Source organism: Vigna radiata, chromosome 11, assembly GCF_000741045.1.
Source record: "Vigna radiata var. radiata cultivar VC1973A chromosome 11, Vradiata_ver6, whole genome shotgun sequence".
NCBI classification, from domain to species: Eukaryota; Viridiplantae; Streptophyta; class Magnoliopsida; order Fabales; family Fabaceae; genus Vigna; species Vigna radiata.
The window spans coordinates 19,540,781-19,609,524 of NC_028361.1; the positions used below are offsets into that span (position 1 = coordinate 19,540,781).

The 68,744-nt window shown below is 32.2% G+C and overlaps 2 protein-coding genes and 1 long non-coding RNA gene across 3 annotated transcripts; 1 reads left to right on the forward strand and 2 right to left on the reverse strand.

The window, feature by feature from the left end:
• Positions 1–9,516: 9,516 nt before the first annotated feature.
• Positions 9,517–11,321, reverse strand: LOC106777456 (heavy metal-associated isoprenylated plant protein 22). Its single transcript, XM_014665038.2, has 3 exons — positions 11,152–11,321; positions 10,981–11,056; positions 9,517–9,882 (listed from the first exon to the last, which is right to left on the reverse strand). Exons 1-3 carry the CDS (start codon positions 11,224–11,226, stop codon positions 9,590–9,592), a joined length of 444 nt encoding a protein of 147 aa, XP_014520524.1. The 5' UTR covers positions 11,227–11,321; the 3' UTR covers positions 9,517–9,589.
• An 11,099-nt stretch (positions 11,322–22,420) lies between these two features.
• On the reverse strand, positions 22,421–60,509 carry LOC106777656 (DNA gyrase subunit A, chloroplastic/mitochondrial). The gene is made up of 27 exons (XM_014665328.2): positions 60,002–60,509; positions 58,280–58,349; positions 58,064–58,129; positions 54,812–54,913; positions 52,818–52,862; positions 52,617–52,715; positions 52,431–52,517; positions 50,768–50,838; positions 48,138–48,246; positions 47,962–48,024; positions 46,674–46,739; positions 46,454–46,542; positions 44,495–44,543; positions 43,110–43,196; positions 41,039–41,132; positions 40,744–40,814; positions 40,529–40,618; positions 39,895–40,020; positions 39,666–39,823; positions 38,787–38,868; positions 32,982–33,146; positions 32,773–32,874; positions 29,249–29,385; positions 27,812–27,932; positions 27,668–27,722; positions 27,436–27,535; positions 22,421–23,052 (listed from the first exon to the last, which is right to left on the reverse strand). The coding sequence occupies exons 1-27, from the start codon at positions 60,385–60,387 to the stop codon at positions 22,944–22,946; spliced, it is 2,799 nt and encodes a 932-aa protein (XP_014520814.1). The 5' UTR covers positions 60,388–60,509; the 3' UTR covers positions 22,421–22,943.
• Positions 60,510–64,075: 3,566 nt separating this feature from the next.
• Positions 64,076–66,442, forward strand: LOC111240600. The gene is made up of 3 exons (XR_002666048.1): positions 64,076–64,172; positions 66,092–66,205; positions 66,358–66,442. It is a non-coding gene; the product is annotated as an uncharacterized LOC111240600 (long non-coding RNA).
• Positions 66,443–68,744: the final 2,302 nt, after the last annotated feature.

Genomic DNA, 68,744 nt, shown 5'->3' on the forward strand with positions numbered 1-68,744 from the left:
TACACAAGTAGCATCTTTACAAAACTAATCGTTCTTCATTGACTTGGAAAATTCGAAGTTATAGTGTATATGCTACTCATAATTGATCAATCATTTAACTACCAAATGATTAAAATGTTAGAATATTTATTCGTACTAAGTAAAATATTAACCTGAGCTTTTCAAATGACAAAGAGGGTTTATTTTAAATGTACAAACTTGTATAAATTATTCGCATTATTATCAACCAACAAAAATGATTTACTTTTTTATTAATTAGTTAAGAGTGATATTTTGTCAACATCTATTGTCACGTTACAAAGTCAAGTCATGCTTTTAAATTTTAATAATTTCGATCAAATGACAAGTCACCATCCTTAACTTACAGGCTTTGTTTTGTACGGGTGAAAGATACAATACTAAACCAAAATGAAAATAGATATTTTCACACAATAATATTTTAATACAGCATACATATTATTATTTTATTGTTTATTTGTTATTTTATAGTTGTATTTTAAACCCAATGAGAAAATGCATGTAACACATGTTTAAAATAATAAAAGATTATAGGTAACACATGTTTGTATAGAAAATTTTATAATTTTTAAAACATTTAAATATATTAAATTTGAATTGATTTTATTTGAAACTATTTTACTTCTCAAATTACATAAAAAGAAATTTAAATTTAGTAAATTTTAATATTAAAGTTCAATTACCATTAAATTTGAAAAATTATTTATATAGTAAATGATTGTTAAAATTAAGAAAATATTAATATTGATAATCCTTTGAAATAGACCGGCTAGTCACGACTAAAAGTCGAGATGGGTTGATCCAGGTCAAAGGTTGACGCAGATTGGTCTAGGTTAAGGTCGAGACGAACCGACTCAGATCAAAGGTTAGGATGGGTCAACTCGAACTGAAAATGGAGACAAACTGGTTTGGTATGAAGATCGAGACGAGTGTGTCCTGGCTGTAGGATGAAAAGGATTGGTTGGGCCCAAAGTTGTGATGACTTGCCCTAAGCTAAATGTTAAGATGGACTACCTCGAGCCGAAGGTCAAGACGACTTGCCTTAGACTAATGGTCAAGATGGAACTCTAAGGGTTGAAAGTCAAGATAGGTTGGCTTGAGTCAAAGATCAAAATTGAATGGTCTGGACTGAAGGTTTGATGGGTCAACTCAAACCAAAAGTTGAGATTGGACGGTTCGACCCTAAGGTCAAGGCAGTTTAATTTGGGTCGAAGGTTGAGATGTGTCTGCTCAGACAAAAGGTAGAATTGGGTCGGTCTAAGCTGAAAGTCCAATAAGATATTTAAAAGATAATAATGTTTTTTTCATGTTTTAGAAAAAACTCCTTGGGTTAGTTTTGCTTACATGGCTTTTGTGGGCATTTTGACCATGTGGGCTTTTTCAATTGGGATTTCTGTTCTATGAGCCTTTTTGGTCCCAACCCACGTGGGTCAACGCCAACCCTGATTAAGTGGACCAAATTGACAAGTCTACTTTTGTAGTTGATCCAGAGTGATATTTTGTTTTTATTAAAGTTGTTCAAAATATTTTTATGTATTTGCTAATATTTTATCAATTTACATCAAAATAAATTATTTTCACGTTATGAAATACTAGATCAAAATATACCCAAGTACATTAACATTGAGTTAGGCTCATGCAAGGTTGGATTGAGTCAATTCATGTTAGAGTTAAGCCAAGTAGATTTGAGTCTAGGATGAGTTGAGTTGGTATGAGCTTATCTTGAGCCGAGTGGACTAAGATCTTGGTCAAGCAAAGTTGGCTTGATACCAACTTGAGACGAGTTGACTCGAACCCAAGTAGTCTACCTAAGCCCAAGTCGAGTTAAGTCTACCTGAACCCATGTTGAGCAAGATCAGCTTGCTCTAGGTCGATTTAAGTAAACTCGAGCAAGTTGAGTTTTAAGCCTAATCAACTTGAGCCCATGTGAGCTGAGTCAACACGGTCTCAATGGAGTCATCAACCCAAGCTCACTCGAGTTGAGTTAACCTAGGCTGAGGCTAGGTTGAGTAGGCTTGGGTTCGAGTGAAGCTGAGTCAGGGTGGGGCCATGTTTATTTGAGTTGGGCTAGACCTATTTCAAGTCAAGTTCGGTTGAATACAACTTGGGCCAAGTCTTGGTCGGGTTGGGTATAGATGGAATTAAGAGAAATTGGGTCAGGCTTGGCCATGTTGAGTACAACTTATACTAGATTAAGATATAAAGTCAAATTGATGTTAAACTAAGTTGAGTCAATTTCATGTCAAGTTAAGCTAGGTCTATTTGAGCTTAGGTCAAGCCGAATCAAGTTGGACCAAGTTAATCCAAACTATAAAAATCAAAATATAAATTTAAGAATGAGAAGACAATAAATGCAATACGAGAGAATGAACCTTTCATCACTTTTGAAATGGGAAGGAAAAGAAGGCTCGTAAAGGTGACATGATGACACAATTCATGTTAGCAATGAGGAATGGAAGTGAAAGGAGGAGAGTGGAGGAGTGACAACGAAAGTAGCACCGTGGTTCACATTTGACGATGAGGAAGGAGGAGAGTAGCTCTTGTAGTGAAGGAGTGATGCAGTAGGGCAAATAAAAAACTTTGGAGAAAATGTATTTTTTTTTTCAAATTTTAATCCTAAAAGATGAATAGACCTATAGTTATTTAAAGAATCAAAACCTATAGTTATACAAATATTTTTAAAAATATCATTAATGATATTTTAATATTATTTACAAAATTATAGGCTTCAATTCTTTAAATAAACGTAAATAAACGAAATATATATACTAATATATGATACAATTATTTAAAAAACGGAAACATATACATAGACTTGAATTATTTTAAAATTAAAGCCTATAATTACGTAAAAAATTTCAAAAATATCACCATATTTTAAAACATTTTATTATATTGAACGATTTCAAAACCATTTTATTATACTAGTGAAAATTTCATATTCTTAATTTTTATGGAACTTAAAATTCTTTAATTTTAGAAAAATTAATGACACTAATAAAATTATAAATTTTCAATTTCTTTTAAAATTATCATCCAAATAACATATTTTGTCATTAATCATTTTAAAGTCTATAAAAAATTAAATTATTCTTTTAAATGTTTTATCCAAATAAAATTATATATATATATATATATTCTTATTGAACATATTTGTATCATTCTTTGTAATTTTTTTAGGTAATTTTGTTTTTTATAAATCAAAGGAAAAATAATATAAAGTCATCTCACTTTGTTTTTATTTATTTATTTTCTCGACCAGAAAAAAAGTTTGTGATATATGAGATTTAAACAAGTGAATTTGAAAAGTATATATAATTGTTACATGATGATATATATTTATGAAATCATGTATGGCTTTAGAAAACTTGCACAAATGCATTTTAATTTTTATCATACTTGATATAATAAAGAATTAACTTTTTTTTGTGTGTTTAATGTTTATTTATTTTGTTCTATGCAGAAGAGATTCCTCTCTAATAGTAACGAATAACAAGTTGAATAGATTATAATCACATATTGTAAAACATGTGCTTATTTATATTTATATACTATTTATTTATTTATTTATTGTAAAAGTGTTTTTTTTTTTTGTTTTAGTCAAGCTTTTTGTTGTTAATTCATATGGTCAAACTTTTGCGGTTAAGCTCATGTGGTCAAGCTTATGTGGCCTAGTTCGTATGAGCGAGCATGCAAACTCGTGTGTGATTGAGCTACGTCGGTTCTCTTGGTTATTCTAAGAAACTTTTGATCACGTCTTTTTTCTACAAGACTCGATTTACTCCATATATGTTGAACGCTCTCATCAAACCGTAAGGTGCGACTGGATCTTGGGTTGGACTCATATCTTATCCTACTTTATAAATAAAGCACTTGTGGTCATTCCAAAGACACATAACATAGTTGATGAACTCTCTCCCTCACACAAAATATGCTTCTCGAGCACTTCCTTTCACACATATACAATCTTGAACACTCCCTCTCATGAATGCTCTCCCTTAAATAATATCACCTTACAAACTCTCTTTTTCACACAGAATATAGTATATAAATCGTTCTCGTTCGTCTCCGATTTCTCTCTTCTTCATTTATCTCAAATATCTTGAGTTTATTTATACTTAAAAAAAAATTCTTGCTAATTTTGTTATCTCAATTTTTTTAAAAAAATTATGTTGTATCTTGAGAATTTACGGCAAATAAGTCCTTAAAAAAATAGATCTATAACCTCAATAAATTTATGATTTTTGGGAGCATTTTACAACATATAATTCATATCAATATATACTATTTTTTAAATCATAACAACCGGATTAATATGTATCAGTTTTCTTTCTCTTTTACTTTCACGTCACCTAGTTCATTCACTTTTTCACTTAATTTCCATACATGTTAAGACTTTCAAAAGTTATAATGCATTCTAGAATATTAGAGAAAGGTGAATTCATGAAATAACCACATATACTCTTATAAATTTTAAAATATCTCATAATAATCTATATTAAAAAAGCTTTTTTTAATATATATATATATATATATATATATATATATATATATATAGTTTGCTAATTTATGTAAGAAAGTTTTTCAGTTGGTACATTTTAGCAAAGTGTACCAAGTTTTAGGTTACAAAAATGTCTCTGTTAAAAAAGAAAACCAACTTTAAATCCAATGGTATTTTAATAATTTTTAAATTTAATTTAAAATAAAAAAATAAAAGATAGTTATGAAAAATCTTGATTGGTCTACGTGTTGAGAGAAGTTATTAGCTTTTATTATATATTTTTTAAAGGTGTTTTTTTTTTTTAAATAAAAAATAAAATAAAAGGTAGTTATTTTAACAAACCCATACGGGTTCTATAAACCCAGAAGAGTTCTATAAACTCAGACGGGTTCCATAAACCCATAAGAGTTCTATAAACTCAGACGGTTTCCATAAACCCAGACGAGTTCTATAAACTCAGACGAGTTCTATAAACCCAGATGAGTTCTAAGTTCTATAAAGTCATGGAAATAAAAATTGCAAAAGATACCTTTAAGTCATGGAAAATATGTTGCCTATGGATGTGATCCACCCATTTTTAAAAAACAACGTAGCTATAAAAATTATATCTATTTAAAATTATTATAATTAAAAATATTTCTTAAGTAGTGGGAAATAACTACCTTTCTTTTTATTTTTTATTTTAAAAAAAAATTAATGAATAACTACTTTTTTTTTATTTAAATGAAATTTCAAAATTACTAAAGTATCCTTATATTTAAAGTATCTTTTTTAAATAGGATATTTTTGTAACCTAAAATTTGGTACACTTTGCCAAAATGTACCAACTGAAAAATCACTTTACATAAATTAGCAAACCCTTTTATATATATATATATATATATATATATATATATATGGATTTGTTAACACGCGTACGCTACCCCCATTTATCATGGATTCTAAGTTTTAAGGTTAAGGATATTTAAATAATTTTCATTCTTAAAACAAAAAAAAAAAGAAACCCCCAAACCTTACTCACCTCTCTCATTCCTCTCAACCCTTTCTCTTTCATCTTTCTTACTCCAACATTTTCTCTGTCATCTCTCTCACTCCAATGTTTTCTCTGTCATCCCTACTATTGCCTCAATTGAAAAAAAAAAAAATCAGAAACCCTTTGTCATCAGAGATATTTTCTCTCTCATCTCAACATTTTCTCTATCATCACTCCAACATTTTTTCTCTCATCTCAACATTTTCTCTGTCATCACTCCAACATTTTTTCTCTCATCTCAACCCAATTGAAGATGATGGTGGTAATTTGAATCAGAGATATTTTTTAAAAATTGAAAAAGTTTACTCTTTTATAATCATTTTATATTTATTAATGTGTGTAAAATGAATATAAACTTTGTCACTTTATGTTACTCTTTCCAAATCTCAAAGGTAAAAAATGATTTTACTGTTTTTTATCTTGCACAATGGTTAAAGTTTATTCTAAACGCTTGTAGAAGTTGATTCAGTGGTAAAAAAGGGACATAAGGAAATTAAAGAAATAGGTATAGAAGAGCTCCCTAGGAGTACAATTCTTTCAATTCTAGGTTGTAATCTTACATCATGTATAACATTTTGTGTAAAGAGAAAAGGACAATAGAGGGAAATATCTTGTTCTTTAAAAATATAATGAAATGTGGTGTAGATGTGTAAATAATATATCAAAATTTAATTGATTTATTAAGGTTTTAATTACATGATTTAATTTAAAAATGAAATTTAATAATAATAAGAAGGGAAAATATATAACACATCCTCCAAATGAACAAACAAAATAAGAGCAACAAATTACGATGTCAAGGGTTGTTGTATGTAGCTGAGGGAGAGTATGGAGACGAGAGAGAAACAAATTGGATAAGTGAGGAAGGTGGATTAGGGTTAGGCAAGATTTCTGATTTTTTTTTTTTCAATTGGGGCAATAGGAATGACAGAGAAAATAATGTTGGAGTGAGAGAGATGAAAGAGAAAGGATTGAGAGGAATGAGGGAGGTGAGTAAGGGTTTGAGGTTTTTTTTTTAGTTTTGAGAATGAAAATTATTTAAATATCCTTGACCTTAAAATTTAGAATCCATGATAAATGAGAGGGTATTTTTGTCTAGTATAATCCGGTACACATTGTTAAAACGTATAAACTAAAAGACAGGTGTACGCGTGTTAACAAACCCCATATATATATATATATATATATATATCATACTCCTAATGTTTTGTATTTTATTTTTCATTTATGGTACACTAATATTATACACATGATATATAAATACGATTATAGGATGAGTTAATGTCGGTATTTATAGTGAAGTACACATTATTTAAAAAGAAAATATTCATAAATTAAATTGTAAAATTATCCTTGTATAACTCTAAAAGTATTTGTTTTTTCTATCTAATTTGAATTTATGAAAACTTTTTGTCTGTTGTTTTTCGCGTTGCCTACATATGTGTGTTTACTCTCTCTCTCTCTCTCTTTTATTATAAAAATAATGATAATAACTATTATATCTATTAAAATAAATACATAATTTAAACAATTTCATATCAAAAGTAAAAATTTATTTATTTTGCTAATGTTATAATTATATATATGTATATGTATGTACGTATTAAAAATAAAAATTGGTAATAATTTTTTTTTTCTATTTTACCTTTCATGAAGTTCTTTGAGTTTAAAAAAGTAATTATCCAGAAAGTAGTAGTTGGAGAGAATGAATTGGTCACAGGAGAAGAATATGACTTTGTAAGATCGAAGCACTTGCTATGAATTGTGAAATTATCATGGAAGATAGAAGATATATACACATCAATTGCCAAACGATAATCATAAATTTATTAGAACAGAATCCCTGATCATGAACATTTTCACGTGCAGACTGTTGAAATGAAACATTGATAAGAAATATATGAATAAATTACTTGGAACAGGAGTCACTGCGGAACTTCTTCCTGACATACTTGTACCAAATTCCGACCAATAGAATAAGTCCGACCACGCCAACAGAAACTCCGATGACGATGCCAAAAGTCGATGTGGACGATGAAGATGAGTCCAAATCATCATGGGATGATGACAAAAACGACGTCGGTGGTGGAAATGTTGGCAAAGATGGTGTCCATGGATTCGAAGGAGTGTTAGGAGGTGGAAGATATGACATTTATGCAGTGATGTTTCTTTCAATCGAAAACTCTCTCTCTCTCTCTCTTTTGTTTAGTATTACGAGTCAAGGAGAGGAAATAGTTTTATAGGCAGAATACCATTGCTTACTACTTTTTTATTCTTAATTGGTTGATTTTAATAGTACAACTAGAGGGTCGGTGTAACAGAAACGAAGTAAACTTTCCATGGAGTAATGTTTGGAGGTATTGTCATTTGTTTTTGTCTGAAGTCTTCCTATATTTATCAAAAAGTTTAGGTATTGTCTTTTGTTTGTTTGTGTAAAATCTTCTTAAATTTATTAAGAATTTTATTTTTCAAGTTAATTCAATTTTACAATACTAATTATATAATAAAATTATACTTTACATTGAGAGTTTTTTAATATATTTTTTCACATCTAAATTTTATATAATATAATTTTATTTTATTTCTCACATAGAATCTTCAACATATTTCTTATATCAAAACTTTATATCAACTAGATTTTCAACACATTTTTTTCTATTGAAGACTGCAATTTTTTTTTTGAGAGTCTAAGTCTAAATATTTGTAAGAAGTTAATAGTTCAATTTTTTACTTTTAAAATCAATTGATTTTCAAACAATAAGAAACATCAAATATATATAAAGATGCAGTGATAATCTTAAAAATTTTGTAAACTTATAGTTTTCGGTTGCAAAGAAATTGAAGTCATGTAATGTTTGATTTCGATTTTCCTACATAACGTAGATCGAAGTCATGTAATTGTAAGTTGATCAAAATTTCAAAATTGTCATTAAACTCAAATTAAGGCTTCGATCGAAGTCATGTAATTGTAAGTTGATCAAAATTTNAAAATTGTCATTAAACTCAAATTAAGGCTTCGATTGTTACATAATCGAGACCTAAAGATTGAATAAAATTTCAAAATGTGTGTGGAATATCAACCATCTAATTATAAATATGAGTTTTAGTTCGTTTTACGATAACCAATTGTTTCGGTTCAAAGGGTTAAGATTAAGTCTATTTCTTCAAACCTCAAGCTCAGGTCAAAGTTCTTCCTTCACTTTACGCCACTGGTTGTTCGGTCCAACCAAAGTGGCACACTGATGACTTTTAACTCATCATTGATTTCTTCATTTATTAATGGCATGCATTAATGACAACTAAACATGCTTAAGGAAAATAAAAGAGTTAAGGCTATTTATCATGTCATTAAAAATTGAGAAATAAAGTTAAGGAAAACATATTAAAGTTATATTTTAGAAACTAAATCACATTTGTTTTTAATTTCAACTTTTACAATAGTTATTATTAGTGTATAAAAACCTTTTTATATTGGTTAAAAATTATTTTTTTATATTGATTTTAGAATTGGTATAAAAGTATAGAGTATAGAAAGTATTGGTCTCAAAACTGGTATAGAAAGTAAAATGTTTATCATTGGATCTGCTTCAGAGTTGATCCAAGTTGATTCCAATTCAGGCTTATGGTTTCACGTTTCATATATGGTGGGCTGCATCTTTGGAATGAACTCCGACGAAGTCTTGCTACATTGTGTGCGTCTGGTTATGGACAATGATGGCATGCAGATTTCTCAATGGAGATGCGTAGTGGTTCTGGAGCTCGCTTCGATCTACGTTTTGGAGCTCAAGTGACCGTGTTATTAAAGGTGTTACTTTGTGATGTTGCATGGTGGTGCACGGTGGTTATGCACTGACTAGTGCTGATAGTGAGAATCTTATAATTATGTCATAAGGATTTCAAAAGTTGAAGAATTAGAATGTAACTTTGTAGTGAGTGAAAGACATTGTCTTGATCGAGAAAAGTTGATGGTTGTTTATGAAAGATAATTAAGGAACATATAGAAAAAGAAAAGAGAAAGTAAGTGATGAAGAATTTGTTTACATGATAGAACAATGATCTGGGTTTTCATCATCAAAGAGCCTCATAAGCTTCATCTCAGGGGACTTAGGGTCAGCATTTGCATCAGGGACATTTCTGACGAAACCAGAGGGTGCCTTGATGTCATATGCCCCTTTCACATAAGGATATGTCACTAAATTGTAAGGAACAAATGGCCAATTGTCTGCAGTCTTTCCTGTGCTCCTCACTTCTTCTAGAACCTCTTTTGCATCCACATAACCTGTCACACTTACCCTCTGTAGCTTTTGGTTCACATCAAAGGATTCCACTCCTGAAACAATTCATTTTCTCATTACATAATAGTATAACATTCAATTAACACTTTATTTTTTATGAATAATAAATAGTAAAACTCTCATAATGATCCATAGGAAGTTGCATAGAAGAAGATCAATACAGTGTTTGACTTTTGAATACGTACAAAAATGAGAAAAAAAAAATCATCTCAAGCAACTACTTACCTACCACCTCTAATAATTTATATAATTTATATATATATATATATATATATATATATATATATATATATATATATATATATATATATATATATAAAAGTTAGAATGCTTCTAACAAAGTAGGTTATAACTTGCATTAGTAGTCAATGCTATAACAAGGTAAGTTATATTAATATATTTATATAGAATAGTTAAGCATCATCTAATCATATAGGAACAACTAAAGTTCCACTAGACAAAATTTATAGTTAAATTGAGTTGAAAGAAGAGAAATTTGTTTTTACCAAACTATTGATTGCTAGGTTTTATTACCATATTCCCAAAATAAGATGATTATCATCATATTTTAACTTTTGGGTATATCCAAGATCTTTGTTTGTACTTTCGTACTTGTGGTACCTTTTATTATATATTTCTTTAGCTTGCGAAAAAAAAAAGGTTTGATTATTACCATATTCTTTAAGAGAAAAAAAACAATGAATCTATATTGTTCTTCTACCTTCGTGTAATTAATATGCACTTTAGCCTAAACCCTAAACACATGATATAAGATATTTTGTAAGAAAGTTTTTTATATATAAAAAACTGTCTCAAAAGATACTTCATTGAGTTAAAGTTATAACTTGTAAGAACAAACAAAAAATACACCAGTCAGCAAAAGAATCATATGGAAAAAGAATTCTTTGACATATTTAAATTTTTTACATTCATTTAATATTATTTTTATTTATTTTTTATTTTCCTTTTTTTAAAATACAAAACTTTATATTTTTAGAACTATTTTATTTTTATATTATATGTTAAATGAATGTAAAAATGAATAATGATATTATTACGATACTGAAAATGTTAACAGACAAGAAAATAATAAAGAGACAGAGAAAAAAGGAAGAGAGGCTAATTATGCTAACCTTCTAACTTCTCCACTGCATGTTTAACCTTTTTAACACAACCTTCACAGTCCATTTTCACCCTGATATTAACTGTCTACATAAGAAAAACCAAATTCTTCATAAGAGAGAAGAAAAAAGAAAAAAAAAACACAGCAAGATATATGTATGTAAAATGAAACAAGTGAAAACCTTCTTGGGAATAAGTTTCTCCTTTGGTTTGCCACAAGCAGAGAAAAATTCTCTAAGATTATGTAGAAACCCCATTTGTGTAAGACAGCAAACTAAACCAAGAAAAATGTTTGTTTCTTGGAAAGAGAGAACTTAGATATGAAACTTTTGATTGTTTATGTTCTTCAAGATGTGCTTCGTTATGATTTACTCAACCATGAGACAATATTTATATATATAGCAGTTTCTTTGATCTTCAACATTTGTTATAATTATTTATTGTTACTTGCTCATCAATCTATTGATATGAACTAGGCTCTCACATCAGCAGCTTCTGAATTACTGGGAAACATCTTATTATATATATTATTGTAAATTGACTTTGACTTAATAGTTTTGGTATTTCTTCTTGGTCTTCATAGATATTTTTTTTGCCATAGATATTAGTTTTTTTTTTTTTTTATAAAAAAATCAACTAACAACTTCGTATTCATGTTTTTAAATTTAGTTAACTAAAATTTCTAACCAAAATAGATTATTGGATTATTTGTTTTTTATATTTGTTCAACACCAGCTCAAATTATTCGAACTAGAACTCAAAATCTTGAATACTTTCCGTGAGATAATTAAAATTCGACTTTTATCATATCTCTCTCTATATAATTATTTTTATCGAACTCATATATGTCTTGGATTCATATGTTGGCCTTCAGAAATTTTTTAGTATTTATGGTAACTTCAGAAATTAACTAAAATTATGGTAACTTTTTTTTTTTTTAAAAAAAAAAATCACTGTTCTTGTCATCGTCACATCCACCATCACCTATGCAGAGAAAGAAGAGGAGAAAAAATTTGCATAAGAAAATGAGAAGATGCCAGAAAAGAACTCATTCGTAAAACACGTTTCATATAGGGATCTAAAAAATCTCATTTCAAAAGACAATATATGTGTTTATAGAAAGTTTCTTTTAGAAATATTATTCCAAAAATAAAATTTGATTCAAGAAATACTATTCTGAAAACCTAATTTCGGAAATTCTATTACAGAATTTTGTTAAGAAAATATTTTTCGAAATACATATACCGTAAGTCACTATTTCAGAGGATAAAATGGACATTTTCAAAATATTTAGAGTGTGTAAAGAAATAGTAGGGTTGCAGGAAGTAAAAGATAACTTTCTTATATTACATACTCATTAAGGCCCAATGCAAAACCTCTTTAGTCAAATAAAGAGAATTATGAGTTTTGTGGATGTTGAAGAAGAAAATGTTAAAAATTAGATTAAGAACAGTCTTATCCTCTTGAAGATAGTAGCTTGACAGTGTTACTATGTAAGAAGATAAAAGCTTCTTGAGCCTACTTACCATAATTTTTTAAGAAGCATAATCTATTATAAGGCTTTTCATGAAAACTTAGCTCTCTTTTGAAAACCTTCCATTGAAGCTAAGCTTATCGATTGTTGGCACTGCTCTTAACAAGGGATACCATAATGGTAGGACTTCGAATAAAAGATATATATATATTTTTTATTAGCTACAATATTTCTCAGCAATTTTGACTTAGTAAAATGCTACCTTTTTCTTGATTTCGTATTGCAATAAGTTATGGTTTGGTCATCAAGAAAGCACTTTAAATTCATACCTCAAAACTATCCTCCCGTATAAGAAAATGAAATTTTATCCTTATACCTTTGATGAGATAAACTATCTTTACACTCAACAATTTTCCGACTGGTGAAACAAATGATTTTTAACACGTCACAAAGACATACCCAATACTCTTGGAGATTAGTTTTTTCTCCACCATTTGTGGTGCAAGATACACAAAAATCGAGAAAAAGAAAATTTTCTACATATGTCGATATTCCAAAATAATTAATTTTAACAAGTATACTAGGTAATTTGTAATACAAGTATACTAGGAAAAAAAAAAACAAAGAAAGCAAAGACAAAGCCATGTTTTTTTTGCTGACATCTCATGAATAATCATTAAGATCATGACCTTAAAGTCTTTCAACAAAATTTAGAATTATTTGAAAGGAGAATATAAAGAAAATGAGAAGATTAAATTCATGAAAGTTTTAAACTTGAGACAAGTAAGGAATGGTCAAACGAATTGTTAGGTATTGTTAACAAGATAAAATTGTTGGGAAAGGAGTTTCTAAATTCTAGACTCGTTGAGAAAATTTTGGTGACAATGCTAAAGAGATATGAAACATTTATTCCTTCATTAGTTAACACAAAATATCTATCTATAATTACTTTAAATGAAATTATACATGTCTTGCAAGCACAAGAACAACAAAGATTAATGGAAGAAGATCATGGGGTTGAATGTGCTTTACTTCATAATCAAGAACAACAAAAGGAACAGATATAACATTTTTCCATCTTGTCCCTATCGTAAGAAAAATAATCACCAACGCAACAAGTGTTGGTAGAAGCTATATGTAAAACGCCACAAATGCGGTCAATTAGGACATGTGGAAAAGGCATGCAAATATTAGAATCACATAATGGAATATTCACGTGTTGACAAAAACCAAGAGGGAGGTGAACTATTTTGTTAATAAAATTGTGCCTTTTAAAATTTTCCCCTTTTTATAAACTAATTTTATAACAAAAATCAATTATTTTAAAACAAGAACAATAAAGATAAATAGTGAAAAGAAAGAGAAAGCTACACGAGTAATTTTATACTATTGTTAATCTCTTTAAAGAGGGATTAACTAATCACTAAAAAATAACAAGAACTTATGATCACAAAGAGTAGAGTAAAGGTTAGAAAGTACATCTCTTAAAGATACAAGAGATGAACAACACCTCCTTGACGCATAAAGGATGAACAACTTTCTAGCAACAATAGCAACACTCAATCATTTAAGACACATTTAGTGAAAATTACCCTTCTACTCACACTAGGTCTTTTAAAGCCCATTTTTCACAAATACAGAGAGTTTTCTCTAGCAGTTCAACACTAAATCTCTAAATTGAAAAGGTTATCTTAGAAACTAGGTTTAGCCAAAAAATATACATTTAGTGAAACAAGGTTATCTATTACCAAGGGTGATGATGGATTGTTCCATGGGCTTTTAAGAAAATATGAAATTAACTGGGATAATCAATTATCATTAGTCAGAATCGATTATCATAGATATTTTTATAAATAATAAAACTTTTCCTGATTGCTTTGTTGCTTAAGTTCTGCCTATTCACTTTTGGTCTACTAATTTAAATATAACAAGACTGAATAACTAAATTCTTATGTCTTCAATGTATCTCTTGAATCCAAACATTGTTTAAATCTTCAATACTTCCCCACTAGCCATTATTGTCAAAACTCTTTATTGAAGTAAGATGTCAATCTTCTTCTTTTTCCAACAATCTCCTCATTTTTTATGATGATAAAAGATTATTGAAGGCTTGTGATATGTCTTATTCTTAATCAACAATTTAAGAGAAAAGCTAGTTAATCCAAAAGAAAGATAAATAACTTTTCTCCCCTATTTAAAATACAAGATAAAATAAGATATCAACACAAACACATCTTTCCTTTTTTTATCATAATAAAAAAGAATAGTTAAAAATAATAATCTCCCTACAAAGATGAACTCCTTTTTTTATATATAAAAAATAACAATTTCATGATTGAAGAGATCTCCCTGAATTAGATAAAATGGAACTCATCCTGAATTTGACAATTGATATAGTACCAAATTTTGGTGGAGATATCAAATATTGACTATAAAAAAGACTTCTTAAATTTTTTAAATAACTTGTTAGTCAGAAAAATAACATTTTGTCCCCAAGAACTTTTTTATTTAGGTCCTTTGAAGTTAAAGACATGTTACTTTATAATAGGAATCAAAGCATATCTTCCATTTAGAACACTATAATGTTAAATGTTACATTTGTTTGATGTATGTCCCTTCTTCATACAATAGAAGTATGTAACGACATTTGATTTCCTAGAATAGGTTGTTCCCTTTTCAACCCAAACCTTATAGGGTTTTTTTAATTTGATTCTTAATTTAAGGAACACTTTTATTTTTAAAAAACCTTTTTCTTATAGGTTTTCAATATTTTTTGTTACCTCTTCAAGCAAACGCTCAAGAATGTCAATATTATGTGACTCTTACAAGACTCACATTCAACATTTGTAACATCTTTTTTTTTTTTCAGATCTAAAATTTTATCTTTCAAAATTTCTTAAATATTTAATTTGCATGATGGTTTGTTAATAAAATTGTGCCTTTTAAAAAATTTTCCTTTTTATAAACTGATTTTATAACAAAAATAGATTCTTTTAAAACAAAAAACAATAAAGATAAAAAGTGTAGAAGAGAAAACTCAAACATCTTTTACTACTACATCACTCCATGGTGTTATTTGGAACCGTTCGGTGACTTTTTAATGAGAAAATTAAATTAATTTTACTTAATTTTTAACTTGTTTTTTATATATATTTTTTTTTTAAAATTCAAATTAATTATTTAAGACATGAAATTTAACTAAAATTATGGTAACTTTAAAAAAATTAACTTATATTGGATATTTATCAATAGGCTAGCTTTATGGAAAGTTGTGAAAGAATGATTATTGGTTGCCTCAGAATCTCATCATGGCTGAAATCAAAATGAAAGGAACAAAAGTCAAAGAAGACAAAGACAAATCCATGTTTTTTTGCTAATGTCTCATGAATAATCATTGCCAAGATCATGACCTTAAAGTCTTCCAACAAAATTTGGAATTATTTGAAAGAAGAATATGAAGATTAAATGCATGAAAGTTTTAAACTTGAGATAATTAAGGAATACTCAAACAAATTGTTGGATATTGTTAACAAGATAAAATTGTTTGGAAAGGAGTTTCTAAATTCTGCACTCTTTGAGAACAATAGAGAACATTTTGGTGACAATGCTAAAGAGATATGAAATATCTATTGCTTTGTTAGAAAACACAAATTATCTATCTACAATTACTTTAAAAGAAATGATACATGTCTTGCAAGCACAAGAACAACGAAGATTAATGGAAGAAGATCATGGGGTTGAATGTGCTTTACTTCATAATCAAGAACAAAAAAAATGAACAAATGTAACATTTTTCCATCTTGTCCATATGGTAAGAAAAATAATCACCAACCCGATAAGTGTTGGTAGAAGTTATATATAAAAGGCTACAAATGTGGTCAACTAGAACATGTGGAGAAGGTATGGAAATCCTGTTAGAATCACATAACAAAATGTTTGCATGTGGACAAAAACCAAAAGGGAGGTGAACTATTTTGTTAATAAAATTGTGCCTTTTAAAATTTTTCCCATTTTATAAACTAATTTTATAACAAAAATGGATTCTTTTAAAACAAGAACAATAAAGATAATGAGTGTAAGGAAAGAGAAAGCTACATGAGTAATTTTATACATGTTAATCTCTTTAAAGAGAGATTAATTAATCACTAAAAAATAATGAGAACTTACAATCACAAAGAGTAGAGTAAAGGTTAGAAAGTACATCTCTTAAAGATATAAGAAATGTTAAAGACACAAGAAATGAACAACATCTCATTTGACACACAGGATGAAAACTTTCTAGCAACAACAGCAACAACACTGCATCATTTAAGTCACACTCAATGAAAGTTATTGCTCTACTCACACTAGGTCTTTCAAAGCCTATTTTTCACTCACAAATTCAGAGTGTTTTCTCTAGTAGTACAACACTAAATCTCTAAATTGAAAAAGTTATCTTAGAAACTAGGTTTGGCCAAAATATATATAGATTCTTATTTTAAAAATTAGGTCAAAAAACTGAAAAGTCTTTTCGCAATTGTCTCTAATAATTTATTATCATAAATGATAATTAATTATACCAAAACCTATTTAAAAAATTATTTTCCTGCAATGATAATCAATTACCAAGAGATGTGTTCCATAGGCTTTTAAGAAACTATGAAATTAACGGGGATAATCGATTATCATAAATGTTTTTATGAATAATAAAACTTTTCCTAATTTGTGAGTTGCTTGAGTTTTGGCCATTGACTTTTGGTCTACTAATTTAAATAAAACAAGACTTGAATATCTAAGTTCTTAAGTCTTCAATGTATATCTTGAATCCAAGCATTGTTTAAATCTTCAATATTTCTCCAGGAGTCATCATCATCATCAAAACACTTTATTGAAGTAAAGATGTCCATCTTCTTCTTTTTCCAATAATCTATTATTTTTTATGATGATAAAAAATTATTGAAGGCTTGTGATATGTCTTATTTTTAATCAACAATTTAAGAGAAAAGCATAGTTAATCCAAAAGAAAGATAAATAACTTTTCTCTCCTTTTTAAAATAGAAGATAAAACAAGATATCAACACAAACACATCTCTCCCTTTTTTTTATCATAATAAAAAATAATAGTTAAAAATAAAAATCCCACTACAAAGATGAACTTCTTTTTTATAAAAAATAACAATTTCATGATTGAAGAGATCTCCCTGAATTATATAAAATGGAACTCCCCCTTAATTTGACAATTCATACAATACCAAATTTTGGTGAAGATATCAACTCTTGACTATCCAAAAAGACTTCTTTAATTTTTGAAATAATTCGTTAGTAACTTTTGGTCCACATGAACTTTTTTACTTGGGTCCTTGAAGTTAAAGACATGTTACTTTATAATTGGAATCTAAACATATATTCCATTTAGAACACCATAATGTTAAATGTTACATTTGTTTGATGTATGTCCCTTCTTCAGTAGCATGTAACGACATTTAATTTCCTAAAATAAGTTGTTCCTTTTTCAATATTTTTTGTTACCTCTTCAAACAAATGCTAAAAAATATCAATATCAAACACGTGACTCTTACAAGACTCACATTCAACATTTGTAACATCTTTATTTTCCAGATCTAAAATTTATCTTTCAAAACTCCTTAAATGTCTAATTTGCATGATGGTTTGTTAATAAAATTGTACCTTTTAAAAAATTTACCTTTTTATAAACTGATTTTTTAACAAAAATAGGTTCTTTTAAAACAAAAACAATAAAGATAAAAAGTGTAGGAAAAGAGAAAGTTGCACAAGTAATTTTATACAATTTCATATAAAAAGGGATTAACTAATCACTAAAAAGAATCGGAACTTATCACAAAGAACATATCAAATGTTAGAAAACATGTCTCTTGAAAACACAAGAGATGAACAACACCCCCTTTACACACAAACGATGAACAACTTTTCTAGAAATAACAACACTCAATCACTTAAGACACATTTAGTGAAAGTTATCACTCTACCCACACTAGGTTTTTCAAAGCCTTTTTTCACAAATAGTGTTTTCTCTTACAGCACAACACTAAATCTCTCAATGATAAGTTATCTTAGAAACTAAGTTTATCCGTGTGTGTGTGTCTATATATATATATATAGACTCTTATTTTGAAAATTAGGTAAAAAAAACTAAAAGGTCTTTTCACAATTATCATTATTAATTAATTATCATTGATATTCCATTATTCCAAGAAACTATTTCAAAAATTATTCTCCATGTGATACTAAATTACTAGCTGTGATGATCAATTATTCCATAAGCTTTTAGGAAAATATGAAATTAAATAGGGTGATTGATTATTATTGGTGATAATCATTATCACATAAGTTTTTTTGAATAATAATTTTTTTCCTTAATGCACTTTTGCTTAAGTTTTGTCTATTGACTCTTGGTCTACTAATTTAAATAAAAAACACATATTTCAATACTTTAACAACTAAATTCTTAAATCTTTAATGTATCTCTTGAATCTAAACATTCTTTAAATCTTCAACACTTCTCCATGAGTCATCATGATCAAAACTCTTCATTGAAACAAGATGTCAATCTTCTTTTCTTGTCAACAAATCCCAAAATCCTCAAGATGACAGGATTGTATAAGATAAATCAAAATGTAAACTATTCCTTACAACATCATGTGTTACAACCAACAAACCTATAAAAGATTGGATTATAGATAATGGTTGTACAAATCACATGCCTTATGATCGAGAACTTTTTAAGGAACTCAATAAATCACATATTTCCAAAGTAAGAATTACAAAGTGAGAACAACTTCTTGCGAAACTACCTAAACATTTTCAATTTAAACTTACTCAATTATCAACTTAATTTTTGATGTCTTGTTTACTCTTAAGATTGTTCAGGATCTGTAAAGTGTGCTCTAATCTTAAAGTAGGGTTATAAGGTCTCCTTGAAAATAAATTTGTACGATCAAATATGCTAACAATCTAGAAGTACTCAAAGTTCATATTGCTTTGGATTTAATGAAGGAGGAATTGGTTACAAAGGAAGAAAATATAATAGAAGCATCAAAACCAAAAGAAGACTAATATGTCTTGAAGAAGTTTGATGTCCATGTAAAAAAAGTAAATAAAGACCCACATTCTAATATTCATCAAAATTTCAATGTCACTGTCATAAAATCCACAACTAACAAAGAAGGTCATGCTAATAAAAGAAAAAATACAATAAAAAATGTCAAATTGAATGAAGATATGGTCCCATTGAAAAAGAAAAAAAAATATAAGCAAAAAAATTTAAGCAAGGAAGAGTGTAGAAGATATTTACTTTATAGCTTATTTTATTTTAAAATTAATTTTTAAGAAATATTAAAGTTTTAAAATATCTTTCAATTTTAAATTTTGCTCTCTCTATATGTAATGTATTAATAAATAAATTAACATGTTCCTTCATACAACATATATTTTATATATCTTATATCACTTATATCTATTTTTTTCTCAAAAAAAATTAAATATGTTTTTAACCTCTTTAGTAAAAATTAGAAATAGTTTCCCTTCAAAACTTTGACCCAATTTAGTTTTATTAACTAAATTTTGTTAAGTTTATTTGATATTTCAAACATGTTTCATAATAGCATTCGAGTTGTTTATACTGTTAACAAAATTTGATTAAATGGACTAAATCCACGCAGTTCTAAAGATAAGAGACTAAATTAGTCCAAAGTTTTAAAGATGGACTAATTTCAATTTTCACTAAAAGTTAAGAAATTAAGAGCATATTTAACTCTTTAAAAAGCCATAAAAATTTCCATCACCCGATGTTTATCTTGGTGACAAATTTAGACCGTAGCAATAGGAACAAGAACAAAAGCACACTAACTCCATACCTATCACAACAATAATACAAGTAAATGTCACTATGTATACTTGAAGAAAAACATACCATACGAAGAAGACTCACCTTAAGGAATGATTTTTGAAAATAATTCAAGTGTAAGTTCAAGTTCTACGATGAATAAAAAATGATAAAGTTACATATAAGAAAAAATCCATAAATACATGGTCTCTTCAAAAAGACTGGTGTCAGTTTTTTTTATAGATTAAGACTCAACGCACACACACACATATATATATATATATATATATATATATATATATATATATAATATCTCCTTATGACATCGTGAAAAATCTCATCAAATATTTCATTGTTACTAAATAACTAAGTTCGATAGCTTTTACAAAAAAACAAAAAAATGCTACAATACCTTACGTGTTTATCAAAGAGTAAAAGTGCAGCTCTTTTCAAAAAATATTACCCAAAATCCTACCCACTTTTCCTTTGTTTAGCTAAATCTTTAAATCATACAAAAGGATCTAATAGTTACCCCACGTGTTCGATCATTTCAAAACTCAACCAAAAAAACCCCAATGTTACTAACCAAATTGTCTTAGTATCCTCATTAAGCCTACCCAAAAACTAGCTCTAATTTTGGAATCTATTGAAAGGAAAATGAATATAAAGAGGAAAAAGATTCAAGGAAGATATACAAGAGAAACCTAAGAAAAGTTGGAAGACAAAAAAGTAAGAGAATTTAAAAATTTTAAAAAGCATAAAATATTTTAATAGCATCAAATAATATTTTATGATTAATAGAAAATTATAAGAGTGAATGGTTAGAAACATAAAATATCACTTTCAAACGTGTAAGATCATTATAACTAAATTCAGGTGTCACTTTGAAATGTATTTGATAATTGTATCTATTTCATAGTATTTCTAAACGACATTGAATTTAGTTGAGTGACACACTAAGAGTTTTAACTTTCATGTCATTTTCCAACTTCACAATCAAGAAACCACTAATCAAGGAACCACTCATATGTTATCATAAAATCAAAGAAAAACTCAACTGATAAAAGAATGATAGAGTTTCCTCAACCATAAAAGATGTCTTTGTCTATTATCTAACATTTACTTGTTCTTTAGATTCGCTAATTTGATGGAATTTTGTCGAATGCTTCTGTAAGACTACGTCTAGTATGATGGAAATTTGTCTGACACTTTTATAAGATTGTGTCTAATCCTGTTAGCTTGTGTCTAGAACTTTAATACAACTTCCATCTATCTTTGCTTCTTGCATCCGTAACATTTCTAAGACTTATCTAATCTATGCATCTTGTGTCCAAAGTTTTAATATGATTTCTGTTTATCTTCCTTGCATTGGACACTTCTTTATATCTTCACCTAATTGTTGGCTAGCATCTAATATAGTATTAGACGGACTCTTCTGTAATTTTGATACATAACCAAAACATTATTTTTTACTTTCCTACAAACCATCGTTGTGTTTGGCAAAATTCTCATATTTAAACAATGTCTAATCATGAGTAATATGTTACTCTTAATATTAACAAATCAATGATTGTTGTTGTGTTTTGCACTTATGTGTTTGTATTTTTGCTCAAAATCGTGACACCCTTGAACTGACACTTACGGTATTTATATTCTTATTTTTATAATTAGGCATTATACTTTTACCACTTAAGTATGAAATTAACAACAATCATGTAATATTAACAATCACATTTTCTTCACTCCTTTCTATGTTTTCACATTTTCCTTCAATTTATTTATTTATTTATATGATTATATAAATTTCTATTATTTTGCTATCCTTGTATTTGCAATACTTTCATCAAAACATTTGACTTAAGCTGAGCATGAAAGTATTTTAAAATATTATCATTGAAGAGATTCAACTATTTGTTCATGTTCATCTGTTTTTTATGTTAATATATGCTGCACACCAATCCCCCACTGGTATTGTTTTGTTATTGATAACATGTACATTAGATAATCAATATTAATTAGGTACCAATCTAGTTGGAATTGTAATCAACATCATGAAGATTGTTATCTTCATTATTACAATAATAGATGATGGAAAGAGTCTGCCCATACAGTAGATATCTTGGGGACAAATGCATTGATATTTCCTTCTCAATCCATGCATAAAGCTCAATTTTGTCTATCATTGTTTTTTACACGCTATTGCCATATTAGATCTGTTTCAATAATAAAATCTAAGATGTCTTCTACATAGTCTAAGAACAAGTTCACATAACATTGCAAAATTGATGTGGAATTATAATTCTCAATCACAGTGAAGACTTAAACCTATGAACTAATGGCTAACCTTTTCTAATGATGTAGCTGTTACAAAAATGTAGAGTTGATTAAAATGTGGCATTTCGCCCCGTCATGATTTTCATTTGCCTTCCCACTATAATTTACAAGACGCATCAAGAATAAACACCAGACCTCCCAGCCATCTTTCAAAAACACCCCCGAAAGAGAAATACAAAATATAAACGGAGCAGGGGGAAAAACTAGGACGATTTCAATAGAGATCATACGCAACCACAGATTCAAGGATCTAGCAACAGCATTTAATCAAAGGCAAATGAACAAGGTAAGCTCTTTTAAATATGGAGGTTCTTCTACTACTACTAGCCTTGAGCAGTAGCACGAACTTCCTCAGGTTCACAATCCGTTGCTGAAATCAATGAAGCAGACTGAATCTTTCCAGCATGATCAAGTCGCATCAAAATAACTCCCCTGACATAATAAATTCACATATTACCATGACCTCAGTACATATTAAATTCCAACCCTGACGTAAAAGAAAAATAAGGGCACTCTAGTGCTATAAAGATCCTGCTATGGGGCATATGTCAACAGAAGGATTCAATTTATCGACATTGCCATTAATTTCACAACTTAGCATCTAGAATAGGTCCAATGAATATAACACATGTTTTATAGAAATTACAAAAGACAGTCTAATAAGCTCCTTGCTACAACAGATACATTAATTTAAAACATTTGTCAAACGATCAACACAGGATATGTTACACCTATAGAGAGGGAACAGGTTTGGAAGGTGTACTAAAGGAAGAATTTATATAAGTGATTGGTGTGTGTCAATGCCTAGGAGGTATGATGGTGTGTGGGTTGTAATTATCTCTAGGCACATACTTAATGCAAAATCTTGAACACATTTCTTGCATTGAAAAATTGACATCTTAAACATAGGACCAAATATTTGTAGACAGTTCAATATCAGGTTGCCTTATAAGCCTAACAAACCTCATTAGAAGAGAGGTTGATATCATTTTAGAAAGTGAACTTTAATTCTAGCTCAATCTCACAAAACTGACTTATAAGATAAAATTTATACCTACATATATACTATAGTTTGATCATATCTTTAATCAATGTGTGATCTCTAACATTATTAAACATGTCCTCTAGCATGAAGCATTGTTATGCTACCCAGGTACACTAGTTCAAACAACATGGTCAACATGGTCATATTGAACTCTACGTGACAATCATGAGTTTTTGTCTCAAATAGAAATGGAAGTTCTTGGTTAAAAGGATTAAATTCTGACCAATAATTAAGTCCCTTCCATGAAAACCTTAACCACACACCTTCTTCGTGTCCCAGTGCCTAAATATTAGGAAGCCAATGGAACCATCTATCATGGTTGCCACACGAAGAAGAAGAGGACGTGACACTAGAAGAGAAGAACGTGGAAGTCGAAGGGATCCATGGTGCACATATGGTAAAAGGATGGGCCACACCCAAGAAAATTGCTACTCGTTGCATGGTTTTCCTTCAAAAACAACCAATATCTCCAAGGTTCACCACAACTATCTTGAGATTAAAACAGAAAAATATATGTCTGGAGGGATTAAGAGATCCCACATCACTTCTTACCACGCCTTGTCACATTGCCCATTGCGCTCAGAAAAGGTACTCGTTCCACTCAAAACCCTCATCCCATGTATAATTTTCATAGCTATCACACATTGTCGCTCTCTTGTTATTCTCTTTTATCCTTAGTGTCTTCTGTGATTATATCCAAAAAATGTGAAAGAAACACTTGATCTTCTTGGATTGCGACAAGCCATGATTGTAGAAATGTAGGAGCTCGTGCCCCTTCTCCTGGTCAAGAAGATTGTTGGTCGTTGATGCAATTAAAGTCCTGATGGTGAAATTGATTATTGTGACACTTTCTCTCCCCGTGATTAAGATGTGACTACAATTCGTCATTACAATGGCATCAATTCATCATTGCCCACTTCATCAATTAGATATAAAAAATGCCTTCCTCCATGGAGATCTTGAGGAAGAAGTTTATATGGAGCAACCTCCTGAGTTTGCAAATTGCATCGATCTCTATATGCCTCAAGCAATCACCACATGCTTGGTTTGGAAAATTCAGCTCCATTATTAAAAAATTTGAGCTAAAACACATTGATGCAGACCATTCAGACTAGAAATTTGCAGCATTATCAGTGATAACTTAAACAACATCATCTAACATTTTGAAAACTTTATCAATTATTTTTTATATGTCTGAAGTGTCAAGTGAATAAAGAAAAATCGTCCCTTTAGGACTACTCACTAAGAAGTTGCAAATAGAACATCTTTTTCTATCTGTCCAACCATCAGACATAATTGTACATCCAGTTCTCTTCTACTACTCCTCATAATCCTCAAGGATTGCATCTGTTTTATTCACATCTTGTTTCAAGAGCTTCTCTCTAATGTCATGATAAGATGGTGGTTTGTATCCAACTCCATACTTACCAATCATTTCACACATCTTTCCAAATGCTGGATTACTAATTACATTAAAAGGAATGGCACTGGTGTAAAAGAATTCAGCCACTTGAGCGTCAACTTCCTCTTTCTATCCTTTTTTAATCATTTGATTTATAGTCGCTTGGACTCTCCCCTTGCTAGTAGTAGCAACTTTTTGTTTTCATTTAAAACTGAATACCTTGTGTCCTTCAAAACTGTCACTTTCTTCCTCGTCTTCACCAATATTTAACTTTCTTTTCTTTAATGAAGCATTCTTAGCTTTAGCAACTATTTTTATTATCAAACTTTTTATTTCATCCAAAACAGAAGCACAAGGTTTAGAATCCTATGTGGTTCCAACAATCTAAATATACCTCCACTCACAATCTTTGAGCAATAGTTACATTTAACTTTTCTTCCATTACCCCTAATATCAAACCCATCTTTCCATCCAATATCAGATCGATTTCCTAGAGCATTTTTACTTCTACTCAAGAGTTTATGTAAACTCGTGAGAGTCAAGTAAACTCGACTCAAGCTCGAGCCAATAAGCTTGACTCATAAACTCGTAAGAGTTTATTCCATATGAAAAAATAATTGTATAAATAATATCTAATTTAAATAAGTCCACAAAATTATATAACTTTAAATAAATAAATTTATAGAAATATTATTCATAAAAAAATTAACATAAATTAATTAGTGAAACAGAGGCACAATGAATGCGAAATGGAGCACGTGATCAGAGGCAAAATAGTAAGACCACTGAAGGAGGCACGATCCAATGCAACCATTGGTGATGACGAGATCATGGCCAACGACGACCGCGAACAAGGGCAAAACACGAGCGAGGATGAAACGTGAGCAACAACGCAAAGACGAAGCACATTGTTGAGTGAATGTTGGAGACAAACAAGAAATAGAGCTTTGTCACTCAACCTAAATCAAAAAACTCTAATATGGTGAGCCCTAAATCTTCACGAACTTGCCATATCGGAAGCAAACTCATGATTTTAGTCGAGTCTACCGATTCTACCACCGAGCACACCGATTCTACACCAAATTCAAGTTTGCTTTCGAGTTAACTCGAAGAGTTAGCACGTAAATTCACCTGACTTAACGAGTTAACTCGTGAGTTTGATAACCATGCTCTTAATGGTTGAAGATATAGTTGAATTAGTTTCCATTGAATTTGGTACATTTCATGATGCTCTAAATATATTCACTGAAAAAAAACATGGCAAAAGGGGACTAATTTATATTTTTTTAAAGAAATGAGGTTTACATTTATATTATATAATAAAAGAACATTGAGCAGGAGCATTGGTCACGTTGCACTTCTTTAATGAAATCAGTGGTTTTTAATGCCCCATCTTTTTCAGCCATGTGAAAGCACAGTGGTTTATTTATATAATAATGGTTCATTTATATGATAAAAGGAAAGTTACAAGGGCAATGGTCACGACTCTGTTAAAATGAAAAAAGTTTTACTCACCACCACACTTTCGAATGACAAGACACTAGGAGCTACGGCGGCAAGCATGTCAGCAAACAGAACGAGACCACGACCAGGGCAAACAGCAAGCGAACGGTGAGCACAACTGCGAGCCAACGAAGCACGATCACGAAACTCGACGACAAGCTAACAGAATGCGACGACGATGGCGAAGGAGAAGGCCACTGGCAGAGACACACGGAAGCGAACCGAGTGGTGGAGAAAAGCACAATGAAATTGAAGAAAAACAGTGTTGAAGCCTAATCAGGTCATTAAACCATAAAATCAAAACGACTTCCCCTTTTTTTGTTTCTCCCTGTTTCAAACTCGCAAAATCGTTCCAAAATCGCAATTCTACACGATCCCACCGAAGCAGTTACGATGCCATGAAAAGTGAGTTTGCTTCCAAGTTAACTCGAAAACCAGGACTACAAATGCAAACTCGTCCGAGTTAACTCGTGAGTTTGATAACTATGGCGAAAACTAAGTCAAAATGACAAAGCCAAGCAAAGTGGGATCAACCTGCTGTGACTCCAACTTAAGATTAAAAATAGAGAAATATATTTTGGAGGGCTTGAGAGATCCTTCTCAATCTTTTATTTATAACGAAAAATTGAAGAGTACATGGATGACTAAGGAAGTACACTAGACACCTAGGTGCAGAACTAGGTATGACTAATAAATTGCCTAGAACACTACACCTTACTTAGGCTTAATGATGATACATAGATGTAATTATTCTAACAATATCCATAGAAGATTAAACTTAGGTTCTTATACTATGCACTAAAACAAAATCATGGAATGAATAAATAAGTAGCAACTATGCATATAGGACGCAATTCAGTTTTACCTTGCAAATCGAGACTGTATTGAAATATCGCGAACCTTAATTCTGTTGACTGTACCACTCTGGCTTACAAGAACCACTTGTTCATCACTTTCACCATCCTCTGATAGAGATAATGATGATGATATATTACAACTCATAATAACTAAATTTAATATCCGTAGGAAAATTAATACTAGTAATTATAAGAACAGTAACTGAAGTTGTTGAACTAATCATAGCATTCAGAAAATACCTGCTTGTGAGAATCCTACCACAAAAACAGCAGCAAGGCGATCCTCTGCAGAAAACTGAATACACAGGATGGAATGCCAACATTTAAATGAAAAAAGAACATCTATTATTGCCAAAAGAAGGAATTTTCTAATATAAAAAATACCTTGTATCCAACCAAACCAACACGATTCAAAGATGATACCCTGAAACTGCTCAAAGGGACACGCTTCCCATGACCATTCTCAGACACGAACAACAACCACGGGCCTTTCTGGCCCTTTCCACTGGGAATTTAGTAAATGAATATAATAAGGACATATTTGATAAACTGCTCACATAATGGCTTCAAAAGACAAATACTCATCACAATGTCAAAATACTTCTCGTCCATTAATCTGGAGTCATGTTCTAGAGCTAAAGAAAGAATAAACGTACGTACAATACTTTTAAAGAAATAGATCTCAACAATCTTTTTTAAAATATACAAGAGCCGTAATCAAGCCGACAAATTTATCAACAATTTAAAAATGCTTAAATCTTCTAGGAACTGAAATTGGAGGGCTGTAGTCATTAACATTAAAAATATAATATGGTCATAGAGGAGACATGGGTATCATAGGGTGCCTAAGAGCATCTCCAACCAACAATTCCATCTATGTTTCTCTACTACGATTTAAAATAGTATTTCACAATCCCTCTAATGCCATAACTTGCTTTGTTTAAATAATAATATTTTAGTCATGCTGGCCCATTCAGCCCAAGACTTGTCTCTTCCTCCCAACGTGACCCCAACATGTGACACTAAAGGAGGTTCACCCTTGGTAGCATTATAAGACAACGTTTCGACCACCCGGGTTAAGCATCGAATCATGTCCTCCAACCGTTGGAAGCGCTCATGAGTTTGACTTTCTTGGTGGGCCTTATCTTTCATGAAACCTTTTCTCCGGTGGTTAAGCCCATCAATACATGTAAAAACCACAAAGATTTGTAGTCCCCAACAAGTCCTTAGTTTGTAAGCTGAATAAGGCTATGTTAACATCTTAGAGAACTCGAACAAGAGAATGGAGAGAGTATGAATGATAGAAATCGTTTCTTACTTTCTAAACAGTTTGAATTATGATCAAGATGGGTTTCTATACTAAAAGAAACTTAAGTCAACTACGCCAACTATAGTATGCTAACAAGCTGCTTTTACCGTGTGTCAGAGAAAAAAAAGTCCTACATCAAGTAGCATGGGATGCATGGTGGTGTACAAGAGTTTGGTTCTCACGTAATAGCTAGCTTCTGAGGGTGGTTCAGCAAGTGTTTGGTTGCTTCTCATTATTACTGATACAAAATTCAGAAAAGACAGGATGCATTCATAAAACACTTGAAAAAGCTTAATCAATAATTTTATTTGTTCAATGCTAAATGTTTTCATGAAGGAAACATGTAGTTATAAGCTGGTATGAATATGATTCATATACAATTACACAATCCTATGAGATTGTTTTCTTTCAGATCATATCTAACACCACACATGAAAGAAAAATAAATTGAGACTGAATACTGACAGCTATCAAAGCAACACATTCAGTATTCAGGATTTCATCACTACTACCTGTTATCAGGATATTTTGATAAAGTTTCCAAGTTGTTCCACATGGCTGCTGGTATAATGTCCACACTGGCCATACTATCCCCGTTTTTGAGTCTCATTGCAAGTGAACCCCGTGTATTTCTACTTAGTGTGCGGATCTGCAAGGTAGTCAAAATTGAGAACATGGTTAGGATCATGAAGTGCTCTCAAGATCATAAATTATGAGATCGTGACCTTAGCTTTGTACTCCATATATATATATATATATACACACACACCCATGCAAACAAACAATTGAAAAAAGTCAATCCAGTTTCACACTTTAAAATACTTTATAAAACTTATAGTCATCATAAACCTTAAGAAAGAAAGCAGTTCAATCAAGTCATAACTTGTAAGTGACAAGCAGAACAACTTAAAATACCTAATTGCTTATGACTAAGAAGCCCAAAGAAAATACCAAATGTTCAAAAAGACAAATTATAAAATACTTGATCAAACTTGAAGTCATCATACAACGTTAGAAAGAAATCATGTCAATCATAACTCGTAAGTAGCATAAAGTCGCTATCACATTTTCAGAAAGAAAAATTATCAAGTCAAAGACAAAGAACACCTAGAAGGCCAAACAAAATGATTTCGTAAAATACATGCAACGGTTCCATCTACATTTTTTTTTTTAAATTTTTTCAGGTTTTGTTATTTTGGGCTTGGGTTTTAGCCCCAAATCCGTTTAGTGGAAAAACAATGATTTTGTGCTCAAAGAGTTTGCACAATACCTACAATTTTACTAACAAGCTGTGCGATCCCACTGATTACACAATTTTGCTATTTCATGTGTGATATAACACATAGCTATGAAACCATGGAACATGCTAGTCCAGGAGAAAACTTGTTACTTTGCTTATTGTTGGAAGTCTCATATTGACTAGAGATAAAACCAATTTATATTATATAAGTGGGTGTAAACCTCACCATACCATTTTTGTGGAGTGAGTTAGGCTTAAAGTTCATTTCTTAACATGCTATCAGAGTCAAGTTAGAACCTATTCTGGCGAGATTTGAGTGGACATATTCTTTCACCCGTTATCGAGCCATGTTGGTTAGAAATTCTTCCGCTGGAGGGGGAGTGTACCTATGTGGAAAGGATTCACCCTTGAGGGTGAGATTGTTCGGAATCCAAGTTTGAGTCTAAGTTCCACATTGGATAGAAATGAGAAAGTAGAGCATTATATAAAGATGAAAGACCCATTAGCCCGTTGACTTATGGTTTTGGGTAGAGAGTGGTGTCAATCCTTTATGTGGTCAGGCTCATATCCCTTGATAGACCCAATAGTGATATCAGAGTCGATGGTTTGTCTTGGTGACCGGCTCAGACAAGTATAATGATCTCTATACCGAAAGTCTTCCTGACAAAGGAAGTTTTCACTATATTCAACTCAAACTTCACTATACAAGTTGATTTTGTGAGGTTGAATTCAGCTTAAAGTCCACTTCTTAACACCTATGTTGCAAGTTTGAGATTATACCCACACAAACACATATTGGATGACATATATAATAAACTAGTTCCAAAATAAAACTACTAAATACAAATTATGGAAAAAAGCTTCAAAAATAGGTTTCAGCCAAATACTTTGTCAGAAATATTTGTTATTTTCTAAAATACCCAATATCAAAAAGTGTCCTTCACATATCTCAATATCCTTGTACTTGCAAGTAGATGAGAAAGCTACCAAGGATCCATAAATCTCCAGTCAGCCCCACTCCATAAGCCATGTCAAGTTTGCTGGCCACAGAAAAATCTCAACAACCAAACAATTTGTTCCTACTAGGCAGCACAGACTGCCTGCCTTATCACTTCCTTTCTTCTCTAGCTTCATAATCATAAACAATTGGTGTTTGTGTGATAGCAATCCAACATGAAAAATATTTTCAACATTTCAATTGCATCCACACAAATTCAAGCACTTGCATAGATAAATTACATCCCAAAAAGATACAATAGGTGTAAGACACGAGAAAAATATAATAATTAGGAAATAAAGTGGTTTTGATAGTTCAGTATTATAGTTTGGTAATTGGTGTTTGATGTTTAGGTATTTTTTAGAATTATATTTATTATGTTAGTTATATGGTGATTTGTGTGTGTGATATTATCAACATAATATGTTGGCTTGTTTATAGAGGAGTGGTCTAGGATTGAATGGGTGTGGGTTCAATTCTTAGGAAGAAGAGTTTAAAAGAAACTTAGATTTGGGCAGCTTCTTTCCCGAAGCGATTTCCGACGTTGTGTTCGCTAGAGTTGGACACACTTTTCTACCCTATCAATGACCCCAATCGGCTAAGAAAGCAGCCATAATGGGCGGATAGCAACGATGGTGGCTATTGTCGCAACGAAAACAGAGCTCCCAAGATGGGAAGTTCTTATACCATCTTAAAGAAGAGAATGAATTTTATAAATTTCGTTCATGTCAATTACATTCTCCTTAACTCTATTTGTAACAATTAAATTTCTGAAAAAGGAAAATTAGGAAACAATATAGCGGAAAATATACTAGAAGATCTTAAATATATTTTCTCTAATTAGGAAGATTCTATAAATATTTTCTCTAATTACAACAGCTGTCTTTGGCCTAGCAAAACTAGGTTTTCTTGAAATTTGAACTGGCTCATAACAGGACCCACCATAGGCTCAACCTCAGGCTCCACCAAAACAGGTTCCAAAATAGACTCCAAACCAAGCTCCACATCAAACTCCACATCAGGCTCCACAACAGCCTCCACAAGATTTAAAACCGAATATAAAGAGTTCTTATTCCCATCTTGGACACCAACCACCTTAGGATGATAAAGTTGCATTTTTGCATCAATTGTTTTCTTCACACCATACATTACATTGTCATTTTAAACCTTCTATAGTTAGATAAATCATAACCAATTATTTTATAATTTGAACAAAAAGAACAATAATTTCTCATACTCCACATTAACAATAAATGCAAATCCTGACTATCACTTTCATGAAGCTTTTGGTTTTGCTTGTTTTTTCTCTTCGTCCATAAAACTACAACAAATTAAAAGCGGGTCTTAGGAATATTTATTTCTTAGACAGTCTTTGTCCTGCCCAAGCTGGAGGACAGCAAGATACCTCTTGATATCACTAGTTATAACATACATTGAATACACGCAGAAGCAGAGAGAAAAGCAAGACAACAAAATATTATGGTACTGAATTTGAAAATTTACTTCTCACACATTGTATCCCACTACATTACTATTTATACTACAGTCAAAATCAATTAGCTAAAAACCAGCAAGTAAATTATAAAAAACATTAATTGCATGAGGTTGAGGATTAACCCGTCAAAAATTTCTAAACAAAAGTAGAAAGATATCACTTCAAAGCAGTAAAATTCAATGCTTTTATTTTTTTAATTAATTTATTTCCATATTTAGTTGAAATGCAAGTAACTTGTATTTCTATGTTTACAGAATTTGAACATTAACTACAGAAATAGAAATAATAACTGTCAGCAACTTGCCTTACTGCATTGGCACAGTATGACCATTCCACTGTGTGAAGCCATGGCCACAAAGTCATCATTTGTGCAAAGACGGACCCATTTCAGCTCATCACCGGGAACCTTTAAATTTAAACAGTATTCATCAATAACACTCAGGAAAAGATGTTAACAGAGAAACTTAACAATGTAGTAGTGTAAACAGAAGGAATTCAAACAAGGGAACAAACCAACTGAATAGCAATGATTCCGGTAGACCTGATGGATGAAAACAAATTCAAGGATACTCTCTTGATATAGCCTTGCATTGTTAGCATCAGCAAAAACTGATCCTCCACAAACTCACTCACAGGAATAATGGATGTTATTCTTTCACCATCAGATAAAGATAAAATCTGGATCACACGAAACAAACAGAAGAAAATTTGTTATTTTGCAATTTCTTTTTTAATCTAAAATCCTTAGGTACTGGTGAATTTTATATATAAAAACATAAAAAAAATTTAATAGATACCAAACCCAAATTATAAAATGATTAGAGTATTTTTCATGTGACTAGAAAGTAGTGAAATTAGTCTCTTGCAATATAATTTTCGAAGATCCCACGTATCCAAATTAGAATATTACTAAGATTTCTTTGTGGACTTGAGTTAAGCTTAAACTCTATTTTCTTAAAAGGTTTCCCAATGTCATTCATATTCTATCCTAGTAAAATTTATTAGGTCTATGTTATCAGGTTCTTCTTCCCTGGATCCACCAGGTGCATTGGAAATCTCAAATCAAATATAGAAATGTAGTCAAAGTATAATATATATATATATATATATATATATATATATATATATATATATATATATATATATATAAGGTGCAAACCTCTCATTACTAAGTCAATTTTATAATGCTGAGTTACATTTAAGTGTTACTTTCTTAATAATAACCTATAATGGGCCAAATCCTTCATTAGATCATGCAGTTGTTCAAGCTTCTAGAACGAGCTTCCAACACAAACTTCCATCTTTTATCCAAATGCCGATTTCTTTTTCCATTCCACTGTCTCTACTACAGTAGTAATGAACAGAGGCAGTTCTGCATCTGTTGATAGTTGGTTAACTTTACTTTTATTACATCTTAGTTAGCTGTTAAATTACTGACACAGGTATTAGTAACTCTTGTAACAACCTAGACACTAGAAATTCCAATTTGTACTCCCTGATCATTGAGAAAATAAGAATTCACTTTTCCCTTTCTACCGTTCTATTGCATTTTCTCTGAATTCTAAGTCGTCACCCTTACCTAAAAATAAGTTATCTCTAGATGAAAAATAAGTTGTAATGAGTAATTCATTTGAATACTTTCTTTCAATGTCCGAATACATTTTTCAAAAGAAGATATGTGTATGAAATAGTGAAAGAGATGAGGAGAAATCTCCCTTGTGTCATTGCATACACATAGGGTAATGTATTTATAATAATAAGAATGTGAGCTAAGCCCAAATACAAATGAATATGTAAAAATAAAATAATAAGCATAGGGACTATATTTCCCTAATTAACATAAACACACAATATCTAACACTCCCTCTCAAGCGGGAGCATATAAATCATATGTTCCAAGCTTGTTACAAAGATAGTCAATTCTAGGTCCTCGCAAGGACCTAGTGAATATGTCTGGCAACTGGTTGTTTGAGTTAACGAACTCAGTCTTGATATCTCCGGATATGATTTTTTCTCTAATAAAATGACAATCAACTTCAATGTGCATGGTTCTCTCATGGAAGACAGGGTTAGAACTAATATGAAGAGTAGCTTGATTATCACATATAAGTGTCATGTGAGTGACATCTCCAAATTTCAATTCACTAAGTAATTGTTTAAGCCACACAAGCTCACAAGTAGCTGATGCCATAGCTCTAAATTATACTTCTGCACTGGACCTAGCCACAACACTTTGCTTCTTACTTTTCCAAGATATCAGTTGCCACCAATAGAGACACAATATCCAGAAGTAGACCTCCTATCAGAAGGGGAACCAGCCCAATCAGCATCTGAATAACAAACGATCTTAGTATTGTTGTTAGGACCATATAGCAAACCTTTTCCAGGTGATCCTTTAATATACTTCAGTATGCGAACAACTGCATCCCAATGGTCTTTACACGAGGAGTTTAGAAATTGACTCACCGCACTAACTGCGAAGGAAATGTCAGGACGCGTAACAGTAAGATAGTTTAATTTACCAACTAATCTTCTGTACCGTTCAGGATCTGAGAAAGGCTCTCCCTGATTTGGTAGGAGTTTGATGTTAAGATCCATAGGTGTCTCAACAGATTTACAATTCATTAATATTGTTTCCTCCAAGATATCTAATGCATACTTCCTCTGAGATATGACAATACCATCATTGGATTGTGCTACTTCAATACCCAAAAAGTACCGGAGTTTGCCAAGATCTTTCGTTTGAAAATGGTGACAAAGGTGTTGTTTCATATGAGAGATGCCAAGATAGTCACTTCTTGTGAGAACAATGTCATCGACATATACTATTAAGTAGATACATCCAACACTTGAGTGGCGATAGAACACTGAATGATCCGCTTCACTGCTAGACATACCAAATTGTTGAACAACACTGCTGAATTTACCAAACCAGGTCCGAGGAGACTGTTTTAGGCCATATAAGGATTTTCGAAGACAACATACCAATCCAGAAGACTCCCCCTGAGCAACAAAGTCGGGCGGTTGCTCCATATAAATTTCTTCATGCAAATCACCATTAAGGAAAGCATTTTTGACATCAAGTTGGTAAAGAGGCCATTGTCGAAGACGGCCATGGCAATGAATAGGCGAACAGAGGTCATTTTCGCCACTGGAGAAAAAGTATCACCATAATTCAAACCAAAAATCTGTGTTTAGCCTTTGGCAACCAGTCGAGCCCTCAAACGATCAATTGTACCATCAGGGCCAACTTTGATAGCATACACCCACCTGCAACCAACAACAGACTTTCCATATGGTAATTGGACAAGCTCCCAAGTTCCACTTTTCTGTAAATCACTTAATTCATCCAGCATGGCTTGATGCCAACCAGGATGAGTTAAGGCATCACCCACAGATTTGGGAATTGACACAGAAGAAATGGATGAGAGACATGTGTAAAAAGATGGAGATAACCTGTGGTAACTAAGAACAATATAATGGGGGGAAGGGTTACGAGTGGAGCGTATACCTTTACAGAGTGCAATGGGCAGGTCAGACTCATTTGCTGGAGCCAGAGGAGACACAGGAGGCGACACTGGAAGTGAGTCATGAGGAAGATGATTGCGACGACTATAAACCTGAAGGGGTGGAGTTGAAGGACGATCCTGTGGGGAATAAGAGTCTAAAGAAGGAGAAGGATCACAGAAAAAAGGAATATCAACAGTAGCAGGTGGAGGTACAGATCGAGAAGATAAATGTGAAAAGTAAAACGAAGATTCATCAAAAGTGACGTCAGCCGAGATGAAATGACGATTGAGGGAAGGGGAAAAACACTTATAGCCCTTTTGTGACCGTGGAAATCCTAAGAAGACACATTTGTGAGATCTAGGAGATAACTTATCAAGACCAGGACTAAAATCATGAACAAAACATGCAGACCCAAAAACTCTAAGAGGTAATGGATGTAAAGGGTCTTCAGGAAATAAGATAGAATGAGGGATTTTGTTATCTAGGACAGAAGACGGCATGCGGTTTATGAGATAACATGCAGTAAGAACTGCATCACCCCAAAAACGCGAGGGTACTTGACCATGAACTAGAAGTGTACGAGTTGTTTCAATAAGGTGTCTATTCTTGCGCTCAGCCGCCCCATTTTGTTGAGGGGTATAGGCACATGAGGTTTGGTGAAGAATGCCATGAGAAGCCATAAAATGTTTAAATGGTTGAGAAAGGTATTCACGGCCATTATCACTGCGTAAAGTGCGAATAGAAAACAACTCAGAACGATTCTTCATTAGAAACAACCAAGTACACCTGGAATAGTAATCAATAAAGGTAACAAAATACTGAAACCCTAAAGTTGACTTAACACGACTAGGTCCCCAAATATCAGAATGAACCAATGAAAAGGGGGATGACGCTCGTGATGAAACACTACGAGGAAAGGAACTACAAGTATGTTTACCTAACTGACAAGACTCACACGGCAAACTTTATAATTTTGACAAACTAGAAACAAGTTGTTGCAGTTTGGCAAGACGGGGATGACCTAATTGAGCATGAAGAAGGGAAGGTGACTCCATGATTACGCCAGCATGTGGAGAAGGGCAGAGATAATATAGGCCATGAGACTCACATCCTGTGCTAATCATGTGTTTCAAACTCCGGTCCTGCAACCAAACAGAATCTTTGGTAAATGAAATAACACAATTAAGGGAATGACTTAGACGACTTACGGACAATAAGTTAAAAGGAGACCCAGGGACATAAAGTACATGATTAATCGATATGGACGGAAAAATATGAACAGTACCAATACCATGAGATGAGACTCTAGACCCATCAGCCATTGTTACCGAGGGTAAATTATCCGGATAGGACAAGGAAGAAAACGAGGACTTGTTACCGATGATATGATCGGTGACGCCTAAGTCAAGGACCCAAGATCCAAGAGAGTGAGTCAGACCAACAAAAGGACTACCTGTGAGTGTAACAGAAGCAAATGTAGTGGAACTCAGACGCTGACAGTCCTCATACCATCGGAGAAATTCCTGAAAGAGTGCAAGGTTGTCTATGCTATTTGATGAAATAGGAAGGTCTAGGCAAGAATGACCCTGATCATTACGTTGGGCAGCCATGGAGAGGGAGAGACCCTAAAATTCCAATGTGCTCCGATTGACGCAACGACCATAGATCTGGAAAGAGGGCGAGGAAGCGATCACGGCGGTGCTGGTCGGCGGCGGTGGGCTCCGGCAACGCGCCAGCACGCGCGGCGAGAAGCGGCGAATCTGCGAACTCCGGTGATGGCGCATGGGTTCTCCGATCACCGCGATCTTTGGACCACGGTGGTCGCCCGGCCAAGACGATTCAGATGGAGTGGTCGTCGGTCGATTCTGGAACTCCGGTGACGGCGACGGCGGCTACGGCGACGGTTGCGACAGTGATGAGTACCGGAGACCATGGAAGAGGCTGGAGAAGATCGAAACCTAAGCTCTGATACCATATTAGAAAGTGGGCTTTAATCCTAACTCAACTCCAGAAAACCGGCTTGTAAGGTAAGGTTTGCACCTCACTTATATATTATAATTTGGCCTTATCTCTAGTCGATGTGGGACTTCCAACACACCCCATTCACGCCGAGGTATAGACATTTCATGCGTGATAGTAGAAATTGGGTGGTCCAATAACGGCCCGACAACGAGTAGAATAGAAACAGAAATGCCCACTTAGAACTCGCTAGGATAGGCTTTAATCTGGCTCTGATACCATATGAAATAGTGAAAGAGATGAGGAGAAATCTCCCTTGTGTCTTTGCATACACATAGGGTAATGTATTTATAATAATAAGAATGTGGGCTAAGCCCAAATACAAATGAATATGTAAAAATAAAATAATAAGCATAGGGACTATATTTCCCTAATTAACATAAACACACAATATCTAACAATGTAAATACTGTTAGACATAAGATTTTATTGCGTTAGAGATACGACTTTAATACTTTAATTAAATCATGACATGATTTGATAGGGAAATATCTTGTCAAATATTTTCTATTATTAGATATTGATTTTTGTTCCTTATTATTGTATTTCTTCTCCATTATAAATAAGAATATTCATGATGTAGCCAACAAAATTCTTCTTTATTATTGTATTTCACCTCTCTGACACGTTACCAGAGTGGTACTACCCATCTCTAACTGATTTCGTCACCAATCCATTCAACAATTATATTAAGTGATTAAGTGAAGACAGCTCATTCACATTATCTCTATTACCATTTATCCAGCAAGTATAAGTATGAGTAGAGAAAGAGAAAGGACAAAGAGATACATGAACAAGAGGAGTGCCAGCAGCAGTTCGGCTACATTCAGGAATTTTGTATGCACGAGCTGAGTATACTGTTCCCTTATCACTGAAAATTTTCACAAGCCATGACATTCAAATTAACTAGATCAGCTGCAATATCCTCTAGAAAAAGGTGAACACCAAATTAAAACTAACTACACGCTCCATACACATCATGATGAAAAATAATGTCTATGCATTGTTTTTAATTAGCGCTAACAAATATCAAAACATGCTTTGACACTCTTCCCAAGTCCAATACTAATGTTGAGGAAATTACAAGCTGAAAGCCCCAATAATATAGAATGGATGAAAATTGGATTTCACCCATTAATGAAGATTTCAAGTGTACTGTGACAGCAAACCTCATTGCAGATGGTTTAACAATGAAATGAAACATGTATTCCAGCAATATGTCAAGGATTAGAGTTTCCGTACATGGCTGACTGAGTTTCTAGGCGTACAGATCTATTGAAACTAAACAATTAGAGGAGATTTATTCAACAGTCCTAGCATTAAACACGCCACACTAAATTTCAAAGCATGGCAAAATAGGTCAATCAAGCCTGTTCAGACCCTGCTAAAAAGTGGACCAACTGGCTGGTCTGTGAGCCTATCAAATTTGAATTTTTTTTTTTATATGTTAGTGTTTTAAAAGATATTTTCAAAGCAAACTTAATTATGTGAATACTTTATCAGTCTTACTTGGCTAATTAATGCCTCCAATTGAAAGAATTAAGTGAATTGCAACTTTGACATATTAAATTACTATATACCAATCATTAATTTAATCATAATTTGTAAGTATTTGTTACATAAACTACAATTTTATTGCATATTTTGATTCAAGATTATAAAAATAACCTGAAATATAGGACATGATCATGTGCACGACAAACAATAAAATCAGACATTGAGTCATTCACTCTTAGTTTTCCTACAGATTTTCCAACTGTTCCACGATTTTGTAGGTTAAAAGTGCTTGGCTTCATCCGTTTGAGATAACCTTTTTCACTAAGTGCCTGAAAGTAAAAGAAAATAAAATTAAAAGAGTCCAAACAATACCTATTAATTTAAGAAAAGTGACACATACCAATAACATATCTTCATTTGGAATAACATCAATGTCCTCAAGTTGACCATTATCAGTGTCCTCCAACATTGAACGTCTTGGATTGGCAAACTTATTCTTCAGTTCAATTGCTTCTTGTTCTATAAGCTAAAAAGAGGAGATCGAGGTCACACAGGTCAGCCCCAAAAAAGAAAAATATTAGTATCAAAAAATCTCTAATGATGAACAAAAAACCTATCTATGCATGTAAACTTTAAGGTTTCATAATACATGTCATTGTACTGTTTTTAGCAATAAAATATTACACCCAACTACTGCTTCATTGTCATTCTTGACATACCCCATCCTCACTACTTCCATACAATTTGTCCAGCAAAACCATAAAGAGACTTCAAATGCACCAACCCACCAACTACTGCTTCATTGTCATTCTTGACATACCCCCACGAAGGTTTTTTCAGATATTACAACTGCATGAAATTATGGTCATGCTCAGCTAACTACCACAGATCAGGTAGCCCTTTCATCAGCTATAATATAAATTCACACATTGCCATACCGGCTTATAGATGATACAAGCGTAGTATTAGATACAAATCAACTATTAACGGTGTACACTAACAGCAAGTGAAACAGATTTAAACTGAAACTATACCTCCAATATATTTTTCCTGCTGGACAACAGTTCCTCTAACTTTGAAATTTGTTCCATCAAAGATTTACTTTCAGCCACAAAGTTTCCACTCTGCAACATACAAAGCTTATAATACTACATGTGCTGTCATCAAATATGTATTTAATTATTTATAGAATATTGTTAAGGAAACATAACAGTTATTCAAGTGTAGTTATAGGACTCAGTATAAGAACCTCACGAAGGGTCAATCTTCTTAGACTTATGTCCAAAAGAGCTTCAGCTTGTTTCTCAGAGAGACCAAATGCTGCAAAGGGATATTCCTTACCCACGTTAGATGGCTGAAGATACCGAATTTCAAGCAATGATTACATGGATTTCATTTAAATAACAACGTTCAGAAGATAGGGATTCAAAATGAAAAGTTTCCAACTGGGTATCAAACTATGGGAAATCATAAGCATCTTCTTCATATAATGCCAGGGAATATAATCACAAAGAATAAAAAATTAAATTTAAAAAAGAGTTTACCATTGCGCAAACCAACAGTTGCAGCTGAGTTACTCGAGGCTTCACGAATTATGGATATCACCTTATCCAGATTACCAAACCCAATAAGAATACCCTGAATTTGTGCAAACATAAGATTAGAGCCAAAAAAGAAAGTAAATTACACTAATTAGTCTCATCATTTCATTCAATCCTAGAGCATACAATTTTCCAAAATCCAATTTTTTTTCTATAGCATCTCTTGTAACAAAGGGTTTTATTTTGGCTAAAATATACAGCAAAAACCACTGAATTTCATACTCTATTTATAAAGAATCTAAATACACTTAATATATACACTCTAGACACGACATAAACAAACAATTTCATTCAGTGAGAGAAATTACAAAAGTCACCTTTACAAAGGTGCTCCTAATATAGGAGTATAACTACAATTCGGAAGCTGACTAAAATAGATATAGCTATCAATAACTGAACAAGTTATAGAATTCCTAAGCTAGTTACAGAGTCCCAAATAGAAAATAATAATGGACTAGAAATGTGATTGTCTATGCCTCACACACACTATTTTTCTGTTTCTTTCATTCAAATTTTAACAAAAAATTGAAGTTTCTATAAACAAGGTATATGGTACTATTAGTGTAAGTTAATAGAAATAGAAGCAGGTAAGGGCCTTGCACCTGTAACAAATTAAAAACAACAGAACAGGATATATTATCTCCTTCTGTGTAACTAACTTTACCACTCTTTTTTTGTTATCTCCTAATTAAACTTAAACTTTAAGTTTCAGTCCACAAGTGTACATTTAAATATCCTTCTGTAAAAAACTATGGTTGGGTTCACATTTCATAACAGTTGCTTTGCACATGTGCAAAGAATGGAATAACAAACCCAGTAAAAAAAAATTAACAATCAAGGATATAAACTGCTCCGACGAGATAGTGAATCTATGTCTTTAGACAAGTACAAAAAGTTGATAATATTTGGGTTTAGATATGGGATTTGGATCCCCTTAGAACAATAAACCCTAATGACATTTCCACTACCCCACAATTCTTAATCAATAGAGCGAAGACTGGAGAATAATTGCTTCTACCTCTATAAATAAACTTCTACATTATCACTAAAGGATATACACACAACGAATGTTTCTGGCCTAAGTCTTATTTCAGATCTAGCTAGAACAGTTTGATTTGGAAACAAGATTCGAGCAAAACAGTCAAATATGTTCCGTCTTAATGATTAAATGCACGAGCTAGGTAATGCTAGCTTGTGACCTAAATAGGGGCATTAAATATTGTATATCGGATATGGGGCGACCACTACCCCTCAGCTCTTTTCTTGTCATAGCAAGCTTGAGCCTGTGGACTGTGTATCAGATATAGGTCAATAAGTTACAGGATATGTACCGGTCATAGACAGTTTAATAAGCATCAGTTGATGGGCTATGGATCCCTGGTTCAACTAGGACGATAGCAGTTGGTTGTCTTGCCACTACCCACATTCGTCAGTTTACAATACTCCCTATGTCAGCACCGCAAATCAAGGAAACAGTTATTATGATGATTAATGGGCTGCATAACTGCCCTAAGTGGTGCAAAATTAACGGAGGTCGACACCTACAAATATAAGGGTATTCTGATATAAGAGAGGGAGCTTTTCTTAGAGAGAGAAGACATCAAAATTAAAGAGACAGATTAGTCTTCAGCGTTTCTATCAGCTCCAATAGCTTTCGCAGGAACATAACCATATAGCACAGATGACAAGTACATTAACAATGTTGAGTATGCAATGTAACACTTTCATGAAAATCAAGCTTAGACACTTCCCCTTTGTCGTGATAAAGTAGACCTGTTATTAACTACAGTAACCACTATCAGCATAACTAATATAAGAAACAAAACATGCTTCATCAGGGGGGTTAAATACAATTTTGTTGTTGAACTAGTTTTCACAGCTATTGCATTGACAGTAACTAAACCACAAATACTTTATAATACAACCTCTACCATTGTGACATGTATGAATGTAAACTCGATGCAAATGTTAAAAGAGGCATATACAGATATATCTTGTTGTATCTGTAACGTACCTCAACAATATGTCTTCTCCCTCGTGCTTGTGATAACTTAAACAATGCACGTCTCTCAACAACAGAGCATCTGAAGTCTAAGAATGCCTGAAAGGTAGAGTTAAGCTAATTTATATCCCTAAAATCTATAATAAAATACCATTTTACAAGATCACAACAATCAAATGTATAAATGTTCAAATCTAACATATAATAATTAAATTTAAATTTTATAAAATTAAATAAAATGATTAACCAATATAATATAAAATGATAACAAATGAAGATATAAAAAATTATAAAAACGAGAAAATTGATGGTTTTTAAATAATAAACAATCAACACCTATTTTGTAATTTTCATTACAAATGTTTTTTTATTTAGTTATAAATTATTTCAAAAGAATTTCAAAAATTGAAAGAATAAAAAATATAAACGCTAGTTCAAATTACTTTTGGGCAGTTATGTGCCAGTTTCACCTATTCATACCAGTTCTCAAATCCTCCATTTTTGTTAGTTAACAGACCAGTCATCACACATTTCCCAATATGACAAGTTAGACTGGGCAGTCCGTATTCGTGTAGGAAATCAAGACTAGAGTTTTATATAGACAAAACTTGACAAAAAGACATGAATTATGAATATATTAATTTTTAAAATTGGAATTATATTCAATTAAAAAAAATATTACAGGTTCGAAATGTAAAATAAAGTCATTAGAGCTTAGTAGAGGTAGCCTTTGCTTTGATAGAAGATCTTATGTTGTTGCTAAAGGGAACCATTCATGGCCATCGTAGTAAGGAAGAGGACGAACTACTTGGAGTGAAAAGCACAAAGTAGTATGCATCTCTTCCTGCTCAATTCACCCAGTAAAAGAAACCACGTTAGGGTTTTCCTAAACCGGGTCAAGCAATGGAACCAGTTTGGAGTAAGACCAGAATTTGGTTTCACCCACAAATCAGGCTGTGATTCTTGTTAGAATCACATCTCATGCAGTTCCGAAAGCAATAAAACATTGATATTATATTCAATTAAAAAAATATTATGGGTTCAAAAAGGGACATTAATAATAATAAAAGGAACAAGATGAGATTCAATTTAAAAATTTCATAGTCCGTTTGTGGATTTAATAGTAATGTAGTAACAATGAATCTATTTTTATTTAAAAGTTAAAGGCGTATTAGTTGTTCTTTTTTGGGTCAAACATACTAGTCTAACACATTTCTGAATCAGTACATGGATATAGGTTTGTGTTTCGTAGGGACAAGAAATTTATTGAAGAATATCAACAAGTTCTTAACAAGAAAACCAATATTATGCTTGATAGAAATCAAGAACTTCTTTCAAAAGAACATTTCAAGAGATGCAAAGAACACCATAGAGTTCTTGGGCCAGTAAGGACTTACCTGGAGTAATTCCTTCAGCCCCATTTGTTTAGGTTGTCCATTTAGAATGCTTCAAGGAAATCAATCAATAAAGAACATTCAAATTAAGACATGTAGCTTACAAAGAGTAAAAAATGAATTAGAGAAGCAACATAAGAAAGAACAAAACAATAAGATGACCAAAAATTAATTGAATTCAGATTATAGAACAAGAACCAACCATATGCATTTGCCAAATATATCTTTGCTAATATTGATGTTAATGAATATTAGAGTGCCCTATGCTCCAACGATGAGATACCAACATCATTAAAAAAATATTATGAAGTATTAACAAAAATATCAAATGTATGGTCCAAGGTTTTGAAGACCTAGTCGTCTCACTGTATCAATTCTCTGTTCCACAAAGTTTTTCCAACTCACTCATTCTCTCCTTCCTTACATTCTTCTCTTTCTATAGCTATTTTCCCACTTCTCCCCTCCTGCATCCCTTGCCAAACTGCTGGCTGCTATGCCCACATTTCATGTTTTTTATGTTGGCGAGTCTCTTAACATCCATACTCTTTTTTAGCATGATGAAGACAAATAATTATAAGAGACGATACTAAATTTAATTAGTTCCACAACCTTCAATCCTTGACTAAATCATATAATAATAAAACGGAGTTTTAAATATTTGCAACAATGCAAACAAAATATCTATTGGGAAAAATTGCATTCACATCCTATGAAATCAAGACAAATGACACTCACACCCTCTCTAATTTTAGATCAATGTTTTCACACAAATATAAATTTTTATTAACACTCAAGCATTTCGATAGTTCACCCTCAAAAGCAAACTAGCTATTGAGGGAGAACCAAACACTTACATACTCCACCAAGCATTCCATACAACTCCATGTCGAACATAGGCACCAGATAATACCCAATTTCCAATCACAGACTAAGAGTTGGTGTCTCAGCGGCTTTCACTATATAACACTTCACTCAACTCTCTTGCAGGTCAAAACTCTCCACCAGTCAGAATCCTTCATCATTAATTCTTTTCAAAAAACTGACAACCAGCTCAATTACCAATTCATAAGCACTCGAGAAACTCACTCTCAAAAGCTACACATTGAACAGAAAGAACCAAGCGCTTAAATATTCCACTGAGTGGGACGCTTATCAATTGTGTATTAACACTATCGAAAAATTGATATTGTCATGTAAGTATAGATTGTCTTATAAAAATATAAAAAGTTAGTGTTAGATATTGTGAGATAATGTTAGATATTGTTAGTCACAATATATAACAATATCTTACATTTACCATATTTATGTGTATTTTCCATTACTAAGGTTAGAAGGGAAGAATCAAAGAGGAGGATTATGCAAAATACTTGGCAAGATCATAGAGGAAAAGACATAATGTGATCATTGCAGAAAACCAAGCCCTTATCTTGAATACAGTTCCTGCATCTTCTGTGCAAGTTCACAGGCATGCTGCTTCAACTGATTACCCCAGCTTGAGCTTGGAGAGAGGAGGTATGGCTGTCAAAGTGATAGCTGTCCCAAGGTAGTTTAAGTTCCTTCTTGTTAAGCTTTAGTAGTTAGTTGCTTGATCAGTTACAAGCTATTTAGGTTTCCCTTTGTATAAATACTGTTTTCTGTCACAATGTAACTCTTCTCAATTCAATAATCTTCAAAAAAATTATATTACTTCTCTCTCTTTGACCTCTAACAAATTTGGACCAACAAATATCCAAACCAAAAATTAAACAAGTTATGTACCAGTAAGATTCACAGGCCTCCAAGGAGATCCAAGAAGACCAAAATATTTGTAAAATATATTTATCTATCCCAATAAAATCTTATAGAGATCCGTCAAAGCTTCATAAGTGTCACCACGACGGAGTATCATTGACCAGAGCATTTCAGAACAGTATATTCACCATCTAAAAACATGTGTAATAGTGTAAACCACAAACAACTTACCCCACCATATTACAGCTAAACGTAGATTGCAGAGATGTTAAGCGATAAAGATTATTCAAAACAATTGATGGATCTGATCCCCGCTTCAGCTGCACAGTGACAGAGATTTGTTATATTGACCCACCCAACAGTCTCTTCTCCTTTTCTTATTTTTCTCTGTTTCTGTATGTGCATATTCAGTAAGATAACAGAGGAGTAGAGCCATATTTATGTATTGTACCTCAATGACTATACGCATTCCAGATCGATCACTCTCATCCCGAATATCACTTATACCATCTAGACTCTGTTAAATAATAAAAAACAAAATTAGATTACAGAATACGCATAATAGATGCAGTATGCAAGTTAAACAAAAGATTAACTTCGAATAAAAAAATACATCATAAGTGGAAACATAAAACCAAAAATCAAACCTGAGCTCAAGGTAACAAATGCTTGCATACAATTCACAAGATATAAGTATGAGAAACAACTTACAAGCTATCTGCTTGTCCAATTGTGCGTGTGTGTACGTGTGTGTATACACATGAATGATTCAACGTAAAACATTATAATATTCAACCAACCAAATCCTGTTCCCACAGGTAAGTCATTATCACCAACAGAATCACTTTTCAAACATATTACATAAGAAAATAAAACCATAACTTCATTAAAAACTCCAAATGACGGTATAGCAGCAGAAATCAAAGAAATTGTCAAAAATACAATCATGCTGGGAGATAAGAGTTTCTTAAATATGTATTTCAGCAAATGGACTAGATATTTAGACTGATGAGTTCAATGCATCTTGGGAAGTTGTGACACCCTACACTCTTCAGATGTAAATTATGACATTCACAATACTTGTAACACTCTTGTAATTCACAGGATTGTGGGTGGAAAATACATTCAGAAAAAATCTATCACTTTTTCTCAATAGAATCAATAAAATACAATTTTTCAAATGGGTTGACTCTATTTCTAGTCCTTACAAATAGGAAAATGTTCACTTTTAGTCCCTCAAAAATTTTCACCACATTTTGGTCCCTCTTTTAGGGAAAAGTTTCTTATGTGATCCTTATTTCAATAAATGAAAGAGCAAACATCAGTTTATTTGAACTGTTTAAAACAGTTTTTATATAACCTGTTTTCATATTTATTTAAATTCAAAAATATACTATGCATCTTCAACACTAGAATCATTAATGCTACTTAGAAATGTCATAGTATCCAAGAACCACCACTATAGATCTTAAGGGAGAATGAGACAATGACAAAAACAGAGGATATATTGTTCATAAGGACCGTAAAATTTTCAAAACTTTTAAATTAAAAAACTAACCTAACACCATCCAAATGTCTACTCCTAAAGAAGTTTCCAAACACCCCATAATCCCCACTCCTCCACCTCTCAATATATCATTAACTATCACAAAAGTATACAACCATGCAACTTCAAGAAGATAAAAGTGTATTGACGTTACAGTATTTTGAGAAAACCTTTTTCTACAACACGGTAATACCTTGTTTTCTACAAGTTCAGCAATCTTCTCAACTAAACTTGCTTTGTTGGTCTGGTAAGGAATCTACTCCAATCATAAAATAGAATCAGTATTCAATTTTCCACAGAAAACAAAGCAAATATAACAAATTTTCTAATGTCAAATCTAGTATAATCTTGTATAATCTAGAACATCACCTCTTTTATGATTATTGCAGTCCGTTTAGTCTTAGAGTCAAGTAATTCAATATCAGTTTTACCTCTGATAACAACACGTCCTCGACCAGTTCGATATGCCTCTAAGATCCTTATGAATAAAGAGAATATATCAAACCAAAAATCACATAGTACAACAAATGCAAAAACGAATACAAAGTAAAAGAGAAGAAAAAAAATGTATCAAAACCAATATTATTAAACTCGAGAGTTTACGTAAACTCACGAGACTCAGTAAACTCGTAAGAGTTTACTTTACATGAAAAAAGAATTATATGAATAACATCCTAATAGAAATAAGTCCACAAATTATATAACGAAATAAATAAGTTCATAAAAATGTAAAACAAAAATTCAAATGTCTATGTCCACTAATCCTCTAATGGCAACATCATCTTCATCCAGCTCTTCCCCTCATGAAAGTTGTGCATCCTCATTGGCACCAAAAGTTATGTTACCAAGATCAAGAGCATCTAAAGCTAGATCTGTTGTTGTTCCATCTAAGTGAACATTTTCAGCATCAGCTTGCTCAATCTCAATATAATCTGCCTCTACAGATATTCATTCATCATCTAATTCAATGTCATCAAATGGAAGACCAACATTTTTTCGAATATGTCAACTTTTCAACTTCAAGTTATACATCACATAAACTAAATCATTCATCTTTTTCTAATGCAAACAATTCCTTCTCTTTGTATGAACCTAAAATTAAATATCAAATTTCAAAAAAATATCTAATAAAGAAAATTATAAATTATAAACCATTTAAAATACCATTTCAATTGAGCTCTAATTACGCTCACATCCCAAAATCTACAAGTCAAGCTTAGAATTTGAATAGCAAATCTCTTCAACTCTAGAGTTCCATCCCAAACATCTCCCACCATTCACCATGATTTAATGCTTTCATGCATTCCTTTGCATCTACCATTCCAAAAAATCCTCTACCAAAATGAAATTCAACAATTTGCAAATTATTTTTTATTCTTACTTGTAGTGGCAACTTTTTGTTATCTTTTAAAACTAAAGACCCTATGTCCTCCTTCAACACTTTGACTCTCTTCATGGTCTTCAATGATATTTAACTTTTTTCTCTTTAACGAAGCATCCTTAGCTTCTACAACTACTTTTATCATCAAATTTTTCACTTCTTCCCAAACAAAAGCATAAGGTTCACAATCCTCCCTCGTTCCAACAAGATCATGTTTGATCTAAATATGCTCCCACTCACAATCTGACCAATAGTTATATTTAACTTTTCTACCATTGCCCCTAATATCTAACACGTGTTTCCATCCAATATCTAACCGATTTCTTGAACCATTTTTACTTCCACTTTTAACACATGAGAATGCACTTCGATTAGTATCCACTGAATTTGATGCATTTCCAGAAAAAAAAATGGTCTACATTTTCACTACAAAGTGCAAAGCGGCTTAGAAATTAAAAACCGTCCGTAAAATTTAAAGAAAAAAACAAAACAAAACACGTGTAAAAGGGACAAACAAATAGCAAAAAAAAATTTCGCTTACACAAACAAACAGTGCACACACAGGAGCGAAATTGAGATTGGGCGACCAACGAAGGAATCATGACCACAGCAAAATGGTGGCCAACGACAAGCGTGAAAGTCACATACAATGATGCAACAAAGGACGATGGCGAGATGACCCGCAAAGTGGAGTGCAATGGCTACAGAGAGAGACACAAGGGCGAGAGGGAGAACAGACGACAACATGTAATGTGATGGCCAAAGACAGCGATGTAACAACTCATAAAAACGAAGGGTCTTAACATCAAAGCCCTATTCAGGTCATGTTTCCCCCTAAAAAATGACCCTCTTTTTGCTTATTTTATCCCCCTTTCAAGCTCGCAAAAACTTTGTTAACTTGTGATTTCACACAATTCTAACGATTCCACACCCGATTCTACCGATTTTAGTTGGAAAACATGTTTTCTTTCGAGTTAACTCGAAAGCCTTGTCTAGGAATGTAAACTCGTCCAAGTTAACGAGTTAACTCACAAGTTTGAAAACCAGGATCATAGGAAAAACTGATAAAACTAACTAATGATATATCTAGTTATAAATGTTTGAAGCCAAAAAGAATGATTAAAAACATGGTAATACGGGTTATAAAGATTCAAATTCAAAGTGGCATCATTTTTAATATCCTAAATTCTCATATTCTACTATGTAATCAACAATTCTTAATTTAAAAAGTCCATGCAATGAAGGAGCAGATAAACTGTTTATGAATTATATCAACAATCTTTATACCATTACCGAAACATACCCCATGTGGATTGATGTTGCCACAAAAAAGTAAAGAGGAAAGCTAGCAACAAAATATATAATACACTCTACTCTTATTGGCTAAAATTATATAAAACTATAAAATCATGAGTGAGATTCATTAACTATGGGGTAGGACCCACATCTCTTGAGATTTCCAACAAACTTTTAGCTGATTAGAAAGTTTGTTGGTAGCTTTTCTCTGCGAGTAAACAATTCAAAACTAAACTGTCATCGTCAATGTTTTCAGTAGTATACACAAGGTGTAAAATGGCCAGTGAACAATGGAAAAAATTAGTGAAAAAGTTACACTTACCCAAGATTTCCCATAATCAGCCCTCCTGTTGGAAAATCAGGTCCAGGCATGTATTCAAGCAATTCTTGCAACTACAATACACCAAAATCAATCCAGCATTGACATTAAACAAGGAGGAAGGGAGTTGAATATTAAAATCACAAAACACAGAAATTCCTCCACTGTTTTGAGAAAATTAGTACTTATTAACTTTGAACTGCATCTGCGTATTGTATTAGAATCCCAGGAGGATATTATGGACAAAGTATATGAAGACGGAATGTTCACGTGAGGAATTGGAAGGAGAGATACAAGGCCCCTCAAAAGTCCTGTGCTATTTCTGCTCTCTCAAGTGTCAATTGTCTTGCACTGATGTACTCGCAAATGATACTGAAATCTTGTAACAGCTTACACAAAAAAGGTGACTCAAAAAAGTTGAGTTCCACTATTTTTCGCATGCATGTTTCAAACCAATTTCAGGGAAAAAATTTATGAACATTTTGTAAAAGATTTGACTGACAATGACCACTTCAGTGTAAGAAAAAAACAATAGGCAAATACCTTTGATGCAAGTATACTCATGCATTGTGTTTAGTTCAAACTGAAGGACAAGGGAGGGAATCTTTAAAACTTACCAGTTTAGGACAAAATTTATGTTCTTTGGTTTTGGGTTGATTTGGAGTTATTTAGATAGAAAGAGAATGAACATCAAGGTGGACTGGTTTCATGGAAAGATGGTAGTACATTTGAGAGAAAGTTTCTTGATATGGGTGATTCATTTGATTCAATTAATGAAGGTTTGCAGGGTATTTTTAGTATAATGTGAAAATTGTCATTGGGTGTATTTTTAAAAATATAAACATTTTCTGGTTAAAAAACTTAGTTGAGGAAAGAAAAATAAAAAAGAATATCTTACAAAAATTTATTTATTCGAAAAAATAATGTATTAATGGTCAATAATAATTATAAAAAATTAAAGAAAAATACAACAAATAGAATTATATTAAAAATAGAATATTAGATACAAGAGTTAGTAATTTCTCAACCAATCCACACATATCTATCACTTTCTCCTCATTTCATGCTCCATTTTCTCTTTCAAAATTTTCCCTACAACTCATCACAAATCACCCAAAATCAAATATACATAATTCTCAGAAATCTCAAATCAATCCCTGCAGAACCCATGAATAGTGAATAACCTAACCTATAACAAACAATGCATTAGAAGGGAGGGGAATGAGGGAGCTAAAATCCCCCTTTACATTTTCTCCCCTTCAACAATGCAAGATTTGCTGGGACACAGTGAAAATGATTTATCATTTTTGGAGTATTTTGGAAAAACTATCCTCGTAGATGTTTCCTAGCCCCCTCACAGTTCATCATTGGTAAATTTATTTGCAACACTAAAGCTCGTTCAGGGATTGATGACTCTTGTCTGGACAGCAGTACCAGAGAAGATTAATAGTAATGGTTGCTGCAAATTCAGAGGCTAACTCACATATTTGGGTTGCGTAATAAACAGTTTAGAGTCAGTCACACTTCTGTTCTTAAATTATCAATCCCTTGGGACTGAGCTCACTGTTCTGTTGAACAACCTTTTTATTTCCTGTCTTAAGAGATTCCATTTAAGAGAGAGAGAGAGAGAGAGAGAGAGAGAGAGAGAGAGAGAGTTAGCACTCACAGTAGCTTCTGGATTATGGATCAACACACGCAGGACATCTACAACTTCCCCAAGATTATGAGGAGGAATATTAGTTGCCATGCCAACCTGATGAAGATAAAAGATGGACAGATCCACATGAGTAGATGTGTGATTTGTCAAGAAAACACATATGTTTCAAGTATTTGAAAGGAAACCCAAAATCACCGCAATGCCAGAAGAACCATTCAACAATAAAGTTGGAAGACGAGCTGGTAGAAGTGATGGTTCTTTTTGGGAATTATCAAAATTTGGAACAAAATCAACCTGCAATCAGGAATATAAGGACATAAAATGCACTTCAATTAGGGATGTTAAATTAATTAAGAAAAAACAGAAATCACAGTGCAAAGTACAGCAGTGACAAACTGTATCTTGCTCTAGATCTGCCAGCAGCAATGCTTCAGTCAGATCCTGCAAATTCAGAACAAAAACAAAGTAACATCCTTTGAAATATCTTCCAATTTGTCAAATCAATTCAACAAACAAGGAAGAAAAAAACGAAAAAAAGAAAAAAAACCAACATGCTAAGATCAAATCAAACATCATACTGATATCTTAACCCCAAATTTAATTAATAACTAAATTAGTATTCACAGAGCACTTTAAACTGCCCCCATAGAAATGTACCAACGATGAGTACATGTTATTGGGTTTTGTTGAACACAAGGCTCTTCTAAGTGATATATTGTAAATAGCTTCCATTTGTCCTTAGTGTGGGTAGCTAGGAGTTACTTATGGCTGCTGTCACTTAGTTGCTAGAGTGGGTAGTTGGAAGTCGGCTGTGACAGCTACCAATAGACACAGCTGTCACTAACTGCTTTCAGGTGCTTGCTCAGTACTCTAAGAGTAGCTATATAGCTCACTGATGTAACAGATTCAAAATAATAAATGATTTCAAACTTTTCTCTAAAAAAATTTCTTCTTTTCTCTTAGGAACTGTAACATGGTATAGATGTTATCCTAGATTCATTAACACTGGTTACCTGCCATGTTATTACCCATATACAATACCAAATAATGCTTGACATGATTGGTGTGATGGGAAGAATCCAAATCTCACGTCTGCTAGACGTCTGCTAGAGATAAAGCCTAAAAGAAGTGTATATTACAAACCAGATTTCTGGTATAAAGCTACAAAGCTTTATACTTCTTCTCTCAGCTATCTAAGAGTAGCTGTAAAGCTCATTGATGTAAAAGATTCAAAATAATTAATGATACTCTAAGAAATTCTCTTCTCCTTTTCTTGTATGAACTGTGTTAACATGGTATCAAATGTTATCATATATTCATTAACAATGGACACCTGCCATATTATTATCCATATACCACACCGAATAATGCTTGATATGAGTAGTACACTGGGAAGAATCCAAATCTTATATCTGTTAGAGATAATGTCTTAAAAGAGAATATAAATGGTAACAACCCTCAGTTTACAAGCCAGATTTCTAGTATGAAGCTATAAAACTATATACTTTTCCCTCAGCACTCTAAGAGTAGCTATAAAGCTCATTGATGTAACAGAGTCAAAATAACTAATGATATCATACTTTTCTCCCAAAAAGTCTCTTCTCCTTTTCTCTTATGAAATGTAACATGGTATCAGATTTTATCCTAGATTCACTAACAACTTTCACCTACCATGTCATTATCCATATACCTTGCTGAATAATGCTTGACATGAGTGGTGTATTGAGAAGAATCCAAATCTCACATCAGGTAGAGATAAAACCAAAATTATCAAACTGGAGAGTTTACGTAAAATGAAAAAAAAAATTATATAAATAACATCCTGATTCAAATAAATCCACAAAATTATATAACATCAAATAAATAAGTTCATAGAAATATTGTAAAACAAAAATTGAAATGTCAAAAATGTCTATGTCTAATCTCTAATAATGGCCATATCATCTCCATCATCATCTTCATCCAACTCTTCCCCTCATGAAAGTGTTGTAATGTTCCCAAATGTTATGTTATCAAGATTAAGAGTCTATTGTTGCTCCATCTAAGTGAACATTTTCACCATCATTTTCACCTTCAGCTTGCTCCATCTCAACAATATCAACTGCCTCTTCAGTTACCCATTCATCATCTCATTCAATGTCATCAAATGGAAGAGTAGCAGTTTTTTTAATTTGTCTACTTTCAACTTCAAGTTATCCATCACATAAACTAAATCATTCATCTTTTTCTGATGCAAATGATTCCTTCTCTTTATATGAACCCAAAATGACATCAAATTTTTACTAAAGATAAAAACATATACATTGCATGGACACTTTCTGATATAAAAGCAAGTGCGATCTAATTGGACAGTTTAGATTAAAAATACTAAATCAGATGTTAGAACCTACATCCAGTCTGCACTCTGTATAACGCATGGCAGCAGGCGGATCAGCATCAATTGACCCAAAATTTCCATGACCTTGGATCAAAGGGCTGCGTAAGGAAAAATCCTGAAAGAAATTGAAAAGCATATACATTATGACAACAGGAAAAGAGAGTATATAAAGACTTTAAAATGGAATACAACACTTCAAACTAACAACTGGCCATTAAATCCCAAAATAAACTACGTAAAATAATAATTTCTATGGTTCCTTCAAAAGGGACAAATGGAAAATAGCACTTTAGTGAAAGGAACTTCATCATTTCCCATTTAGTGGAAATACATATACAGATAGGTAGGCCGATCAAGAAAGCTTGTAATGCTAAAATACCATGACAGTCTCAGGAAAATTACTTCCTTATTCAACATTATCAAAGAAAATTAAAATAACAAGGATATAGCACTTATTTATAATAATTAAACTATTGCACCTAAACAAACATTTTAGAGACATATTTTAGTAAATAGCTATCAAGTCTTCAATTGAGCATCTGATGCAATGGAAATGTAATCAACTGTAATCAATAATGGCAGAGAGTCAAATATCTGCCACCCAACCAAGCCATTGCAGCTTATGGCATCTGCCATAGTGGACCTCTTAACAAATTGTCTAAATTGGGCAAAACTTTGACATGCCATTCCTCCATGGAACCAACATTTAGCAACAATAACTTCCATAAAAATTAACTACAATCTCAAAAAAGTTATGGTCGTAATCATACAAGAAAAACCCAAACCATAGGGTCTAATCCATCTCACACTCCAGAGGAATAATAAATAAGACTTAATTAGTAATTTGATCCTTATGTTTAGGTCTTTAATTCATTTTGATCCCAATATTTTTTGTATGCAATTGAGTAGCTATTTTTTAAAAAATACTCAATTGAGTACCAACTTTTGTAGAAAAGACTCAATGTGACCCCTTTAGTTAGATTAACGTTAATGTCGTGCCACATGTCATATGGGTCAATCACGTGTAAAAATTTGGATCCCCTACTTGGAAGGTTCCACGTGTCAAAATCAAAGAGGTTCCAAGGTAGAAAATTACTCAGATTCTTTTTACAAAAATAAAGACTCAATTGAGTCAAAAACAAATATAAGGACCAAAACAAATAAAAGGTCTATATATAAGGACCAAATTACTAATTAAACCTAAATAATAACTATTAAAAGTTGCACTCATTCATAAGGGCAAGACCTTTAATCAGTGATACACAATAAAAAGATCACCACAAATTTAATCAAAATAAAAACACTATTTGTGGCTTTAGATTTTGTAGTTGATAGCTATGAAATTTGAAAGTCTTTCACTAGTATTCCTCAACTGATAGAGTATCTGAAGCAAATTGATTAATATGAACCAGCCCTATAAATTTCCAAACTAGATCAAATATAAGGTTTTGAACGGAAGGAGGGCAATGATCATATAGTGCAGTGCTATACTTAGAGAAAATAGTCCATACACTAATAGTATAAAGAAGTTTTACATCCTCTACCAATCACAAATTATCATGCATGGTATGATTATCACTTTAACAACAGCTATCTTAAAATTAACTTCAACGATGATTTCAAATAAGCATAAAACCTATCTACACTATCAATGCACAAACATTAAAAAACATTGGACATTTGTATTGACTTTTAAGATAGTTATTATAAAGGTCAACAAATGTATCATGCATGGTGGTTTGTGATTGAATGTTAGTATGTTTTTTTTTACATTATTGGGGGCCAAGTACTATTTAATCAATATTTTTTGGTTTAAATCCTCTGTTGGTCCTCATATTTGTTGGTGAATCTCAAGTGGATCCTCGTTTTTCAAACCATCAAAATTTGGTGCATATATTTGTAAAATTAAGTCAATTAAGCCCTCTCTGTTAAGTTTTCCCTAACATCATGGTGCACACATGTACACTTAAGATGCTGATGTGTTAGGGATTCAAAGTCCTCATCATCCTACACCGTCTTCATCTTTCCTTCACGTACTGTCGCAACGACATCTCTATAAGGTTGCTGATGGTGGATTTCGGCATCATCATGGTGGACTCAAATTTACACAAACCATAAATAATGAAAAAAGGAGGAATAAACCATTTTTCATCAAATTTACATGGGTTAAAAACAAATTTCATCCAAATAAAATAGTTTCTAAAGAAACAGGTATTGCCAATATAGGGAAAATATTTTCTTTTTTGCAACTTTCTAAAGAGAACTTTTCAAAGGGAAAAATACTTAATTACCATAAGTTATCAGTCATTGAACACCTTCGATGATACCACAAAAAACATTCAACGGCCCAGAATATAAAAGCATGTTCAGATGGACCTATTTCAGGGGAAGAAACTGATTTTGCAGATAACTTCTAAAAAATCTGATGTTAGGAAAAATTATCAATGTAACGTGTACCAAAAAAATTATATTATTAAAAAAAAAAACTTTTTCTGTAGAACAAGGGTTTTTATCACATGCAAAGTGCCGGCAATACACTCTCTAACACACACTTCACTATTCCTTAGAAGTTATTAGAAACTACAAAATTAGGAGAGTCGTTAAATGGTAAAAATTAAATGCTTTCCAATAAATTTCGGCCATTAGTATAGGATGTGTTCAAAAGAGAATGTGGGAGAGTATGTTGCCAGTATTTCTCTTTATCTTTGGTTTTCTCATTGTATCTTCAAAATTTATCTTTTAAGTACAAAACTAAGTTTTACAAATAACTCCATAATGCATACCCTTTACTGTAATTTTATATAAAAATGAAGTTCTTTTTGTTTATAATCTTGTAGAATCCTATACACATAGTAACTGATGAGATAAGAATCAATTGATGAGATTAGCATTAATTAGATTAATTCTATATTTACGTTATTAGCCAAAAATATGGTAACTGAAAATTTTATAATTGTTTCCTTCCATAGAAATCAAATACTCCTTAGTGGTCTTAACATATGGAATTCATCATATGCCTTCTTGGTTTCTCCAATTCTCAACACTTTTAAACAATCTCAACACTTTAGATTTAACAATTTATATTAAAATCACCTTTTTTTATTTTTTAACAAACAAAAAAAAATGCTCAAATTAATGATTATAACAATAATAGACTATAACATACTTAATTATTGAAATGTCTTTTCTACACAACTAGGCCATACGCAACAATATATTAAGTATGAAGCTCAAATAACATGGAAAGTGAAAGGCAAATGTATACCTGGGCCATTCGAACCAAGGAATCATATACAGCAGTGTCTCCATGAGGGTGGAATTTTCCCAATACCTACAATAACAGCATCATATAGCACCACAACAAACAAAAAGAAAATAGCAATGGATAATAATTTGATGAGTAGTCCCAAACTGCTTCGAGACAAACATATTAAATCATTCAACAACATTAAGAATTTAACATCAAGGGCTACATATTCACCTCTCCAACAACTCTCGCACACTTCTTGAACGGTTTTTTGGATGAGAGGCCAAGCTCGTGCATTGCAAATCTGAATTCAAAATAGTAGATTACATTGAAATCAAATCTCAACTACAATTGTCAAAATGCAACAACTCAATATTAGAATAGTGGGATGATTCACACTCCCAAATATGTGTATTCAAGATCAGCCTTAATGACTTTGGATTACATTTCCTAGATTTCACTCGATTTAATAAAGTGAGTTCAGATAAGCATCATTAGAATTTTTATTTCTTATTCCAATTTAACTGCCATAATTCAGAAAATTAATATTAAAAGTGGCTAGTGAAGACAGAAGAGTACAATTAGACAATTTGGAATACAACCTAGACTTTGTTAACGCTACATTTGAAACTATAAGTGACCATCTCAAAAACTTCACATAATGAAAAGAAGTGATGATGGGCTTAAACTAAACGTGAATCAATGCAACATTTAAAACAAATACAATTCATGAAGGAAAAGCACAAAGATGTTATGATTGAGAAAATTCACTACAAATGACAAAGACCTGTTTCAATTAAGTATTAAAAATCTTGAACTGCATTAATATTGTGAAACAATAATTCCCACAATAGAATTACTCATGGTAAAAGAATAATAAGCTCCCACATGCCAAAAGTCAAACAGTGACAGACTAATGCAAGTGACAAATTTAATACCGAATTCCAAACACAATTCACCAGAGACACGAGGAATACAGGCAGAAATGCACTCTAAGTCAGTCTCTTCCCCCACAATAAAAAACTAAATATCTTCTGTTTTTTCATCCGTTGTTATTAAAATAACTAGTTACAGCAATGTTCTCATACATAAGGTGAGGGAAAGAAAATTTGGAAGTTTAAAGAGTAAAAGAAAACTCGTAAAATTTTGAAGTACGAAGTATCACCAATGTCAGTCAAACATGTTTCCGACCCCGACGCAAACATGTCCAATTAAAAATTTATATGTAAGTTATTACCTCTAGCCAAATCAGACACTTGAACCGATGGACACATCAATTTATTGAAAAATATCTATATTTTTACTTTTATACGGGCTAGTTTGAATATAATAAATTAAACAAGAAAGACCTCAAATGAAATTATTTCAAATTATTCAGTATCCTTCGAGTATAAACCCACAAACACGCTTCAACTAAAAGACTCAAAGCCAAAAATAAATAAATTTTGAAATTCCCGCTTTATTTTGTAAATTAAGAGAAAAATAAAACAAGCAAAACATTAAATGAGCAAACTTCAAATTCTCCAGTAACCCTCGACTAGTAAACTACAAACGCTTCAAAAGAAAAACACCGAAACCCAAAAAAGAATAAATTCTGAATTTTCCCCCTTAATTCATAAAACAAGAGAAAAAAACGAACAAGTAAAAGCTCAAATGAACTAATTTCAAATTTCCGACAATATAAGAACTACTAGAAGAGAAAGATATGAAAAAATAATTTCTCAAACTAAAATTAGTTTACATGCACAAAATAAATAAAAAATAAAAATAAATAAATAAATAAATTATTGGAGAAGCTTGATAAGCTTTTTAAGAACAAAATTTTAACTTGGCGAGAAGCTAATTTCCTTTTTCTTCTTCTTGGTCAAAACAGACCCTAAACCACAAAGCTTCGATGAAGACAATGAAAACATTAAAAATATGCAAAAAAAGGAAAACATAAAACGGAGAACTAACAGAATCCTTCGGTGCACGGGCTTCAAGCCGTCGCGAACATCCGGCAAGGCCCGACCGAGAAGCACCGACATGGCATACGCCATGTAAGCCTCCTTGGCCTCTTTGTGAAGTTCCGTGGGCACGACCCTTCCCTCACTACCGTTACCGCTATCCGTTGTGGCCGTCACACTGCCATTCCCGTCGCTGCGCCTAACGGCCCTGGCCGCCGCCGCAGGACGGCGCAAGGCGCCGGCAGATATGAGACGATGTTGGAATGGGGAGAGGAGACGAGGGTGGGATGGGGAGAGGCGGAGGACGCGGAGCGCGGAGGAGAATGCCATGGAATTGAAAGGGTTAGGGCAGAGGAGAAGGTTGGGGTTTTGGAAATGGAGGGGGGAGAGATTCATAGGGTTGCAGTTTGAACCATTTGAAAGTGAGGAAGTGAGAGTGTGTAGGGCTTTAAGGATTTTGAAGGATGACAGGAAGTGCTATAAAGGAGTCTACTGTTACTCACTCATACTTTGCGCCAAAGTCCCGGTTTTTGGATAGTAAATATTTTAATTTATTGGCTCTCAGGTCATTTGATTTTCTTTTTTAGTAAATTTTAGTGAAATTTAGTATACAATTAATAAAATGAATTTTATTTTCTATTGTAATAAATTGAATAGAAAATGTATTATTTATCTTTTATTTTTAAAATAATTTTAACAAGATGTTTAATTTTTAAAGACTATTAAACCAATGAGATCACATTGACTTTCTAAAAGTAAGACTTGTTTTGTCAAGTGCTTGTTTTAATTTATTTAGGACCATGGAAATATGGATATATTAAAGTACATTTGATTTGTCATGATGGTACATTGGTGTTGTATATGTGATAAGTTGTTTAGTCACTTCAAACTTATGCAAATAATAGTTTTTCCTACAAAATGTATAGGGTTAACCAAGTATCACTTTTGAATATAACAATCAATTGAATGGTTTAAGTTTATGTAATGTAATAGTTTAAGTCTTAGTTATATCTCATGATACAATAATTAGAGTAATTATAACAAAACAATAGACATCGTTTATTAATAACACTTCCCTTTATATGTACAATAATTAGAGAATGTATCTCATTAAAACTTTATTAGGAAGAACTCTTTGGGATAAAAATATAGTGAAGGAAAACGAGTTCATTATTCTTTATTCTTCAATTATTCATCATATATTCTATATGTCCTCTTCATGTGTAAACTCACATTACTAAGATGACGGAGTCTGATCTTCTGAGCCAATAGCTCAAAAGTTTTCCTTGACAAAGACTTTGTAAATAGATTTGTCAGATTCTCACATGAACAAGTCTTTTGGATTTCTATATAACTCTTTCAATTGAATAAAACACCATTGACTTCATATATGGTTGTTGATTCCATTTTCCCAAGGATAGACCATAAGTGTATTGTACATGTTAAATAATAAACCATAACCAAATACATTCACGACTTACCTCATGTAATACTAAAATTTCTACATGATTTTAACAATGTTATTGTTATGTTTTATTTCACAAACTGCCATGAAATCGTTGCGCCACCACATGTGAACAAATATCCTATTTGTTATCAACTATTATGAGGATTTGATATAAATAACTTGCATCTGTATAACCCATTAGATATGATTTAGAATCATTTGGATAAAATAAACTCATATTCAAAATAACCTTAAGGTAACAAAGTATATGTTTTACTCTAGTCCAATGTCTTCTTATAGGTGAATAATTATATCTTGCTTTAATAAATTTTGATGTGAACCCAACATTTGGAGATCAAATCAGAACCATAATCAACATCAAAGTTAGAGGCAAGATGGTGGTTCAACCAGCAAGCAATCTTCACAAGTAAACTACCATGGACAACAACCTCAACTACCAGATAGAGTATCAAAGTTTAAGGATGCATTGACACAATTCATCCAGGTTTCTACATCTAATAAAAAATATACTAAAGCTTAACTTATGAACTTAAAGGTGTAGATTGCATAACTACCACAATAGCTAGTAGAACAACAAGAAGCAAAGCTCACGACGAATACCACAATCAATCCAAAAGGTAGAAAAAAAGGAGAATGTGTGTATTCAAGAAGAAGAAGTAGGGAGTGAAAAAGAAAGAGAGAAAAAAAAGAGAAAAAAAGAAAGAAGGAGAAAAGAACAAAAGAAAATTATTTGAAGATGATCTCCCCTTATCACTCACCTACCATATTTTCATGGACCAACAATGAAAGACAAAGGTAGGAAATTCAAAAGGTTCTTGGATATAATTAATAGGTTGCATATCAATATTCCATTCATTAAACCTATAAAGCAAATGCCTATTTATAAAAAGTTCGTGAAAGGCTTTTTAATAAAGAAAAAAAGAATATTGGAAGAAGAGGCTATGGAATTAGAGGTTGGATGCAGTGCAATTTTTCAAAAACCACTACCGTAAAAGACATCTAATCCAGGTAGCTTCATATTTCCTATAACTATAAGATAGTTGAAGGTTGGAAAAGCTTTTCTTGACCTTGGAGGAAGCATTAATCTTATGCTGCTATCCATGATAAAAAAGATTAGTGATGTGGAGATCCTACCTATAAAGACGACATTACAATTAGCTAGCAGATCAGTTAAACATCCTTATCGAATTGGAGAAGACTTGCTAGTAAAGGTCAAGGACACATCATTGTGTCTTAACCAAATGATAGGTTGGAGTAGATCCCACAAGATCATACTACAACTACTTCACATGCAAACCCTACTCTTGAACGTAGACTTCTAACATAAAAGATAGTGTTTCTCCATAATCATACAAAGCACATGTATTCTTATCAATTATCAAACAATTGCCAACGATAAGGATACCTCATCTAGCTACCTCTAATATAGACATAACATACACCCTCCCTCAAACTTGGGGTCTATTACCCCTCTTCCTTTACTAAGATGTCGGTTGAGGCTGAACTACAACTCTTCTACTTAAAGGACAATCCTAGCAAAGTGTTCCTCTCCACCAAAAGGTTACATCTCATGTAACCAACTGTTAAGGACAAACTCTCCTAAGATGTGGTCCTCCACATACATAACACTGAACTTTGCCCTGTCGAAACTACTGCTAGGAAGAACTCCTTCTTAACTTATGAGATTAAGGTCTAGAGTAAGGTTTCACTACAAGAAAAACGCCAATTATATACGGATAATTATATACGGATTTTAATCCGTATATAACAAGGATTTTACATACAGATTTTATATACAGATCCTGTACATACGGATAATCCGTATATAACGAGAGAAAAAATTTACATACGGAATATCCGTATATAACATCAGTGGGTAAGGTTGGCGCGAGATAGCGGGAACTTTGCGAAGGAAGAGTCCGTATAAAAGGTCGTATATAAGGTGAAGAAAATATTTACACACTGATTTTATATACGGTGGAGGTAATTAATAATAAAATAATAAAACTTAATAATAATGTATTATTCTGATGAAGGCTGGTGTCATTTGTTTTCCTCCCTCTCTCGACCAAAAAGATTGTCCCCTTCTCGAGCTCTAGGTTTTGGACCTTGCGAGCCCTACCTCACCGAATCCGTCGTTCTCCCGCACTCGCTAACGACCATGATTCTCTCTGTCTGATTGTGTTGTCAGTGATTGTTGTGTTGTGAAGCCATCATTCTCCCTCGTCGAGCCTTGTTCTTCCTCGTCAAGGGTTATTGTTCTTCCATCGAACTGTCTTTCTGTGTATCCGAAGGACCATTGTCCCTCAGTGGACCCGTAGTGTCGCATTGGAGTTGTCGTTTGCCCTCAGTCGAACCGAAGTTGTGGCCGTACTGGAACCTTTGTCGAACCCTAACTTGAAGTCTCCTCTATTGAACGCAGTGAAAGCTTCTTCTATCGAACGCACTGAAGGTCTTGGAAGCGTTTTCCCTAATTGTGTTTTGTGCGTCGTTGGCGGAAGAATCTGGTTCAGCAAACACTGTCGTTCAGCCTCTGTGGTTCGCTAAGACCTTCATCTGCTAAGTAATCTAAGCTTCCTTCATTTTCGTAGTATCTATAATGTTTTATTGACCGATTATTGTTCTCTATTCTTTGGAGGTTGGAAATCCCCATTTCTGAAACCCTAGGTTGGTTTCTTCCATAAGCTCGACCTCCAATTGCCTTCCGGACCTGGTAAGTATTAATTCGTGGTTTAATAGATGTTTTATAATATGTTATATTGTGTTAGTTTGATAAATTATATTGTATGTGGAGTGAAATATGATAAAATGGTGTGTTGAAGTAGTCGTAACCAGGTGAACTTTGGAAAATGAACTTTCGATACAGCCAAAATACATGTTATTATTGTTTTAAGTTGGAAATTGTCTTTCTCTGTCTATGTTGGCTGCTGAATTTGTTTGAGGGTGTTAACTGGTGATCATCAGATATAAATTGATATATGGTAAAGAGATATGAATAAATAATATAACCAAGTGCTTTGTGTGTATTGATACATTAGAAATATGATAGTTCTAGGATATAAAAAAAAAGGTTTGTTAGCTTTATACCTATGTATGAATGAATGTGAACTTTGATAATTGGATGGGGTTAATGTTCAATTAACGTTTAGGCATGTCCAAGAAATGAATAGAAATGAAAGTAAGTTATATATATATATATATATATATATATATATATATATATCAGTATTTGAATTTAGTCTAGTTTGATGGCTGGTTTGGGTCTTGGTGATATATGTAAGTATTGAAATGTCATGTTTTCATAGGAAATTCTGTACTTTGAGTAAGACTAACTATTTATATACTGGAATCACATGTTCTGTTATTTATGACAATGTCTTGGTTTTTTTTCTGCTTCTAAGCTATTTTGACTGAAACTGCTGCATACACTTCTTATCTTCATCCACTTGTTCAACTTTTACCTCTTCTTCATTTTTTTTCCTCATTGTCATCATGAGAAATGTACTCAAATATTATGTTCACATATGTTGTCTGCAGGGCATAAGAGTTCCATCACATGATAATCAGTTACTAAAGTTAGCTGAAGATCTTGGCAGGAACCTCCTACAGGTATTATATCTCACAAACTGCTATGTGTATTGATAGATAAACAACGAAACTAAAAATCTGAAATAGTAAACCTCATGTTTAGTGAAATCAAGGTATTAATTTAATCATACAACTAAATATCAATCATGGATAAAGTTAAACATATTTATAACGATTGGATGAGTTACCTAGTTGTTTTGGCATTTGATATTGAAAAACAGATCCACCTGATGTAGTAAAAAATTAAAAAAATGAATGTTTGACTTTGATTCATGTTGCAAAGTTGTCGTAATAAATGTCAAAGTTTGTTGTTCAGGACTTCAACAATGCAATTTCCATTATCTTAATCTCCTTTAGTTCCATGTGAGTGTTTAATANGTCTATGCCTTTAGGATGATTTTATTGGGATGGATTTTATTGGGTCATGTTTGTTTACTGACTGATAGTTTGTAATTTATATGTAGTGGTTAGAAGTAAATTTAATGGTTCCACGTCTTTAATTTAGTTTTAGAATTTCTTTTGTAAATGCTATCATCACTTTGTCCTAATTCCTAAGCATGAGTAGGCGGTATTTAAATTTGGCATTCTGGCTTATCCTGACCAAGATAGTGTTGTTCTGAAATCAACCAGTGATTAAACCAATGACCAATTATTACTATAGAAGAAATCCATTATAAAACTAAGCAAAATCTACACATCCTAACTGATGTTGGTATATTTAGGATAATGTAAAGCACATTGCATAGTATTATATAACATTGACAAATGGTAGTTCAATAAGTATTGATCCATATGTTGATTAATATATATTTATATTTAATCTTAACCTATATATGTACTCCGCATATTGGCAACTTCATTAAGATCATGCATTTCACCAGTGAGAGCTAGAAAATTCCTCTAGTTACCTAATCAAAATTGCTTGCATAAGAATTTAAGTGTTTATTTACAATTTGCTTTCGTGACCTTATTTTTCCTTCAATTTGCAATTATTTGGTTTTATACTTAGTATCCATTCTCAGCCTATTTAATTATGGTTTTTAGATTCCTTGCAATTGGTTCTTGGTATATAGTTCTGCATCTGCATCTGCAATCCAGTATAGAAGAAGCTAGTTTTAACAATCAGCCAAAGGTCCTAGTAAGTATTCAAGAGAACAGGTGAGAAGTATTACATTTTATCTTATACATAATGCATACCTATGTGATTCATAAAGTTTATTTACATTGAAGCATATAACATGAATATACTTTATGACAATGCATTTTTGGTTGTGTAGATATGCTTTTGACATGCTTGAACCCTGTCTCAGCACAAATCTTGTCTACCACATCAACAAATCCTCAATTCTCCCAGTCATCCTTCTCACTTAACAATGCATTTGCACTAGATGCTCTGCTAAAGTAGAGCCTAATTGGCTTTTCCACAAATTCTGAAGGCTTTCAACTTTGACACGACAATTTTCCTTTCCTTTGATTGGGATAATGAGCAACCATATGAAAGGCTGTAGAATGGTATTATATATAGTTCAAATTGTTGTTCAAACTGTAGTTTTTTTCAAGTTCCATTACACTGAAACTAGAATGTTACCAATGTAGTATAATCAACGCAAACAGGATACACACAATTGTACCGTCAGTGTTTGTATCGATATTCTGAATATTCATGTATTTTCTTTATATATAGTGAGACATTTAATAATTGCATCTTGCGTTTCTTAGCAATTTACATGTTACTTATTATCCTTTGTGCTTTCTTATTAGACTGATTGATGAAGGAAAGTTAATGGATGTAATACAGATTATATACAGATTACATACGGATTTTTCGTATATAATTATATACAGATATTATATACGGATTTTTCTGTATATAATTATTTACGGGTATTATATACGGATTATCCGTATGTAATTTATATACGGATTATCCATATGTAATTTATATACGGATTATCTGTATATAACATTAGCTACGACCATTTTATATACAGATTTTTGACCGTATGTAATTCGTATATAATCACAGTTTATATACGGATTTTTCATGTTATATACGGATTTAGGCCGTATGTAATTGCCATTTTTCTTGTAGTGTTTCTTGCTCTCATTCTGTCCAACTCTTTACCTAGATTGTCCTCCCACTCTTTATGGTTGCTTTTGTTGAACTTCAATCTCAACCTTAAACTTTTCCACCACTTTGGCTCTTTGGCCTTGATGTCACCCAGTGAATATATTTTTGCCTACTTGTAAAATTAGTCAACTCTCAAAATTTGGTGTCGCCCAACAAGTGTATTCTTGCCCAACTACTATCAAGTGAATAGTTATCTGACTTTGACCTCGCCCAACAAATATTTTGACACCTAAAAACTTTCGAGTCAGAGAGCTTTCTAAGTTTGGTCTTGCCTAATGAGTGTATTATAATCCAATGAATACCAAGTTAGTAGTTCTTTGACTTTGACTTCACCCATCAAATATATGCTTGCCCAACGAGTCTGCATATTTCTACAAAACATAATTCTGCAAATTTATGTCATCCAAGCCCTATAATACAATCTAACAACAATCATATCTTATGAAACATGCCAATAGTCAGATTATACACAACTCAATGACTCAATTCATCTTAAATGCAATATCAACCGTACAACATACATAATTTCGAAATACAAATTGCTAAAGACAATTCAAAACCCTAACTCAACACCAAATGTCATATTTCATCTAACAACTCAATTAACCAAAGCAACTATCATATAAGCACCCATTATCAATTACAAGTTATTTATCAATTAAAAATAATGCAATTAGCTTCCCTTGCTAGGAAGACAGACCAAACGTTAAAGAAATCCTAATAACACCTTCAAATGCATAGAAAGCCCTATCTACCGCTATTAACAACACAAAAATGATCAAGACATACCATTAGGGTCATTAATCAACAATGACTCTTATAGAAGACTCAAACGTTACATGCGAATGAAGATGGTTCACATGTACAAAAAGAAATACCAAGAAAAAAGTGCAAAATGGGACTATCCTTGTGAGTGGTAAGGTGAAATCCATTAGCAATGACGCTACAGAGTAGTAGAGGCCACCAATAGCGTGTGCTTTTATTAAATATGATATTAGGGCATGTATCTAGATAATTGAATCTAGTTTTTCCATGTTTGTGAAATGTATGTTTTTTGATTGCTTGGTGGTTAGTTTAGGTTGAATTATAATAATAATATTACTGATTTTGTGATACAACTTGATTAATTAATGATTTATATTTCTTTTGAAATTTAGCTTATCCTCGCGTTGTTTATGGTTTGTGTTGTTTTTGTTCTTCTTTTGCAATGATTACCATTCATTGGTGTAAGCAATAAGGATACAGGATTGGAGACATCTCAAGAGGGAGATGATGGATCATTATAACCTTTTTTGAAAAACTATTAAATTGCTTTATATTATATACTAGGTTTTTTTTAGTTGTAGCTAAAGATGGCAACAGGTTGGGTCAAGCATGGATAATGCCTACCCTCAACCCGACTCGACAAAAAAAAAATTCACCCGCTACCCGCATAAATAATCCATTATCAATGATCATATTTCTTTGGTCTAGTAAGTGGTTATATAGTAAGTCTTACGTGGTATTTTACTCAATTGCTTATGAACAACAAATGTTGTGGTTTTGGAGGACAAGTTTCATCAAATT

Coding starts and splice junctions, on each gene's coding strand:
- LOC106777656 (XM_014665328.2), bottom strand. CDS start 60,387: ATGAATCTCTCCCCCCTCCATTTCCAAAACCCCAACCTTCTCCTCTGC. Junction 40,021..40,528: donor GCAGGAAAAATATATTGGAG/GTATAGTTTCAG, acceptor TCCTCTTTTTAG/CTTATAGAACAAGAAGCAAT. Junction 32,875..32,981: donor GAATCATTGCTATTCAGTTG/GTTTGTTCCCTT, acceptor TTAAATTTAAAG/GTTCCCGGTGATGAGCTGAA.
- LOC106777456 (XM_014665038.2), bottom strand. CDS start 11,226: ATGGGGTTTCTACATAATCTTAGAGAATTTTTCTCTGCTTGTGGCAAA. Junction 11,057..11,151: donor AGAAACTTATTCCCAAGAAG/GTTTTCACTTGT, acceptor TTTCTTATGTAG/ACAGTTAATATCAGGGTGAA. Junction 9,883..10,980: donor TGCAGTGGAGAAGTTAGAAG/GTTAGCATAATT, acceptor GAATTGTTTCAG/GAGTGGAATCCTTTGATGTG.